This window comes from Cetorhinus maximus, chromosome 4 (genome assembly GCF_964194155.1).
Source record: "Cetorhinus maximus chromosome 4, sCetMax3.hap1.1, whole genome shotgun sequence".
Taxonomy (NCBI): Eukaryota; Metazoa; Chordata; class Chondrichthyes; order Lamniformes; family Cetorhinidae; genus Cetorhinus; species Cetorhinus maximus.
The window spans coordinates 3,978,480-4,039,427 of record NC_135882.1 but is presented as its reverse complement, the minus strand read 5'-3'; the positions used below and the strand labels follow the sequence as shown (position 1 = coordinate 4,039,427).

The following is a 60,948-nucleotide window of genomic DNA, read 5'->3' as shown; positions in this document are numbered from 1 at the left end:
CCTTCGACAGCACCTACCAAATCTGCGACCTCTACCATCTAGAAGGACAAGGGCAGCAAGCGCAGGGGAACATAAGTTCCTCTCCAGGTCACACGCCATCTTGATTTGGAACTATGTCGCCATTCCTTTGTTGTTGAGTCAAAACCCTGGAACTCCCTTTCTAACAGCACCGTGGGTGCGCCTACACCACACGGACTCCAGCGGTTCAAAAATTGGCTCACCATCACCTTCTCGAGGGCAATCAGGGACGGACAACAATTGCCAGCCTTCCCAGTGATGCTCACATCCCATGAATGAAAAAATAAATTCACAACACAATGAATGTAAACACGGCAGGAACATAAATCTAAAACAGCGCTTTATTCTTCAAAAGTAACAGCATTTACTACATCAATAGTCTGCTCCTTCATCAACAACCACAGACCCATAGGAAACAAGCTCTCAGTGTGCTTTCATTAAGCTCCCTTCATTAGTTTTCATTCAGCATACACCATTTTCACCCTTTCAATATAACTGTAAGAAGATTGCATACACAGTAAAATTATGAGTCCAGTCCTTTTCTGTAACATACGTTTGTTTTAAATACAAGCCTGAATTTCATTTTCAAATTGTGGAATATATAGGAGTTATTTACGATAAGTTCAACTGCATTTCGTCCTCCTTTCTACATTTATCTATTACATAGAAAAAAGTAAAGTGGAATGTAACATCACTCCATTACAGCTTGTGCGAACACCTCTATTGTAACTATACTGATCATGAATACACATAATAAAGGATGTTTGTAACAATCAAGTTATAAACTTTCATTTTTCGTAACAGGAGTATTTTACTTTAAAAAAAACCTGTCAAGTGTTCTGAACTAAAGTCCAGCTTGTAACAACACATTTAAGTACAGACGGCAGTGCATCTTGTAAAACTAATTAAATGCTGAAGGGAGACCCTGTGTACCTTTCACATTGCCTTCTTATAGGATGACAATGTAGTCACCGATCTCTGCTGCTCTATTTTCTACAGAATGTGGCCAAGGAATAAAATTTTCCTTCAAAAGTTGCAACTTTTAAAAAATATAATAATGGTTTGGAATTCTACACTCATATTTCATTTGTGGAATAAAATCTAATTTCCAATTACATGGTTATAACGATCAGTATTTTCCAACAGCACCGAATGTCTCCCATCAGAGAGCTTTGGATAAGAGCTGGACATTAAAACAAAAGTAACAATGTATGGGGGGGGGGAACCCACAAATAAGCTAAAGATCGCAGCACAGTTTGGCACCATAAGCAACTTAACATGTTTTCTCTTGGAATAGTCACATTATCACACACACACACAAAAAACAAAATGGTTTCACTAATCTGAATTCCAGTAACGATAACTGAACCATTATTTTTCCACTTGCAGTGGGGCAAGTGCTTACTTTTCGACATTTGCATATAACAAGTGATCCTTTTTCCTTACTAAATTTGGGTCAACCATTGTTCCGATGCAAAAAGTCTAAGGCTGCCATAGAATTTGAGACTGCATTAACCATGGCCGAAGGAAGAAAATCTTGGTTTACTAGCGGAAAGAACCAGTTGACTATTAACAAGGATTTGTTGAATCATTCTAACCAGTTTGAGGGCCTGTGGTATGGCACAGCAAACAGAAGTCTCCTCAGTAACACCATGTTTCTCTCATTATTCACCATGTGCCTCGTGTTTTAGTTTTCCACTCTCAGTTTCCTTTATGGTTATTGCTGCACCCGTGTCTCTGACTCTTTGGATTCTGTGTGGTGACTGTTTGTCAACCTGCTTCGTACTGTCTCTGTTATGTACCTCATACGTTACTTAGCTGCTGTTTTAAATATTTTTGGAAGGGGACAGAGCGGAGCAATACAGGCCTTGCTGGAGGTCCGCTGGGTAGAGAGAGGCTGAGTTAGACATACAGAATGAGGAAAATCTCACGGCCACGATGGTCATCAGCCTGTCCTGTTGTAACTGATAATGTTTCCCCCTTTAAGGTATTGGTCCCAGTTTGATGAGGGTGAAGATATGTGTTAGTGAAAGCATGTGCACGGGTGTGGGAAAACCTGGTTTTGGGCTGTGGGCTTTGGAACTGGAGTTGGAGGAAGCATGGATGTGGATTTGGGCCTGAATTGTGAGAGAGCTATCACCTAGCAGACTGTCACATCATTAGCATAGATCAATCAACAGTGTTACCACCTCACTACATTATTACAGACACCAGATAAATAAATAGACATAAAACTAGTGCTTCAGGGTACCTGCAGGTTTCAGACAAGCGCAAAAACATCACAGTCTTACGATTGACAAAATTTTATGTTCAAATACAGCAATAAGCAGCATGATGCCAAATCCCAGGAGCATGCCAGCATTCTGTAAAAGGAAGTATGCCCCATGGCTGTAGTCATGATCACCAGCGTCACTGTGAAGCATTTCAGGAACCTGCAGGAAGAAATCAGAACGCAGCTAGAGTTTTTCATTCTTACATTACAGTCACGCTGTGGTTCAAAGCAGTGTGAGAGTCTGCTAAAGAGTTACTATTCTGTCGGGACAGCATGGTCACAGTTATAATATTGAAGATTGGGGCAGTGTCAATGTGGAGCAAGCAACAGGTCCTAACGCCTTTGCATCCTAGAACGCTGAGGGAAAGCAGGGAGGAACTCTGATCGTAATCTTTCAACTACCTTTGGAAATGAATGATGTGTCAGAGGAGCAGAGGGTTACCAATGTAAGATTCTCTTACTTACAGGGAAGAAACAGGATAGATAAGGGTTGTAGCATTAAACAAAGAGAACGACAAGTAATGGATGACACAGCAGAAAACACAACAGAACAATAAAAGATTCTCTTTTAAACTGGGCTCAGTGAGAGGATGCAGAGAGACATTGGACCATTTATCAGCAAAGTGGCAGTGCCCCAGATGACAGAAACTGGTGGAATTACTGAAGAAAAGAAAAGCTGTCATTTATATAGAAGAAACTGTAGCAATGCTGTTCCAATAACAACATTCTATAAACACATTAAGGACCAATATTTTATATACAGACCGTGTTAACAATGTTTACAGAGCTTGTATCAGAAGCCATAGCGAAACTTTGCTCCAGTGAATGGGTCATTGTCAGGATGTCCTGGCACAGGCTGTGGAACAGATCTGTTAGCAGTCATTATATGCTTGTTTCACTGGAGCAGAGGACAGTCCAAGAAAATGTACGATGGGATGTTTGTCTATGTTAAGGTGCTACATAAATGCAAGTTGTTGTAGCAGTGAAAACAGGGAAGTTATATTGAAAAGGAGCGTGGTGTATACATACCATATCAACTAGGGCCACGTACAAGAACAAGCCGGCAGTAACAGCAAAGATCCAAGTGGAGACATTTTCGGCATAATGGCCAATGGCAGTGCCAGTTATCATGCCCAGGTATCCCAGCATGGCAGAGAGGATATTGTACAGAATGGCCTGTTTCACTGTCATTCCAGCTTTCAACAGTACAGCAAAATCACCTGCAGACAAAGAGTGGAAATCAACTTTCAAACCTTTGTGCTTTTTTCATTATTGATGTTTTACCTGCCATCTCCATACTGTGTTCCTGCGCGACTCCAGCAGGCGACCTTATTGTCTCGCAAGCTCCCAACCTGCATCTCAAGGTGTCAGTGTGGCGCAGTGGGTAGCACTCTCGCCTCCCAACCAGAAGGTGGTAGGTTCAAATCCACTCCAGAGAATGGAGAGCAAAATCCAGTACAGTGCTGAGGGAGTGCTGCTCTGTCGGAGGTGTCATCTCTCATTTGAAATGTTAAACCGACGGTCCAACTACTGTGTCAACTGGATGTAAAATATCTCATGGTGACTGTTCAAAGAAGAGCAGGGGACTTCTCCCTCGTGTCCTGGGCTAATCTTTATCTCTCAACCTATGATACTAACAGAACACCCTGGTCTTTATCACCTTGCTGTTTGTGGGATCTTGCTTGCACAAATCGACCTTAGTATTACCTACATTGCAACAGTGATAACACTTCAAAAAGTACTCCAGGGTGTCCTGTGGTTGCGAAAATTAGATAAACTAAGTAAGATACAGGACTGTGAGATCAGGGCAATGAGATTATTTTGCGATACTGGTACAAATAGGATGGGCTGAATGGCTGTCTTCAACAGGAGTCCTGCAAATGGCAAAGCGATTCTTCCTTTTCACTCATGTTTCTTGCAACTACAGTCAAACTGTTGTGTAGATTATTTTTTAAATCTTACCCAGTTCATGTGGCAATTCATGACAGAATACAGCAACAGATGTACTCAATCCACTGGACAAACCTCCAGTAAAAGCAGCACCTAAATACAAGATTTAAATGTTAACTGTGTTGTGGTTAAAACGACCAAATGAAACTTAAAACACGTGCAGCTGAATGTGAAACATGCAGCATAATATCACTGTACATGACGACGGGATTAAAAATAATTCATTCTCAACTGCCTGAAAGGAAATTTAAAATCCTACTTTCATACAATTGGGATCACATCTTCTTAAAATTAAGTCTATTTCTCTCAAGATCGGATGCATTCAAAGTAAAGTCAAACCGGCTAGAAGAACTATTTAATGGTGCAGCATTCACTGCAGTTCCTGAAGGTTTCCAATGGCTGAAGGGTAAACAACCAAGAGGACACAGATTTAGGGTGATTGGCAAAAGAATTATAAGTGATATGTGGAAAAGCCTTTTATGCAACAAATGGTTAGGATTTGGAATGTGGTGCTTGATACAGATTCAACTGCAGCCTTCAAAAGGGAACTGGATAAATAGTTGAAGAAAAAAAATGAAGGGATATGGGGAAAGAATGTGGGATTAGGAACAACTGGATTGCTCTTGGAAAGAGCTAGCACAGGCTTGATGGACCAAGTGGCCTCCTTCTGTGCTGTATTATTCTATGATTAAATGAATACTGCATCCAATTCCCACCCCCTGCAATAGACTCTGGATCAGGATTCCAGTTTCGGGGGGTGGGGAAGAGGCTTGAAAGGCTGCTGTAAATGACAAGTGGGGGAACAGGAATTTAGACCCAAATTTGTTGGTTTCAAATCATTTAGATTTCCGTTTTTAAAGAAAATTAAATAGCCTTTCGACCAGAGGTACTGCCTTTAATGTCCTGTGAAACTCCACCTCAAAAAGCTCCTGCTGTTCTCACACACCAAGCCTATATTTACTCAAGAGTATAATTACTGCTGTTATTTGTTTTACCCAAAATGTATCACCTCACAAAACCCAGAGTGGTGAGAATGTGGAGCTCGCTACCACAGGGAACAGCTGAGGTGAGTGGCATAGATGCATGCCAAGATGAGTGTCTCAGCTTATTCTGGCCTGAATGAACTTGCAACATGAAAATGTAACTAAACCAGGGCCTCGGGGAAAGGTTGGGAGGGAAATTGATATGAAAATACCTCAACAAGTACACAATGGAGAAAGGAATAGAAGGAAATGTTGATGGAATAAAGTTGGAGGAGGCTCGTGTGGAGTATAAACAGCAGGTGGTGGACTGAATGGTCTGGTTCTGTGCAGGAAAATCTTTAGTGCCAATTTTCATACATTTCAAAATCTCCACCTTGGATTCTGCAGCACTGTGCTCTAGATCTTCAGAACACTGAGAAAAACATATGAGGCAGCTTATTTTTAAAAAAAATGCAGAGTTGTGATCTAAAATGTGCTGCCTGAAAAGGCAGTGGAAGCAGATTCAATAGTAACTTTCAAAAGGGAATTGGATAAATAGTAGAAAGGGGAAAATTTGCAGGGCTATGGGAAAAAGAGGAGGAGGGGTGGAACGAAATAATAATTCTTTCAAATAATAATTATATCTGCTCAACCAGACAAACTTGCAAGCTTCTACTACATTGCTATCATGTCACAAGGGTACTGCTGCATTGGAAACAATGGAATATTGTTTGTAATGAGGGTAAAGGGTCTCACCGATAGCCAAACCATCACTAAAGTTATGGAGTCCGTCACCCATGATCACCATCCAAGCCAGGGTTGCTATTCCTGCATCCTTCAGATCCTCCTGAAAGTAGTAGTGGCCGTGACTATGGGGATGGTGGTTCTGGTGGTGGTGGTGATGTAGTATGTGGTGATAGCGGTGGTGATGATGATGAGAGTCATCGGCGTTCCCTATGGTGTCGTGGAAATGAGAGTGGCATTTGTTCTCACATCCCCTGGGCACGTACGCGTTGTAATTGCCTTCAGGGTGAGCGTGGGCAATCATCACTTCTTGCTCTGGAGTCAGGGAGTTCTGACTGTAATCTAGAGAGTGAAGGTTTGACTGATCCTTGGGTTCAACCAGAGAGTCGTCCGGATCTGAAATTCAAACAAAATGCCAATACCCAAAAAAGGGTATATTAAACACTTCAGGAAAATGAAACAGCAAAGAGGAAATATTCTGGAAAGATTTCATTACAACTCCGAATACCATTGTAGGAATCCATTTAAATATAAAAGGGAAATGTAATGTAATAGGCATTCTTAAAAAAAATGGAATTATGTAAAGCCAATGTACAAAAATAACTGCTCTCAAAAATCAGGAATGTATAATGGCCAACCGAATCAACGTTTTAAGCAACCCACTTAATCGGCACCCCACCTACCATCTTAAACATTCACCCCCTCCACCACCGATGCACAATAGCAGCAGTGTGTACTATCCATAAGATGCACTGCAGCAACTCACCAAAACTCCTTCGACAGCACCTTCCAAACCCACGACCTCTACCACCTGGAAGGGCAGCAGACACACAGGAACGCCACCACCTGCAAGTTCCCCTCCAAGACATGCACCATCCTGACTTGTAAATATATCGCCGTTCCTTCACTGTCGCTGGGGCAAAATACTGGAACTCGCTCCCTAACAGCACTGTGGGTGTACCTACACCACAGGGACCGCAGTGGTTCAAGGTGGTGGCTCAAGGGCAATTAGGGATTGGCAACAAATGCTTTAAACCTTGGGTCTTATTCATTGAATTATATTTTATGTGGATGGCTGAATTATGTTCCAATCACTACAGCTTTTGTCTCCTATCTCTCCGCTTACCATCATTTGGTTTGCCTTCATTTTATCCTCCCCCCTTTCTATAACAACATAGGTAACTCCTAACTAAAGTTGCATTGTATCTCCCAGTTTCAGTACATGCATTCTCGTGTGCAGATGTTTGTGCCTGGCAGTGGGAGGGAGGAGTGGGAGGGGGGGTGCGTGGGGGAATGCAGTGAAGATTTTTGTTTCCATTCACACAAGTGCTTTTAGTTGGAAAACTTGATAAAACACAGGCACGCTAAAGTGTATAACCTAGCGAGATCCGCTGTACAGGACCACACTAATTTCAGCTTGTGAAGATAAAGGGTAAAAAAATGCTACAGTAGATGACCTACCAGCAAATTGTTTCACCTCTGGGTTTTCATCCTTAGATAACTGTTGTGCTTCGTGGGGTTCTGCATTTCTATCAGCTTCTACCTCCTGGTCATCCTGACTAGGCTTCTTCTGCTGTTGAAAACAAAAAAGCATTTCAGACATTGCAGATACTGGAATCTCCAAAGCTAGGAAATACTGCTATGTGGACTCCAGGGGAAGAGAAAACTCAATTTAAAAAAAACTTACAGGCAGCTAAACAAAGATTGGCAGGTTTATCAAAACCATTCATGATTTTGCACACCTCTATTAAATCTCCTCTTAACCCCAGCTTCTCCAGTCTCTCCACATGACTGAAATCTCACATTGCTGGTACAGTTCTGGTAAATGTAAACTATACTTCAGCACAAGGCAAAAACTTCTCCTTAATTGATGCCAGTTAGGATTCTTTTATCAACTGAGAAACAAATTATAATGAAGGCCGCCATGCAGAAAATCCTGTTCTTGTTTGGATATCCAAAAGTAAGGAGACGGGGTCTGTACTGCCGAACACTCAGTTATCAGCGGACTGAACACAAAAGCAAAATACTGCGGCTGCTGGAAATCTGAAGTAAAAACAGAAAATGCTGGAAGCACGCAGCTGGTCTGGCAACATCTGTGAAGAGAGAAACAGAGTTAACGTCTCAGGTCAATGCCCTTTCATCAGAAACGACTTGAAACGTTAACTAATGCTGCCAGATGTGCTGAGTATGTCCAGCATTTTCTGTTTATCAATCAGAACTCTAAACTACACTTATTGTCATTAAAAAGCTCCCTTGGGACAAAAGTTAATTGTAGTTCTTACCTTCTTTTTGTCTTTGTACAGTTTAATCAATGTTATAAGATGTTCAATAAGAAACATAAAGTAAAGACCACCAAGAGCAGTGAGGCCTTTCCAAACGGAATCCAAGTGATCTCGGTCCTCTACACCATGGTGATGAACGCTTTGTGACTGCAAAGGAAGAACATAAACATTTTATCAATTCATTTTGGAACAGGAAAAGACCATTAAGTCCAATGCGCCTTCTTTTTCATTCCATTTTTGAGCCTCATTTCCAAGGTTGAGATTTATTCCCCAACCCTAATTGCCCCTTGAGAAGGTGATGGAGAGCTGCCTTCTTGAACTGCTGCAGTCCATGTGGTGTAGGTTAACCCACAGTGCTGTTAGGGAGGGAGTTCCAGGATTTTGACCCAGCAACAGTGAAGGAATGACCGATATATCAACTGATTCCCTTTCCTTTGGAGAACTTTGAACCCTTGCTGGAGAACGGTCACCCTCTCGTACCCTTCCCCAGGTCTCCATTATTCTTGCTCAAGTCTCTATAGTGAAAGGAAACACTTACATTTATAGAGCACCTAATCTTTTCACAAGGCATAAGATAAATTACACTGAAGTTCAGTCACTCTGGCCACAGCAGCTTTGAACACTGGGTGCATTCCCGTGCGCTTTTTCAAAATAGTGCCGTGATCATTCACGCAATCGGAGGGGGAAATTGGGTTCTCTGTTTGTTTATATCTCATCTGAAAGGCAGAGCCTCCGACAGTACAGCACTCTCTCAGTACTGCACTGGAGCTAAAGAGGGTTTCATCAGTTTGAGAAGAGATATTCCCAAAGGGAATTGTGCAATTCTACTGCTGTTACAGTGGGTCAGAGGAGTGGGGGTGGGGGGATTTTTAAGATGGGGGTTTTTAAATAGCTTTTATTCTTAAAAGATGGTGATCTGGCAGACCCCTCGAAACCTTCTCCTGGACCCCTGGGGGGCGTGGGGCGGCACAGACACTCTGTTAAGAACGTCTGAATTAGGGAACTTTCTGCAGGAACAATGTGAGGTCTTATCATTATAATCCCTGGGTCGCATATCATTTAACTAGATAGTGGGTTAAATAGGTACACTCCCGGTTGTGGAGGACACAACGTCTATCTGTAGGAGTGCCTGGTGAATCTGGACCAGAGATGGTAATTGAGTGCAGACTTGAAATTTGTAATGTATTTCTTCTTTAAAATAAATTTAACATATGGCAACATCTCCACAAGATCCCGGTGTTGAGATGTACATGCCAGGTACCAGTCCCAGACAGACCCCAGCACTCTGTCTCTGGAAACGAAGACCAAGACCACCTCACATCTTAACCTGATCCACTTTGCCCAGTGTCAGCAGCTGTCCTCATATCTCCTTCAAGGTCAATGGCCAAACCCAACAGCTGGCAATGTGGCCTGGATTCCAACATACATAATGAGCATCCTAATGCTCATTACTGCCTCATCCACTTCACCTGACCCCAGCAAGTGAGATTGTATCAAGGGTGTGATGATTACTTGAGAATCTGAATGTGTTGGAGTTTGAAATGAACAGCTGAAGGATACTCTTTCGAGTTATCAACAGTCACAGATTGCAACTTCTTTCGAGTACAATCACAGTTCTTGGTTTTCCAGGAGTGGGACATGAACCCACAACCCTCTGATTCAAAGGCGAGGGTGCTATGGACTGAGTGTTGCACTGCCCTAGATAAGATCACAATTAACATTGACAAGAGAATATTTCACATGGTTATCATGAAGCAAACAGATCATCATAAAGTAACACATTTTCTTGGGAATATTTCCAGCAGTTGGTTGAAGAGTGGGTCTAACAGACCAATCAGATCAGTGAATGCAGACACAGCCTCACCACGTGGGTGCCCCAAAGATTAACCAAGTCTCTAAAAGGCAACACACTTTCGGAAAATTATTTCTTATATACAGAAGGCACTTACATGTGGCAAGAGATGTAGAAATGCGTCCCCACTAAGCGTCCCAACGGCTAAAGCAACCAAGAATGTCAGGAGAAACTTGAAGAATATCTTATTCATTAAGGGCATGAAGATTATACCCAACAGGGATAGCAGACTGATGACAGTGACAGACACAAAGCCTCCTATCCAAGCTGTCAGAATACAAAAAGAGACAAAATAAAACATGGCACTACATATTCCAAAATATACTTTAAACCATTTAAGTCAGATTTAACAATATAGTACATTACTGGACAATTTCCAACCCTCCCCATTGGGGAGTGGTTGAAATGAATAGTACTGATGTTATTTAAGGGGAAGCTAGAGAAGTATGAGGGAGAAGGGACTAGAGGGTTACGATGGTAGATTTAGATGAGGAAAGATGGGAGGAGGCTCGAGTGGAGTATAAACGCCATCGTGGACTAGTTGGGCTGAAAGGCCTGTTTCTGTGCCATGTATACTATGTAATCCTAAATCAAATCTTTGAAGGTGGCAGCATACTTTGATAAAGCTGTTGTAAAGATATGTGGCATAATTGGTTTCATAAATAGTGGCAAAGTATAAAAGCAAGGAGGTTATGCTAAACCTTTATCAAACATTGGTTAGGCTTCAGCTGGACACTATATTTTAGAGGAAGGATGTGGAAGCGTTGGAGAGGGTAGAGAGGTGATTTACTAGAATGGTACCAGGGATGAGAGATTTCAGTTACATGGAGAGACTGGGATTGTTCTCCTTAGAGCAGAGAAGGTTAACAGAAGATTGAACAGAGATGTTCAAAATTGTGAAGGGTTTAGATAGAGTAAATAAGGAGAAACTATTTCCTCTGGTAGGAGGGTTGGTAACCAGAGGAACAGAGATTTAAGGTGAATGACTAAAGTTGTTGCTGTTACGCAGTGAGTTCTTGTGATCTGGAATGCGCTGACTGAAAGGACAGTGGAAGCAGATTTAATGTTAACTTTCAAAAAGAAATTGAATAAATACATGAAGGCAACAAATGTACAGGGCTATGGGGGGAAAGTCGAGGCGGGGGGGAGGGGGGGATAGTGGGAGCGGGACTAATTGGATAGCTCTTTGAAAGAGCTGGCACAGGCACAGTGGGTTGAATGGTCTTCTCCTGTACTGTACTGTTCTGTGATTCATTGCTTGGAATGGACATGTACATTATGCAGCATATGGGGCATTCAATCCAAATTAAATAAAATTATTCACCTGCCCCAGCAGAGGAGGAAGCTGAGTGTTTCTCCCGAGCTTCATGTGCAATGCAAGCCTTGCTCTCTATCTGATTCAGGAGTGCAGGGCAAAGGTATCCAAACTGCTCTGCAGTCAGAGTCATCTGTGGGGTCATCCCATGGGATGAGAGTAACTTGTCTGCATTCAGGCACTGCAGGGGAAACAACAGCACAAACTAAAGGCCTGCTTGACCAATGCAATACCCTGTTTCTCCTTTTTACCTCCCATTGTAAATTACTCAAGACCCGGCAACCCACAGTTGAAACTCAGTGTGTTAAATAGAGGGTGGCAATGGAGGGAACTTTTGAAATGCCATGTGCACCATCATAGCGCGGGGCAGTCCGTCTGCACTAAATGTAGGGAAACTGAGTCAGCTGGAGGGGACTGTCCAAACCCTACAGCATCAGTTCTGATGAAAGGTCATCGATCTAAAACATTAACATTTTCTCTCTCTCTACAGATGCTGCCAGACCTACAGAATGTTTCCAGCATTTTCCTGTTTCAATTTCAGATTTCCAATATTCACAATAGTTTCACTTTTGTAGACAATGAGGTGCTGCTGGATTGTATGCTCCAGAACACAGTCACTCAGTCACCAGCTTAAACCCAACCCTCGGGTTAATATGGTCTGGGGTAAGCTGGGTCGACCAGCTGTGTATGTTTGTAAGTGGCAGTAGCAGACAGTTCAGGACACAGGGATACAGCAGAAACAGAGAGAACAGTAATCATCCACAAAGAGAATGAGGGAGACATGGATACTTCCACTCTTTTTTATTTTTGGTCTTGCAAGGGGCAGAAACCCATCACTATGTTTAAGAATCTTCAAAATTAGCAACTAAGAAAGCTCTGGCTGTTAGAATGAACTCTCTCTCTCTCTCTCTCTTTAGGATGTAGCCTGATCAACTGCATTGTTATCTCCAGACTTAACTATTCCAACACACTTCTGGCCGATCTTCCCATCTTCCACCCTCCAGAAAGTTCAGCTCATCCAAAACTCTGATGCCTATGTTCTAACTCACAAGACTCATTCCCCCATCACCCCTGTGCTCACTGACCTACACTGGCTCCTGGTCCAGCAATGCCTCAAATTTAAAATTCTCATTCTTATTTTCAAATCCCTCTATGCACTCACCCCTCCTTATCTCTGCAACTTCCAATCTACAACCCTCCGAGATCTCTGCGCCCGTCCAATTCTGTCCTCTTGTACATCCCTAATTTTAATCGCTCCACCGTTGGCAGCCATGCCTTCAGGTGCCTGGGCCCTAAGTTCCTGAATTCCCTCCCTAAACCTCTCCACCTCTCTTTCCTCCTTTAAGACAATGCTTAAAACCTACCTCTTTCACCAAGCTTTTGGTCACCTGTCCTAAGATCTCCTCATGTGGCTTGCTGTCAGATTTTGGTTGGTAACACTCCTATGAAGCATCTTTGGGATGTTTTACTATGTTAAGGGTGCCATATAAATGCAAGTTGTTGTAGGTCGCTAGAGCTAAGAAATGAAAACCACCAATCACAGGAGGACAGCCCCTTGCAAGGTCTGCACAGCAAATGAAACACAGTCTTACCTCCTCTCCTTTCGAGTCTTTATTGGTGTGGTTTTCAAGTGGATTATTTCTTCTCTGAGCCTCCTTACCATCCTTGTGAGTGGAATATTCAGTCGGTGGCTGGCCAGGTGTATCTGTGCTGTAACCGCCAGTCGTGGTGAGCTCAGCTTTGAGCCCAGCTGTCATTTGTGCATCCGCCATTGCTGGAATTGCGCTTGCAGGGCTGCGCACTGGTCTCATGTGTCTTTTGGTTTCAGATTTATCTCCAGCAGAGATTACTGCCGGTGGCGTTGTGCCCGATGTGTGCTGGCCTGGTGGGTGGCTATGCTTTGGAAAAATTCCAGTCTCTTTGGGCGCGGTTTGCAAGCCAATTCTCAACCAAATATGCCGACACTCTGGACAGCAATGGTGATGAATGCTTCCTTCCGCTAGTAGCGAATGTTTCTTTGAGGCGTGGTCGAAATGCTCGTGTTTGGTTCTCTTCATTCTGACTCCGCCGACTCCGATGTTGCACAGGAGCTTCTCCAGCCCTTCCACCGTCAGGGTGCCGTTTTCTCCGTACTGGTCGAAAAGTTTGTGCAGGTAGTAATTCTGCTCAAACACCGCCCTGTACCTGTCCATACCTGTGGTGGTCACATCCGGCAGAGGTAGATGGTCATGGTCACCGATCACTGTGCATTCAGCGTCATGGTCGGCACGAGCACAGCATTCATTCCAAAAGAAAAGCGCCAGGCAGGTCAAGAAAAGCCCGGAAGGTGGGTACCTCATTACTGGAGTCATTCCTATCACCAAAAAGAAACAATAGATGACACACAAATACCTCATAAACCTATTTATAAGTTGCTGTTTTATTTGCAGAGACTATGTAATTAGAAAAACAGTCCAAACTTAAGCTGACTTTCAATCTTCTGACATGTTCAGTTCCAATTCTATTGTAATACTAGAGTTTTCGTCCTTCACCTTTCCAGTTCATTCTGCAGCAAGGCCATTGTACTGCTCATATTAATGGGGCGCTTACATTTTGCTTTTCAAAACTTTTTTAAAATTTAATACGATAAAAGTTCACTCAATCTTAGTTGTTAAAGGATTTTGGAAATACATTACAATAGATCCAGGCTCCCACCAATGTGGCTGACCCTTTAATTGCTCTCTGAAATAGCTAGACTAGCAGTTCAGGAACATCATCTCAAGGGGAACTAGGGATGAGCACTAAATGCCAGTCATGCCAGTGACACCCACATCCTGAGAACATTTCCACACAGCCACAAAGATGCCGACTGATCTTGTATTTAAATAAGATCCCATGACGACACAGTGAAGAGAGTAAGGGCGGGAGATCACCCTGTCGTGGGTCCAATATTTATCCGTCCCCATCCTCCCCACATCACCCCTCCTATCCCCCACGCCCTCCCTCCCATCCCCAATTGCCCCCCACACCCATCCCCCATCGCCCCCTTCCAATCCCCCCCACCCATCCCCCATCGCCCCCCCTTCCCATCCCCCCCACCCCCCATCGCCCCCCCCACCCATCCCCCATCGCCCCCCTTCCCATCCCCCCCACCCCCCATCGCCCCCCCCACCCATCCCCCATCGCCCCCCCACCCATCCCCCATCGCCCCCCCCACCCATCCCCCATCGCCCCCCCCACCCATCCCCCATCGCCCCCCCCACCCATCCCCCATCGCCCCCCCCACCCATCCCCCATCGCCCCCCCCACCCATCCCCCATCGCCCCCCCCACCCATCCCCCATCGCCCCCCCCACCCATCCCCCATCGCCCCCTTCCCATTCCCCCCCGCCCCCATCGCCCACCCCACCCATCCCCCATCGCCCACCCCACCCATCCCCCATCGCCCCCTTCCCATTCCCCCCCACCCACCCATCGCCCCCTCCCCCCCACCCATCCACCATCGCCCCCTCCCCCCACTCTTATCCCCCATCGCCCCTCCCATCGCCCCGCCCCCTCCCATCGCCCATCCACCCCCCCATTCCCCATCGCCCTCCCCTCCCATCCCCCAACTCCCATCCCCCCTCATCGCCCCCCCATATCCCCCCTCCTCCCCCTCCCCCAATCCTCCCCTCCCCCTCCCCCAATCCTCCCCTCCCCCCGTGATCGCCGCCTCTTGCCGGTATAGTCGCAAACTGAGGGCGGGGCCTAAGGCCCAGACCCGGCAAGGCCCCGAGGAGCGAAACAGACCGCCCGAACTGTGCCCTCGGACACTGACCGACCGGACTGAGCCCCCGGACACTGACCGCCCGGACCGAGGCCCCGGACACGCTCACCGGCCACTGACGCACAATCAGCGCGAGCAGCCGCGGTCTCGCGCAGCCGCACTGGAAACGGCTCAGTAGCGGCGCCAGGAGTCGAAACGTGGAACAGCAGCAGCGCCAGGAGCAGAGAGAGGCCCATAGAGAGTAAGAATGACCCATAGAGATAGTGAGAGAGACCCACACAAAGAGGGAGACCCGTAGAGAGTGAGAGACTCAGAGAGAGACCCATAGAGAGAGACTCATAGAGAGTGAGAGACTCAGAAAGAGACCCATTGAGAGAGACCCATAGAGAGAGGGAGACCCATAGAGAGACCCCTAGAGCGAGAGAGAGACCTATAGAGAGTGAGACTCAGAGAGAGACCCATAGAGAGAGAGAGAGAGACCCAAAGAGAGAGAGAGAATGAGACTCATAGAGAGTGAGAGACCCATAGAGCGAGAGAGATCCATAGAGAGAGAGTGAGACCCATGGGGAGTGACCCATAGAGAGAGTGAGAGAGACCCAAAGAGAGAGTGAGACCCATAGGGAGAGAGTGAGACCCAGAGAGAGAGAGAGAGAGAATGAGCCATAGAGAGACTGACCCATAGTAACCTAAGAGAGGGTGTCCCAGAAAGTGGTCCATAGAGAATGACCTGAGAGACCCACAGATAGACCCATACATAGACCAACTGTCCCGCACAGTTACTGACCCCAATTCTTCTGCCCTGTGCCTTACTGTCCTCTCGACATGCATCACCTTGAATTTGCTCTAATAGTTGTATTTACATTGATCTGTCCAGTTGCATCTAAACCCTTCTGTGTCCATCCACCCTCCCATGCACCACTGGGCTTCTTGTTTTAAGTGTTGTCTGCAAATTTACAAAACTTAAAAATGTTCTATATACAGCTCATTTGTATAAATTGGAAATAACACTGACCCCTCTCTGCATTATTCTCAGGATAAGGGTTTGGCCATTAGTGATGAGAGGAGGAGGAATTTTTTCACTCAGAGGGTTGTGAATCTTTGGAATTCCTTCTCCTAGAGAGCTGTGGATGCCCAGTCATTGAGAATATTCAAGGATCAGATTGATAGATTGGATATTAAGGGAAACAAGGATATGGTGGAAAAGTGGAGTTGAGATAGGAGAGCAGCCATGATCTTTTTAAATGGAGGAGTAGGCTCAAAGTGCTGAAAGGGCTCCTCCAGCTCCTATTTCTTATGTTCTTAGATTATTGCACCCAGTACCTTGTCTCAATATTGTATTAAACCTGTCATGGCCATGTTGTTTCTGTGTTCTGTTTCATTTCTATTTTTAGAATTTGATCTTACCTCACGTTCTACCCTGAATTTCCCCAATTTTGCTATTATTAAGTAAGTTCATGTGCGAATGCAAATAAATCATTGTAATATCTTCAAAGTTCTCCAAGAGACAGCCTCCTTTCCATTAAAAACTACAGCAGGCAGACACATGACAACAGAATGCTTTGGCAAGTTAAGAGTGCTTTATCCATGCAGGATGCAAGCCGAATGGACCTGTAGCCACTGGGTAGATTTATTCCCCATTTTACATGTAGGCACCACATTAACTGCTGCCACTTCCTTATTATTACTTGAGTTCTCTATAAAATATTATACATCCATAGGCTGTAGCATTATTTATTATATACCCATTGGAGGTATATGATAATTGTTTATTATACACACCCATTAGAGTGTTTTGATATTCCCATAGGGTGTAGTGTATGAATATATTTCCATAGGACCCAGTGCATTGTATATTACATTCCTATAGGGTGTCATGTTAAATATTCTATACTGTACAGTATTTGATTTCCCATAGGGTGCAGTGTATAAAATATTATATTCACATAGGGTCCAGTGCATTGTATATTATATCCCTATAGATTGTGAAATTATTTTTCTATGTATTTGATATATATGCCTATAGAGTGTGATTTTATATATCCCACTGTATTTGATACATATCCCTATAGGGTGTGAGTGTATGAATTCTACTGTTTGATATCTATCCCTAAAGGATGCGATATTAAATGTTCTACTGTGTTTGATATCTATCCCTATAGGGTGAAATATTGTAAATTATACCATGTTTTACCTCTATCTCTACAAGGTGTGATATTATTTATTCTACTGTATTTGGTGTCTATCCCTATATGCTGCGATGTTATGTATTCACTTGTATTTGGTACCTATCCCTATAGATTGTGATTTTATATATTCTGCTGTGTTTGATATATATCCCTATAGGGTGTGATTTTATATATTCTTCTGCATTAGATATCTATCCCTATAGGGTTTGATTTTATATATATTCTGCTGTGTTTGATATCTATCCCTATAGGTGTGATTTTATATATTCTTCTGCATTAGATATCTATCCCTATAGGGTGTGATTTCATATATTCTGCTGTGTTTGGTATCTATCCCCATAGGGTGTGATTTTATATATTCTGCTGTGTTTGATATCTATCCCTATAGGGTGCAATTTTATATAATCTGCTGTTTCAGATCCATCCCTATAGGGTGAGATTTTATATATTCTGCTGTTTGATAACTATTTCTATAGGGTGTGATTTTATATATTCAGCTGTTTGATATCTATTTATATAGGGTGTGATTTTATATAATCTATTTTTGATATCTATTTCTATAGGGTGTGATTTTATATATTCTGCTGTTTAATATATATTCCTATAGGCTGGGATTTTATATATTCTGCTGTTTGATATCTATTTCTATAGGGTGTGATTTTATATAATCTGCTGTTTGATATCTATTTCTACAGGGTGTGATTTTATATATTCTGGTGTTTGATATCTATTTCTAGAGGGTGTGATTTTATATATTCTGGTGTTTGATATATATTCCTATAAGCTTGGATTTTATATATTCTGCTGTTTGATATCTATTTCTATAGGATGCAATGTTATATAATCTGCTATTTGATATCTATATCTATAGGGTGTGATTTTATGTATTCTGGTGTTTGATATTAGTTTCTATAGGGTGTGATTTTATATATTCCGCTGTTTGATATCTATTTCCATAGGGTGCAATGTTATATAATCTGCTGTTTGATATCTATATCTATAGGGTGTGAATTTATATATTCTGCTATTTCGTATCTATTTCTATAGGGTGTGATTTTGTATATTCTGGTGTTTGATATCTATCCCTATAGGGTGTGATTTTATATATTCTAGTGTTTGATATTAATTTCTATAGGGTGTGATTATATATATTCTGATGTTTGATATTAATTTCTATAGGGTGTGATTATATATATTCTGATGTTTGGTATCTATTTCTATAGGGTGTGATTCTATATATTCTGCTGTTTGGTATCTATTTCTATAGGGTGTGATTCTATATATTCTGATGTTTGGTATCTATTTCTATAGGGTGTGATTCTATATATTCTGCTGTTTGGTATCTATTTCTATAGGGTGTGATTCTATATATTTTGCTGTTTGGTATCTATTTCTATAGGGTGTGAGTCTATATATTCTGATGTTTGGTATCTATTTCTATAGGGTGTGATTCTATATATTCTGATGTTTGGTATCTATTTCTATAGGGTGTGATTTTATATATTCTGATGTTTGGTATCTATTTCTATAGGGTGTGATTCTATATATTCTGCTGTTTGGTATCTATTTCTATAGGGTGTGATTCTATATATTCTGCTGTTTGGTATCTATTTCTATAGGGTGTGATTCTATATATTCTGATGTTTGGTATCTATTTCTATAGGATGTGATTCTATATATTCTGCTGTTTGGTATCTATTTCTATAGGGTGTGATTCTATATATTCTGCTGTTTGGTATCTATTTCTATAGGGTGTGAGTCTATATATTCTGCTGTTTGGTATCTATTTCTATAGGGTGTGAGTCTATATATTCTGCTGTTTGGTATCTATTTCTATAGGGTGTGATTCTATATATTCTGCTGTTTGGTATCTATTTCTATAGGGTGTGAGTCTATATATTCTGCTGTTTGGTATCTATTTCTATAGGGTGTGAGTCTATATATTCTGCTGTTTGGTATCTATTTCTATAGGGTGTGATTCTATATATTCTGATGTTTGGTATCTATTTCTATAGGGTGTGATTCTATATATTCTGATGTTTGGTATCTATTTCTATAGGGTGAGAGTCTATATATTCTGCTGTTTGGTATCTATTTCTATAGGGTGTGATTCTATATATTCTGCTGTTTGGTATCTATTTCTATAGGGTGTGATTCTATATATTCTGCTGTTTGGTATCTATTTCTATAGGGTGAGAGTCTATATATTCTGCTGTTTGGTATCTATTTCTATAGGGTGTGATTCTATATATTCTGCTGTTTGGTATCTATTTCTATAGGGTGAGAGTCTATATATTCTGCTGTTTGGTATCTATTTCTATAGGGTGTGATTCTATATATTCTGCTGTTTGGTATCTATTTCTATAGGGTGTGAGTCTATATATTCTGCTGTTTGGTATCTATTTCTATAGGGTGTGATTCTATATATTCTGCTGTTTGGTATCTATTTCTATAGGGTGTGAGTCTATATATTCTGCTGTTTGGTATCTATTTCTATAGGGTGTGATTCTATATATTCTGCTGTTTGGTATCTATTTCTATAGGGTGTGATTCTATATATTCTGCTGTTTGGTATCTATTTCTATAGGGTGTGATTCTATATATTCTGCTGTTTGGTATCTATTTCTATAGGGTGTGATTCTATATATTCTGATGTTTGGTACTGGAAAGGATTCAGGGTTTGGCCTCTGGACTGACAGGAAGTGACGTTCATTATATGCGCCATTCCGCTGATTGGTAGAGCGACGCCGGTCATTTCCGGAGCGGCCTCGGGAACTCGGCTTCACCCCCGGCCCGGCACCGGGGCCTCGGCCACTCGGCTTCACCCCCTGGCCCGGGGGCGGATGGGCATCATGTCGGACTCTAGTGCAGCAAATAATGGAGGTGAGGGTCCGGAGTGGAGTCGGGGGCGGGTGGCCGGCCGACCCTCTCCGGACCCCGGGGTGAGCGGGTGGCCGGCCCACCCTCTCCGGACCCCGGGGTGAGCGGGTGGCCGGCCCACCCTCTCCGGACCCCGGGGTGAGCGGGTGGCCGGCCCACCCTCTCCGGACCCCGGGGTGAGCGGGTGGCCGGCCCTCTCTGGACCCCGGGGCGGGTGGCCGGCCCTCTCCGGACCCCGGGGCGGGTTGCCGGCCCTGTCTGGACCCCGGGGTGAGCGGGTGGCCGGCCCTCTCCGGACCCCGGGGTGAGCGGGCGGGTGGCCGGCCCTCTCCGGACCCCGGGGCGGGTGGCCGGCCCTGTCTGGACCCTGGATGGGTGGATGCCTCTTTCCCCTTTCCCCCCAACTCTGCTGGGATGGGTGGGCGCCTGACGGGGGGAGCAATGGGATGAGTGGGTGGTGCCTGCCCCAGACTGGATGCCCTGGTGGGAGGTGCATGCACACCCCAGAGCCCTCGGGGTTTGAGCAGCGGGGCACAGAGCATCACTTAAAACTGGGGCAGGAATCAGCAACTGAATTGGGGAGACTCTTGAGTTTTTGGAGCAGTGAATTGACTTAGAACCTGGTGTTTACCATTTGTTCACCCAGGGAGTGGTGGGGATCGAGCCCTCCCTGAAAGGATGGTAGAGGCAGAAACCCTCGTAGCATTTAAAAAGTGCTTGGATATTCATTTGAAGTGCTGGAATCACCTGGGCCACAGAACAAGTGCTGGAAAGTGGGTTAGGCTGGATAACTCTCTTTTGGCCAGCACAGAGATGATGGACGGAATGGCCTCCTGTGCTGTAAATTGTTTGATGTTGGAATAACTGACTGATAGATCTTCAGGGTTAAGGGAACAATGCTGTTCCAGTTACAAAACAATCAACACTGGTTATGGGTTAAAAATGGCCTGTTGAGGTAGTGTGAGTCTTTTAACTGAACAAAGTTTCCACAGCATAGGGTGGGATGCATTACTCGCAATAACGTGATTATCTGTCAGCCAAAACTCTTCACTGAAGAAGCCTACTTTTTTGCTGCCTGTTTAATGTCATCCCTTCCAGTTCCTTTCAAATTACATAGGCATCCGTCCATCTCGGGAGATGATGGACTGCACCCGGGGTGTCTGTCACTTCCGGATTGAACACCGCCTGTTGTGGTTGTAGAGGCTGACTCATGAGCTGGCTTGATAAATAGTGTTGGCCCAAGGGCGACTGGTGTTTTTCCTTCCCGCAGGCTCTCTTTTCCACCTTCTGGTCATTTCCTTTGTCCTCTGTTTTTTTCCACACCCTTCCTGACTGCTCATCTCCAGGCACCCTGGTCAGTAGTGAGGACTTCCCATTTCTCGACTCCAATCCTGGTCATTTTGAAGTCTAGCTTGCAGACATCCTTGTGTTGCAGACCTTGGCGACCTATTGGTCTTGTGCTGATGTGTTTGGGAAGACAGCTGTCATCCATTTAGCTGACAAGACCCAGCCAGCAGAGGTGTCGCTGACTCGAGAGAGCAAACAAGTTGGGAACCCCTGTGCACTGGTGTACTTCCATATTTGGTACTCTCTCCTGTGAGTGGATCTCCAATATTTGTCTCAGGCAGACACTTATCCAATTCCCTTTTAAATAACATTGTTACTATCTTGATAGCTGCTTGTAGTTATACTGTCTGGCGTTTTGAAGAATGAAAGGGGTTCTCATTAAAACGTTTTAAGATTCTGAGAGAGTTTGATCAAATAGATGCTGAGAGGCTCTTTCTCTTGGCTGGGGACTCTAGAACTGAGGGGGGCGGATGTAGCCTCAGAACAAGGGATTGGCCATTTAGCACTGAGCTGAGGAAAAATGTCTTCGCTCTGAGCTTTGCAAATCATTTGAAGATTCTGGAGGCAATTGCTGCTCTATGCTTTTCTTTTGTAGAAGCTTAAGACTGATTCAGGTGTATTTCTGTGATTGGTTCTATAAATCTGTGGCTGCTTATAAACATTTGCGGGTCAATCTGAATGTGGAAAAAATGCTTGTCACATGAGTGGCACTAGATGGATATGTTGAGTAATTGCCTTTGCTTTTTGTTGTAGATCAGGGCACTGACGTGAAAACAGAGACTAATTCTCTTTCTTCAGGAGTTGCCGACCATGTAAAGGAACTCGCAAACGATGCCTATGAGGCTTACACAGTACGTATTACCTTGTAGAGAGTGACTGTAAAATACAGAGCTTACTATGGAACCATTAAAATGAATTCTCATTAATTCAGCTCCATGGTCAGCTGAATTGGGACTGTCTCACATTCTCTTTATTTGCATCAGCAGAAAAAATGCAATTTCCAAAAACAGACTTGTGCCTTCTATAATCTGAAACTTAATGCCTGAAGTGTGACATGAAAGGGAATAATGCGTCACAATTATCCTTTTCACCAACAAAGATCAAGTAGATTATCTACTGAGTTCCCTCTTCTGGTGCAAAACACAAACAACAACATTTGGGCTAAAACCAGCAGCCAAATTTATTTACAGGGCAAATGATACAGTAGGAAATGAACACGAAGTAATGATAGCACAATATTTATGGAGTTCTTATTCAGAATCTTTTAAACAAAATGCGTATGATGTGTAATTTCATGCTGTAAGTAGTTGTCCTTATTGTTGCAATATGGTAAAGGGCAGGGAACACACGCACACACACGTGTTAGCTTATTTACAGTTTGAGGTATGATAGAACTTTCCAATCTGTCCAGGGAACACTAGGATGCTGCATCACGCGCTGGTTCCTTGTTCTCTCCTGTAAGGCCGACTGATGTCCTTTCACTCCTTCCTCCTCCTCAAGTAATGTTGCTGGTATCTTTCTTGTCCTTGAACACTGACATATTAAAACTGCATCAGTGCCTAATCGGAGCACTGGCTATGAAGTTTCACAAAATTGTTTGCCGTAGATAGCAATTGTGTTTACGTATGTTTTCTTACATTTTACCACAGTCAGGACAGTTTGACACTTGTCTGCAGTATCTGGGTCATCTACAAGAGCTAAACAAAGATGATTACAAAATCTCTCTGAATAAAGCAGTGGTGGAGTTTTACAAAAATGGGCAGACTTTGACAGATACTTTGAGACAGACTCTCAATCTGCTGAAAAATCAGGTAAGAGTGGAGAACAGCAAATGATGTTTGTAACACAAGAATCAGGAGTAGGCCATTTGGCCCCTCTAGCCTGCTCTGCATTTCTATGTTCTGTATAATGAGTTAGGAAAGATTGTGCCTTGAGGCAGATCATTGCAGCACTTTCTCAAGTCACTCTTGGCCTAATGGAAATGGAAGAACCTTTCACCGGCTGGCCTTTCTGAAGTAGATTCTGAAGTAGATTACAGTAGTTAGCGAAAGAACGAAGCTTCATTAAAAAGAAAGACTTGCATTTAGATAGGATGCTTTACAGCCAGTGAAGTCACTGTGGTAATGTAGGAAATGTGACAGCCAGTTAGCACACAGCAAACTCCTACAAACAGCAATGGGTTAATGACTGGATAATCTGTTTTAGTTGAGGGATAAATATTGGCCCAGGACATCAGGGAGAACCCCCCTGCCCTTCTTTGAAATAGTGGCATGGGATCTTCTGTGCCCACCTGAGATAGTAGAGGAGGCCTAAGTTTAACATCTAGTTGGAAGGTGACACCTCCAACAATGCAGCATTTCCTCTGTACTGCACTGGAGTGTCAGTCTGGATTTTTGTGCTCGTATTGCTGGAGTGGGGCTTGAACTCGGAATCTTCTGGCCTAGAAGTGAGAGTCATCGGCAGCTAGAGACATGGCTGGTATTTATTAAGATCTTGAAAAAGCTTGACTTTCTCAATAGTTAACCAAAAAAAAAAGAATTTATTCTCATTAGAACAGAAATTGCTGAAAATACTTATCAGGTCAGGCAGCAAATGTAGGGAGAGAAAGGGAGTTAACGTTTCAAGTCAATTACCTTTCATCAGAATTAGGAAGGTCATCGTGGAGTGACGTGCATGTGGTGGGGAGATGAAAGTGAAGTGAGGGAGGGAGAGAGAGAGTGTGCAGGAGGTTTTTCAATACATCGGTAGTACCTTTTTTGGAAGCAAGTTGAAAATGGTCGAATTATCATTAAATGCTCCTTTGGGTAACAGGAAACTATTGGATTTGTTTTAGGTCCATTCCACAGTGGAAGAAATGGATGGACTGGATGATGTTGAGAACAGCATGCTTTATTACAACCAAGCAATCATTCTTTACCATCTCCGCCAGTACACTGAAGCTATATCAATTGGAGAAAAACTCTACCAATTCATAGAGCCTTTTGGTAGGTAGTTCTTGTTCCACTCTCTGATTGCATTCTAGTAGATTATCCATTCTATAATATTGATTCAGCCATGGTATTTAAATGTCCACACCTGGTCTGTTAAATGCTTTTACTGTCCTATGAAAGCCTGACAACTGAACTGTTGGGACTGGGGAAAACTACCACGTTCTCAGTGTCGAGGAAACATTCCCCAAACCCTCTCCAAATTTCCCCCAGAATAGTATCAGCAGGTCGGATAACTTATCAGGTTTCATTGCTTCCCTTGGTTCCGCCCCCCCCCCCCTCCCCCTCTCTCTCCCTCCCCTCTGTGTAAAGTCGCTAATTCTAAGCTGGCTTTTTACCATCCTTCTTGCAAGTTGCAGGGCATGTCCTTTCAAAATCAAAACGGTGTAAAGATATTGACGTTTATCCTGCCTGTGCTGCTTTAGGATCTTCAGTAGGTTTTGTTCTGTACATTCCTAATAGTCCCAGCTTCTCTTGACGCTTATTCTCAGTCCTTGGATGAGTTGCCCCTTTTTGAGGCCCCCTCTCCGATGATTCAGTCTCTATCCTCGTAGGTGAGCACAGCATACCAGGTAGGACTGGACCAGACATCTTACAAATGCCTCCACCAATGTCGACCAAGGTGTTAATTTGTCTCCTTTACTGCCTTCCACACACTCCACTGATGGCTTCAATAATCTGTCTGTCCTTCAGCTACCTCCAAGCCCTTTTTCCTCTACCATGACACTATTTAGCTTACATTATCCCTTTAATGTTCTTTCAGCCATATGACTTTGCACTTCCACTGCTTTCAGTGCAGCTCCTCAATCTTTGTGTGATGGGACAGCTCTTGTTGTTTGCTGTTGCTCTCAGTTTGCTATCATTTGGAGAGGTTTGCCTTGGAACGTGCATGAGATCAGTATAAGAGAACGTATGAGGATGTACGTGGGATTTTGTACAGAAAGATTTAAAAAGAAAATCTGCTTTAGGTCATTCTTTTCCTGCCCAGTATTATTGAAATGTGAAGGGAAGGGAAGTTGCATGGTGCATTGATGTTCCATAAGTAAGTGTTTGTTAAACAGTCGTTTGCTAGTACAGAATTGAGTATTGCTGAAAAGAGAGACATGTTGCTGGAGCTTTTCATCTTGCATTCGTCAGGGCAGATGCAAAAATGCCAAATTTCAAACGATTACAACAATTTGTCTTATAGGAGAAAAAAATCCAATCAGCGCCTTTTTCTCCTATAGTATAAATTGTTATAATGGGGGAGAGGGTGGCGTAGTGGCATTGTCAGAGAGCCAGGCTAATGCTCAAGTGACATGGGTTCAGATGCCACCACTGCAGCTGGTGGAATTTGAACTTAATTAACAAATCAGAAATTGAAAACTGGTCTCAGTCATGGTGATGTGAAACTATCATTGATTGTCACAAAAACCTATCTGGTTCACTCATGTCCTTTTATGGAAGGAAATCTGCCAACCTTACCTGGTCTGGCCCAGCCTACTTGTGACTCCAGACTCAAAGCAATGTGGTTGACTCTTTACCACCCACCTAAATGGCCTAGAAAACTACTCCGTTCGGGGTAATTAGAGATGGGCAACAAATTCTGGACAGTGACACCCATATCCCGTTAAAGAATAAAAAAAAATTGTTTGAAATTTGGCATTCTTGTGTTTGTCCTGATGGATGCAAGATGAAAAACTTCAGCAACATGTCTCTCTTTTCAGTTGCATAAATGTTTGTTGTGAAACTGAAATAATGAAAGCGAGGTGCTCTGTGTAACAATGCTACTAACCCAGAGCTTATGTAGATCTTTTTCTCAGCAAAACCTGGATACCACTAAAGTATGATGTGACTGATGAAGCTGTGCCCATCTATTTGGGCTTAAGGCGCTTGATGCTCGGGTCATTAAAATCTGATTTGTTTCTGTCTCCAATCTTTAAGCAGAAGAGAAATTTGCCCAGGCTTTGTGCTTCTTGCTTGTTGACCTTTATCTGTTGACGTACCAGCCTGAGAAAGCTTTGCTGCTGCTCGCAGTTCTGGAGAAAATGATTTTGCAAGGAAACAATAAAAATGGCAAGTCCAGCGAGGTCAGTATCTCCGAATTGATTAGAATTTTAACAGTGGCTCGTTGCAGAGAGGTCAACACCAAGATTTAATGGTTAGGAGAGGTCAAAATGGCCTTGTAATGCAGAGTGGCTCCTGACAACTGCCCCAATCTGGATTGGTGTTTATTGCATTGCACGTGAAATGAAGTTGCTAGGGGGAGACGGTGGTGTTGTGGTAATGTCGCTGGACTAGTAATCCAGGGGCCCAGGCTAATGCTCTGGGGACAGGGGTTCAAATCCCACCACGGCAGCGGGTGGAATTTAAATGCAATTGAAATGAAGTTGCTCGACCTGGTGAAGCCCCGGCTGCCGATGATTGCTTTCATATGATGGGTAAAACTTCTAATGGGGCGTCAGGTCTGGCTGTCCGTTCAGTGGCCTCTTGAAATGTTGAGTGGAGAAACCAGGTGCCTCCTGTAGCTGATCTTAAGGGGCAGACTGATGTGATATGCTCCGCGATCTGGGACTCGCGGCCGCAGTCGCACTTTGGATCGTCTCTCACCTTCCACTTGTGGTGTAGAGGTGTTCAAAATGATGAGAGGGCTTGATGGAGGAAATGAGGAAGATACAGGACTGTAAACAGCCTGGAAATGGACAGAAGAAACAGCATCGATGGCCTGAGTTGATTTGGTTGACTGCTGTCCTCCATCCTCAAGAGAGGTTGAAGCTAGAACTCTCTGCTGCTGGGTCAGTGATGTGGTGCTGACCTTTTTTTTTTAGCTGTATGTGTTTCAAGCCTCCGATCATCTGGATAGTTTGTTGGTATCAGCTATGTGAGTGTTAGTTGCTGTTTCCCTGAAACTAATTAAGTTTTATCCATAACGTTCATTGAGCTTGCAGTATACAGCGGCAGAAAATTGTTCTGCTAAAGTAATTTCTCTCTCATCATTTTGACAAAGGTTTTTAAAGATGCCACTAATCAGAAGGTTGATGCTGGAGTTATGGTGGAAGCTACTAAGTCCAAAATTCATCAGGTATGTGGATAAACTATCCCCACTTATGTCGTGGTTCTCCTTAGAGCAGAGAAGGTTAAAGGGAGATTTAGTAGAGGTGTTCAAAATGATGAGAGGGTTTGGTGGAGGAAATGAGAAAATACAGGACTGGAAACAGCCTGGAAATGGACAAAAGAAACAGAAAATATTAAAACTTTAGATGTTAAATGGATTTCACGGTATTTGCAAGTTGTTTTTGTTGATGGTATAAATGATCTTGTTCTCCTTGCATGACTTGTCCATGTTATGTTTACAGTGTAAAGTGAGAGCTTATGTCCAGATGAAATCTTTGAAGGCTTGTAAACGGGAAATCAAATCTGTAATGAATACAGCTGGAAATGTAAGTAGAGTACGTGAAAATTGTGCTTCCGTACAAATCACAACTAAATCTTAGGAATCTCTCACTGACGCACTTTACCTCCATCTTCTTCTCTACCCCACCTCACCACCATCAGATATTAATCTTCTGGTTCTGGTGATGATTTTTAAACATGATGCAGCATGGAAGGGGACCCTTTGGCCCATTGCGCCTGTGCTGGAGTTTACAGAGCTATCCAATTGGAATGATTTCAAAAGGAAATTAGATAGGCAGTTGAAGGAAATTAACTTGCAGGGCGAGGGGGATCGAGTGGGGGCACAGACGGGCACAGCTTCTGGGACTGCTTTGGATTGCTCCGTGGGGAGCTGGCATGGGCCGAATATCCTCCTCGTGTGGCATTAGCATAAATGACTCTGTCCCACACCCTTGTTCTTCCCCAAACCCCTGCAAATTGTTCCCTTTTCAAGCATGCCTCCAAACCCTCTTTGAAAGTTACTATTGAATCTGCTTCCACTGCCCTTTCAGGCAGCGCCTTCCAGATCACAACAACTCGCTGCATTAAAATAATTCTCCTCCTCTGCCCTTCGGCTCTTTAAACCTGTGACCTCTTGTTACCAAGATTCCCACTGGTGGAAACTGTTTCTCAGCTCAGTGCAGCTTGCTCCTATAGTACTAGGAAGATAATTGCTGCGATGTAACATATCAAGTATATGGAATTCAATGCACCTTATTCCCTGAAAACCTTTCATACTTGAAGACTTTCTTCAGAGTCCTCTCATCTGCAGAATAATCTGTCTCTCTCTTATCTCAGATGCCTTGGGTTAACTGTCAGTTTGTTCGCCCTTTTCTGCACTGTCCCAATCCCTGGGTATCCTTGCTGTAGCACAGCGACCAGAGTTGTACATAGTCCTCCAAATGTTGGCATACCAGTGCCTCGTGCAGTCTCAGTATCACTTACTGGAATTTGTGCTCTTATTGGTGTGGCTCAACAGATCATTTTAAAATCTGTTACTGGATCTTGACGGGAACGTCTTGACAGTAACAGTTTGGGAGTGGGTAGGGAGAGGATTGACAGCCATTCATTTCTCCTCTCTTGGCTCATGTGTACTTTCCCCTCGTACCTGTGATGTGCCGTGGCATCTTTATTTGTGTTTAACAAAGACAGCCTATAGCACCTTTCACAACCTCAACACTTCCCAACATGCTTCACAACCAATGAAGCATTTTTAAAATGTAATCACTGCCATAATGTAGGGGAAGCAACAGCCTGTGTGTGCACAGCAAGATCCCACAAACAAGAATGAGAGAAATGAATTGATCATTTAAAAAAAAATCTGTTGGTAGATCAATAAATATCGGTCAGGAGACTGGGAAGAACCATGTTATTTCTCTTCAAATAGTGTCCTGGAATATTTTTACATCCACTTGAGGTCCTCGGTTTAACATCTCATCCGAAAGATGATGCCTTCAGCAGTGCAGCACTCCCTCGGTACTGCATTGGCAGTGTCAGCCTGGGTTTTGTGCTCAAGTCTGGCGTGGGACTTGAACTCATGAGAGTCGGGCGAGAGTGCTACGCACTGAACCAAGAATTACACTAAATTAACACTTCTATAAAGACGCGCTTTGCACATATGTCCAAATCTGTGGGATATAGTTACTCATCCTTGCATGAATGATAATTAATGATCAATTGTGATTTACCAGAATGGTTCCAGAGAATGGGAGATTTTGGTTACAAGGTTAGGTTGAAAAGCTGGGGCTGTTCTTGGAGGAAAGGAGATTGAGGGGTGATCTGATAGAGGTGTGTAAGATTATGACTGGTTTAGATGAGGTAGACAAGGAAATCCTGCTCCCTTAGGCTGATGGTACAAGGATTAAGGACACAGATTTAAGGTTTTGGGCAAAAGATACAGGGGGAAGAAAGAACTTTTTCACACAGCGAGTTATAATGGCCTGGAACTTGCTGCCTATGAGGGTGGTGGAAGTGAAAGCAATCAACGATTTCAAAAGGAAATTGGATGGGCACTTGAAGGAAATAAGCCTGCAGGGCCACGGGGATCCAGCAGGGGAGCGGGAATGATTGGATTACTCAGGGAGAGCTAGCATGGACTTTCAGGGCCAAATGGCCTCCTGAACCCTAAATAACTCTTTGACTCTGTATCTAGATTTTCATTATGACGCTAGTAGCCTTTGCAATAGGATTTTGGTTTCACTAAATGATTTTAAAATTTTGCTGCTATAAATGGACTTCCTTTATCAGTTATATATTTGTTTTTTTTGTTATGCAGTCTGCTCCCTCCCTATTTCTCAAGAGCAATTTTGAGTATTTAAGGGGGAATTATCGGAAAGCGGTGAAGCTGTTGAACAGCGCAAACATCACGGATCATCCTGGATTCCTTAGCACAGGTAGGAATCTAAAGAATGGCCATGTTTTATGGCTTACAGCAGATGATTATTAGTGACTCATTGAGGCAAGTGTGGATAGATATTTCACTTTGATCAATTTATTTTGTTATTTGAAGCCCCAATAATCGAGAGTTTGTTTTGTGTGGGGAAAATCCCTTTGCTCCTTATCTGTATTTTAATCTTTTTGTCTTGCCAATTTCCCTTCAAATGGCACAGGAGTATAAATAATTTTTAAGCTGCTTCATAAAGAGCAGTCTTCATGGCAGTACTCGTATCCTTGTGATGTCGTGTCTGTTCCATGCACCTCTGTCTGCTAAATCTTTTTTCCCTGTTCACTTTAACAGACTAGAAAGAAAAGCTCCTGAATTTTCTATTGTTATAGAAAGGGTTGGTGCTCTAATCATAATTTGCCTCTTCTGAAAGAAGGTGATTTCAGTTTGATTTGCCGAGTGCCAGCTTTTTGAGTGGGGTTGATGTTCCCAGCCACACTTCCAATTCAGTGCAATCGAATTTATTCAGGCCTAGCGGAACTAATCTTTGCCTTCCAATTTATCAGTAAGAACAGGAGATTGACTCTTTATTCATTCTTTCTCCCTTCCACATAATTGTTCGTTGTCACTAGATGCCATACAAGTATTTTTTTGGTAAGATTCTAGTCTCAGTGCAATGAGCTATTGTGATTCCATTGCATATAGCCCTCTTCCCGTGGCCAACATTTGTTACTCATCCAAGTAGGAATGATCCCCTCACTGGTTACTTATCTGTATTTGCGTCTTATTGTCTAGACAGATTTGAAACATTGAAAGATATGTCCCATTTACGTCAAGTTCTGTCTCTCCGATTTGCGCAAGCTGTCCATCCTCATTGGATTTGACAGTGACGTATCCCAGTGGCCTTCAGTTAACAGAGCCATCTCGCTACACAATTTTCACAGATCTCACCATGGGAAACACTTCTTTTTATTCATAGAATCATATAGCCCAGAAGGCGGCCGTTCAGCCCAGAATGCTTGTGCTGGCTTTTTGAAAGAGCTATCTTAATTATTTCCGCTTCCCTACTCTTTCTCTTGCCATGGTGCTGCAAATTCCTCCTTTCCAGGTATTTATCCAATTCCCCATTTGAAAGTTGCTATTGGATCTGCTTCCACCGCCCTTGCAGGCCATGCATAGCAGATCATCGTAACTTGTGCAAAAAAACCAAACTTCCATCTCCAATGTTCCCTTTCAAATTTTGCTGCCGTGCTCAGTCCATCTCTTGGTGTGTCGTCCCATTATGTTTTTTTTGCACGGCTGTGCAGATGTTTTACTTATCCCAGAGCAAGTTCTTGTGGGGTCTTGCAGGTTGCTGTGTGCCTGCACAACTTAACAGGAGCTTTGCTCATCTCCTCTCTTTTTTTGCCAATTGCTTTAAATCCGTGCCCTTTGGTTACTGGTCCTCCCACCAGTGGAAATGGTTTCTCCTTGTCTACTCTTATCAAATTAACCTTCTTTATCTTGAAAAAGAGCCCCCCCACCCCGCCATATCTGAAATCTGCCACCTATCACTTTTAGCTTTTTTTTTATATAGTAATGAAGTTGTTACAACTGTCTTGACTTTTCTCCTTAAAATATTTGGAAAACAGGTGAATGTATTAGATGTATGTTCTGGAATAACCTTGGATGCATCCATTTTGCCATGGGGAAACACAACCTTGGAATTTTCTACTTTAAAAAGGCCTTGCAGGAGAATGATGCTGCTTGCATGCAGTTAACGGAGACAAGCACAGACCAAGGTGGGCTATATTTGGTCAAATATCCTATAAAAATATGAACACAGACCTAATTTAGTGTGAGTGATTTGAATTTAAATGATGCATAAATGCATGTCACTTATTGAATTCTTGCTTAGGAAGCCCAGCTGCTAATGTTTGAGTTCCTATTTTCTATGTTCTGGTAATCAGCTTAACGTCAGCCTTGGCTCAGTGGGATGCACTCTCTCGCTGGAGTGAAAAGGCTGTGGATTCGTGTTTTCTGCCCTCGCTACCCCTGCCAGCCACTGCCCCCCACCCCCCACCAGCCACCACCCCCCACCAGCCACCACCCCCCACCAGCCACCACCCCTACTCCAGAGACTTAATTACAAAATCTGGGCTAATGTTGCTGAGGAGGCGCTTCACTGTCAGGCACCGTCTTTCAGAAGAGATGTTAAACCAAAGCCCCGTCTGCTGTCTCAGACAGGCAGATGTAAACAGGGGAATGACTCCTTAATAGTGCCATCCCATGGCACTATTTCAAAGAAAAGCTAGAGGAGCTTTTCCCGGTGTCCGTGGCCAATATTCGTTCTTTAGCCAATATGGCTGCAACAGATTGCCCAGCGATTATCATATTGCTGTTTGTGGGATCTTGCTGTGTCACATGGGCTGCCAGGTTGCCTACATTGCAACAATGCTACATTTCAAAAAGTACCTCATTGGCTGTGCAGAACTTGGAGACATCCTGATGGTGTCAAAGGTGTAACTTCAGTCCTAACTCAATTATTGTAAAAATACTTCCAAGCACACTTCCCTGAAATGAAGGATGATTGGCATCTTTCACTCACTTGTGTTGGATATAATTTTGTACAAGTTGCATTTTAGTTGCTGCAAAGCAAACTGCTGTGTTTTTTTTCTCTTTCATTTAAAAGGAAAGGCACTACTTATATGTAAATGTTCAAGAGGTTTCACTCCAGTTACTTTTGTTTGAAAGTTGACATTAAAATCAGTTTCTAATTAACTTCTCCTTGTTTTGATGTACCTTAAGGGGCTTATCTTAAACTGCTGTCCATCACTATTCACCATGAGACTGGATGTGATTTATTACTCCTTGTGCTCTATAGACAGGACAGAGCATCAGTCCTACAGATCAGATGGGTTCTCCGTAGCCTCCCAGTTACCCTAATATATGTATAGTCTTTTCTTCAAGTAAAGAACCCACGTTATTGTTCTACCAACCCTTGTATGATTTGGTATGTTTGCGCTAAACAGATGAACACAACACACTTCATTGGATAGTTGGAGGCAGCAACAGTGAAACAAGTTGGGTAGTCAATTATGCTGTAATCTCTAGACTTTTCAAATGGTTTTTATTGAACAATTTCAATTTCTGCTTTTTCTGGCTGCTTAATATTTGGAGTTTTTTTTTTCCTTCACTTTTTTTTATTAATGATTAGGGAAGAAGTTTTCAGGCAGACCTATGAGCACATTGCTCACAAACAAACGATATGAACTGTTGCACAACTGTGGAATCCAGCTATTGCACATAGGCAGACCACTGGCGGCTTTTGAATGCCTGATGGAGGCAGTTCAGGTGTACCACTCCAACCCACGTCTTTGGTTAAGGCTGGCAGAGTGTTGCATTGCTGCCAACAAGGGGGTGAGTGGACTCATTCCTGCATCAACTACTTTTCCATTCATTCCGAGTTGTTTTTTTTCCCCTACCTTTTCTTCTGTCATGTTAAATTTCAGCATTATTTTCCTTCAGACATCAGAACAAGAGACCAGAGGGCTGCCAAGCAAAAAAGGGATTGTACAATCAATTCTGGGTCAAGGCTATCACCAAAAGATAGTCTTGGCATCGCAGTCTATGCAGAACACCGTTTATAAGTGAGTGAGCACCATGTGTGAGCGAGGGGTGGGTGAGCAACACTAGGGTTAATAGGACCGGTGTGACTATAAATGATTAACAACTGACTGCATAGCACGGTGTGTAAATGAGTAAACTTTTTAAATAATTAACTGTCAAACCTTAAAAGTGTGCATGTTATCTGTATAGGAACAGTTTAAAATGGAAAGCTTCTAAACTTGTTACTTGCAAGAGTCACCAGGTATAAAGTTAGTGAAGTGTTATGTGGGTTCTGAGAACAAATATGTTCAGATTTTGACTGCTAAGGTACCCAAATTAAATGAATTTGGGCAGTGGAATACCCAACAGGCATGTTCAAAGAATACAAAATTTCATGTGACTGTGGATCACAGACAAGAGAAGATTGTCAAGCAGAAGCCTCTTCCTTCAACAATCGCTGCAAGCATTGTGTTCAAGTTAATTCCTTGCTTAAAATATGCATGGTTCCTGAAAGCACCAACTTTTGCTTCAGTTACTGGCTTCTGGCAGCTCACCAGTACCTCATCCAAGCAGCCTGACTACATGTCTGAGTTAAAGATAGTGTGATATTCAACTGCATGGGGCATCACCACAAAGTCTTGTCTTTACCTGACAAGAGTTTCCTCGGGGAGGGGAGGGGAGGAGGTGGGGGGGTGGGGGGGTGGATGGTTGGCGGTGGTGGAGGTGGCCATTGAATAGAAATCAAGACTTTCTTCTCCTTAAGATGATTGGTTAAAAAAAAACCAACTGGGGTGGGATGGAGGCGGTGGGTAAAATCAATTTTTTTACACCCATCGAGTTGTTGTTATCTGGAATGCAGTGTGCTGCCTGAGAGGGTGGTGGAAGCAGATTCGATAATAACTTTTGAAAGGGAATTGGATGTATACTTGAAAAGGAAAAATTTGCAGACTATGAGGAAAGAGTGGGATCAATTGGATAGTTCTTTCAAAGAGCTGGCACAGACACAGTGGGCTGAATGGCCCCCTCTGTGTTGCATGATTCTTCCTTTCCTCAGCTGAGATTGGCTGACTTGCTTAAAATATGCATTTTGGGGCTCTCCTGACTTGCATATCAGCCAAGAACGGCCTAACCATCCATTGCATTGGAAATACTGAAAGGTGCATTTGGGATGATTGTGTATAAAAGTTTCAATTCGGATTTTAAAGCCACGAAGCCTTTAATGAAATGGGCTTGTTTTCATTTTGTTCCACAGCGATGGGCAGTCTTCAGCCATTCCTGTAGCCAGCATGGAGTTTGCAGCCATCTGCTTACGAAATGCCTTGCTTCTGCTCCCTGAAGACCAACAGGAGACCAAAAAAGATAATGGTTTAAGAAATTTCAATCAACCAGGCAGTGGTGAGACCAGCAATGAAAACAGTGAGGCATGCAGGTACAGCATATGGAAAAAACTTCAGTGACCATACAAGTGTAGCATCAATGTACTGGTGTGGTGGAATTTTGCTATATCCACTCGAGGGATATGTGGATGGTGCAGAGAGGTGCAGCTGACGTAGAAGATCAGCTGTGATCTTACTGAATGGTGGAGCTGCCTCTAAGGGCTAAATGGCCTAAACCTGATTTTCATCTTGCATCTCCTTAATTTAGGTTCTCGCATGCATTGAGTTGCTTCGCTCAAATGCTCAGTGTTAGCAACTGATAAATAAGTCAGAAGCTGGCAATCTCTGGCAATGGTTTCTCTTCCCAACTTCACAGCATCACTGCTGCAACCCCCTAGGGATCCGTCCATGGCACTCTCTCCTCCTCTCCCTCTGCTACATGCTCCCCGGGGTGACATCACCCAAAGCCATAGGGTCAGTTTCCCCCTGTGTGGTGGTTCACACCAACTCCAATTCCCCACCACCCCTCTCGTCTCCCCTCCACTGGCTCTGCGGGCCAGAATGCCTTTCCCAACACCCAGGTGCCGGGTGAGCCGGTATCTCCCTGCAGCTAACCGTAGGTGAGACCTAAGCCATCCTATTCAGTCCCTGCTGTCAGCTCTGATCTCCTCTCCTCTCCATCAATTCCGCCCCTTCCAGTGGGTGAATAAGAGTGACTGTATGGCTTTACAGACAGCTGGCATGGACTCAATGGGCTGAATGTCTCCCCTCTGTGTGACTTATGACTTTGACTTTCTACAAGGACGACTACGAAAGCACATTATAGCATAGATTGGCCGCCCCTTTACCCTTCTAAACCCCATGACAAATTAATCAAAATACTCCATTGTTGTTGCACTATATGCTGAAATTATTTTCCCTCATTCTACAGTGGTAAGCCTCATGAAGGGGATAAGTTCTTAGTTCCAGGCCCGCCATCTTCTCCGTTAAGGAAAGAGGAATTGGACAATCTCAGGTAACTATGCATTCCCGTTCCCCTTACCCATTTACATAAAGCTACTGTCCTTTCAACTAAGTTCAACAATGTGATGGGGGGCTTTCTACACATCAGGACATAAATTCTGTTGCTATTAATTCCAGAATATTGCAAACGTTTAGAATAAAAATCTCGGATTTGTTGCTGGAATTGATCATATTTAATATAAGCAAAGGAAATTGTTTTAGCACATTACAGTCAACCCCTGCTCAGGACTGATCGAGCTGGTGCTAGAATGGAAGAAAATGATTCGGCCAACACTTTTTTTTTTGCTCTTCCTCATCCTGCAGCGTCCCTTGCTGTTCTCTTCTGAGATGGATGGTTAATTTATTCTGTATTTAATTGCCTCTGCATCAGTTTGCTTTTTCAATAACCTCAGTGTCTGAGGTTCTCTCCTCTGTCCTACCCTATTCGCCTAAAAAGATGCAATTGCCAATTGGAGAAAGAGGATGAGAGGAGTACAGTTCATGTCCTAAATGATCAGTTCCTGCCAAATGTTTACTGGGGCAGAAATATCCCAGTGCTTCTCAAATTCCGGCAATCCAATTGGAGTTCATTTTTTTTTCTTTCATGGGATGTGGGTGTCTCTAGCAAGGCCAGCATTTGTTGTACACTCCTAATTGCCATCATGGAGATGGAGGTGAGCTGCCTTCTTGAGCTGCTGCAGCCTTTCTGTAGTGGGATGGTGCAACTTGAGCGGGTCACTAGACCATTTCAGGAGCAAGTTAAGAGTCAACCACATTGCTGTGAGTCTGGAGTCAGATATGGACCAGACCGGTAAGAATGGCAGATTTCCATCCCTACAGGGCATTAGTGAACCAGATGGGTTTTTACGACAATCGATGACAGGATCATAGCCACTATTACTGAGACTAGCTTTACATTCCAGGTTTATTAATTGAATTTAAATTCCACCAGCTGCTGTGGTGGGATTCGAACCCATACCCCCAGAGCATTAACCTGAGCATCTGCTTTACTAGTCCAGTGACATTACTGCTGTGCCTAATGACTATAGATTATAAATGAGATGAAATTCGTGATGGGCTTCAACTCTGAGTTCAAATCCTGTGATAAATAGATGACTGGAATTGCAGGCTGATCACATCAAAAGTTTTCTTCCTTGTTCTCTCAGATGCTCTATACTGGCTGGCAGTGCGTATGTTGCTCTTGCACTTGGTGACAACCTTATGGCCTTAAATCACGCAGAGAACCTGCTACAGCAGACCAAACTGTCTGGATCTTTAAAGTAAGTAACCGAATAATATAAACAGGGTTATTATCAACATGATTAATTTAATCTGCCCTGCGTTTGAAGCAGGTGCTTATTTAAGCTTGGACTGTTAGACGTATACTTGAAATGGAAAATGCAACTGAAGACCATTCAGCCCATCATGCCTGTGCTAGCTGAAATAATTATCCTTTTAGCCCCAATCCGCTCCTTCTCCATTGCTGTGCTCTTTCTCTTTTTTTATAGATACATATATCTATACATCTATATATCACTGAATCTGAAAGTGAGAAAAATATCAGTAAGTGAGGGGTTAAGGTAGAGGTAGAAGTGGGTATTGATGCTGAGTAAATAGTGCTGGTGATGCATAAAAGTTCAGCTGGGTCAGGGCGGCTGCTGGTTGGTTTGATCCCGAGAGAGTGTTTGGGAGGGCAGTGAGGGGGATTTTTGTGACCAGTCTCTCATGTGGCACTTATCAAATTTGTTCTGATAATCCATGCAAGCAAATTCATTTTACCGCATGCACAGTGATTTACTCAAAACACAGATACTTCATTTAATTCATGATCTGCCCTTCACAAACCTGCGCTCCATGGCCCTGATCAGACCTAATCTTTCAAAATGTAAACAAAGTTCATTCCGTATTATGCCCCTAGAATTTCTTCACTTTGCCATCTCCCTCTTGAACACAGTTTGAACAATTTTCACCCACCAATCCTTCAGTACATTTCTCATTTCCAAAGGCTTTTGAACACGCGTTAGTGCATCTACGTTCTTTTGAGCCACCTCCACTATGTGTTCCCTAAACCCTTTAAAGTGTCCTTGGATACCTACCATGGCTTTACTACATTTTAACCCTTTAACCTTTTTAATATGATTCCCTTTTGAGTAATTATTAGTGGTGGCTGCCCCACCTTCAAGTACACCTTTCAATTCAATTTTCATCTTCCTCTAAGAACTAAGGTACCAAACTTATTAAGCATCTCTTTTTTTCCCTCACTCTTGAGTTTAGCATAACCTTTATCCATAAATGGTGTCAGCTCCCTTGATTATCCTGTTAGTTGTGTGCCTTCAGACTCACTTGCTGCTTTCCCCTTGTCATTGCTGGTTTTCTTCCACAGACCCTCTTATCCTTCCTAAACTTCCTCTGTACGCCCTTGATACATTTTTTTCTATAAGTATGCTCCCCTTGGATTTCTATTTGTGAAGCGCTTTGGAATGCTCTTACCTGGGTTTAAAATGCACAGGGGCAGCAGGCAAACAAATCTTGGAAACCTCACAAATAGTCCCGAAAACTCAATGACAGGGCAGAAAATTCAAGAAAGGTCACTCTGTGTGTTTGGTTGGAGACGCAGTGAGCATTGGGAGACAGAATCTTTGAAGAGATGCTCCTCCAATCTCAAGTTCTGTCTCTTCCATGTTGCTGCTTCAGCTCCTCAAGCCACAGGTCCCTGCCCTCCAGCTCTTTTTTTTTCTGATTTAGTCCTTTGACCTTGCTGGGGTATCGGGTTTTCTTGGGCAGCAGCACAGCCAGGACTCTGCCCTGGGCTATGGTGAGTCCACCCAGCAGCTTGTTGTTGTGGATGGCGAGCTGGAGGTGGCGGGGGATGATACGGGTCATCCTGTCCTGGGCCACGTTTTATGGGAAGGCTGAGCCATCCTTTTTTGGTCCCCGCTCCAAACTCCATTCACGGGCTGCTAACTCTGTCCCTCTCCCTAGCGACAGCCTGAGATTAAGCCAGCCTGTTCGCACCTTTCATGTCACATTTGAGCCTGAATGAGCTTCTGATGTCATTCATGCCATCACTATGACGGCCCATTTCCGCCTCCATAACTCCCGATCTTGCCCTGTCTCAGCTCACCTGTTGAAACCCTTATCTGTGCCTTCATTACCTCTAGACTCGACTATTCCATGGTCTCTTGCATTGCACCCTCCGTAAACTTGAGGTCATCCAAAACTCTTCTGCCGTGTCTTAACTCGCAGCAAGCCCTGTTCCCCTATCGCCCCACTGTGCTCGCTGACCTACATTGGCTCCCAGTCAAACAGCACCTTGGTTTTAAAATTCTCATCCTTACTTTCAATTCCTCCATGGCCCCACCCCTCCCTATCTCTGTAATTTCCTTCAACACAACGCTCCAAGATATCTGCACGCCTCTGATTCTAGCCTCTTGTGCGTCCCCAATTGTAATCGCTCCACCATTGATGGCTGGGCCTTCAGTTGTCTAGGGTCTAAGTTCTGGAATTTCCTTCCTTGAGACACTCCTTAAAACCTACGTCCTTGACCAAGCTTTTGGTCATCTGACCTTATGTGGCCCGGTGCCATACTCTTGTTTTATAATGTTCATGTGAAGCACCTTAAGATGCCTTATTGCATTAAAGGTGGTTATATAAATATTAGCTGTTGTTGGAGGTTAAATTAGGAATTTATTTTTGTCTGGTTTTAGAAGGCTGTATCAAAATTGGTACTTTAGTAACACTTTTTTTTGCATAGCCTGCGATGATTCCTTAAATGTGTTATTTAAGTTTGATGTTTCTGACAGTTTGTGATTGTGTTTAGGTTTCTGGGTCATTTGTATGCAGCAGAGTCTCTCATCTCTCTGGACAGGATCTCTGATGCTATCACTCATTTGAACCCTGAAAATGTTACTGATGTGTTCCTTGGAGTTTCGTCAAATGAGCAGGATCAAGGTGAATAATTCCGTGTTTGTTTGAACGATCAGCCCTGTTAGCTGGCATGGTTTTAACCTTTATCCATTTGGAGATTGGTTTCATCTGAAGGAATGATTTCTCAGGAATAGTCCAACTTAAGAGCAATGTTTCCATAGACTCGCAGAATCATAAAACCCAAAAGGCCCCTCAGTCCATCGTGCCTGTGCTAGCTCTTTGAAAGCTATCCAATAGTCCCACTCCCCCGCTCTTTCCCCATAACCCTGCAAAATTTTTCCTTTTCATTTTAAGTATTTATCCAATTCCCTCTTGAAAGCTACTGTTGAATCTGCTTCCACTGTCTTTTTGGGCAGTGCGTTCAAGAATTCATAACTTCATGTGTATGGGGAATAATTCTTCTAATCTTCCCTCTGGTTCTTTTACCAATTATTTTGGGTCTGTGTTCTCTAGTTACAGTCCATCTGCCAGTGAAAACAGTTTCCCCTCACTTATTGTATCCAAACCCCATAATTTTGAACACCTCTATTAAATCTCCCCTGGACCTTCTCTGCTCCAAGAAGAATGATCCCAGCTTCTCCAGTCTCTCCACGTAACTGAAGTGCCTCATCCGAACATATGAATTAGGAGCAGGAGTAGGCCACTCGGCCCCTCGAGCCTGCTCTGCCATTCAATAAGATCATGGCTGATCTGGTTGTAATATCAACTCCACATTCCCACCTACCCCTGATAACCTATACGAACATAACATCTTCCCCGGGACAAGACACATGCAATAAGACACTGTCGGGTATTTCAGCTCCGGTGACCTGGATTTAGAATGATCAAACTCCTCCACTTCTGTCCATTTCGCAACAATCCAGTTTTTATTGGCTCTGATTCTCTTGGTTGAGAATTAGACCCATCAGGTGACCTCTACATTCCTGGTACCGTTCTGGTAAATCTCCTCTGCTTCCTGCCCAAGACGCTGACATCCTTCCTAAAGTGCGGTGCTCCGAATTGGATTAATTATGATTTTGTGGGAGAGGTTGAAGCAAGCTTTCAGCATTACTCAGAAGGTTCTGTAAATTCTTGTCAGCTGTTATTTCTCTCTATGATCCAGGTTTTTTTTCTCATAAGTAACCTGTAAATAAAACAAAAATGTTTTTTTAAAAAAAGGAAACACGTTTTGTTCATATTAAATTGTCCAAATGTTGGGAAATGTATCTGTTTAAGCTTATGCTGAGGTTGGACACTGGCCTGGGCATAAGCCCCATGTGCATGCCCCCACACACACACATGGTCACAGATGGCAGCTACACCTATCCATAGCTACATGCCAAAAAGCTACATAGCATAGTCAAAGGGGCAGACCCCTTCCCAGTGTTAGCAAACATCAAGACTGCTTCCCCACTGCCTGCCACCCTGAGCACATGCATACCCAGGACTTGTTCTCGCTTTCCCCCCACCATCAGCCTCCCGCAGCAAGAGCTCTCTCACCCTCCTCCTCTGGTGTCGTCATAAACTGAGACCCTCCTGTCCCAGCACTGGGAGACCCTAAATCTCCTGTGGCTATTCCTGAATTCTGGAATTGCTCCCAGCAGCGCTGCCATAGCCCAGAAAGCCCTCCTGCAGCCACTGAATCACAGAATTGCTACAGCACAGAAGGAGGCCATTCGGCCCATCATGTCTGCATCGGCTCTCTAAATGAGCATTGTGACTTAGTGCCGTTCTCCTGCCTTTTTCTCGTACCCCTGCACATTGTTTCTATTTAAATAGTCATCCAATGCCCTCTTGAATGCCTCTATTGAACCTGCCTCCACCACACTTCCAGCCAGTGCATTCCTGACTTGAACCACTCGTTGTGTGAAAAAGTTTTTTCTCACGTCACATTTGCTTCTTTTGCAAATCACTTTAAATCTGTCCCCTCTCGTTCTCGATCCTTTTATGAGTGGGAACAGTTTCTCCCTGTCTACTCTGTCCAGCCCCCTCATGATTTTCAACACCTCTATCAAATCGCCTCTTAGCCTTCTCTTCTCCAGGGAGAACAGCCCCAACCTCTCCAATCTATCCTCATAACTGAAGTTTCTCATCCCTGGAACCATTCTTGTAAACGCTTCTGCACTCTCTCCATTGTGTTCACATCCTTCCTAAAGTGTAGCGCCCAGAACTGTGCACAGTACTCCAGCTGAGGTCTAACTAGTGTCTTATATGAATTCAGCTTAACCTCCTTGCTTTTGCACTGTCTGTCCCTATTGATAAAGCCCAGAATACTGGACACCTAGCCATTGCAGTTCTCCACTCCCCTGGTGTGTGGGACCCAGGAGGGGTCTCCCTCAACCAGCCAGTGGTCCTCCTACCACTGCTGTGCTTTGGTCCCACTCCTCGATACCCGTCTGCTAGTCCCAAGCCTTCCCTTTCTCCTTTCTCCCTGCCCCCAACCCCTCTTACTGCAGCCAGACCTACACTCCCTTCCCAACTCTTTGAAATTGTTCTCCAGATTTGCTGGCATTTATTGCCCACCCCTAATTGCCCTTGGAAAGGTGGCGGTGAGCTGCCTTCTTCAACCACTGCAGTCCACGTGGTGTAGGTACACCCACCGTGCTGTTAGGGAGGGAGTTTCAGGATTTTGACCCAGCGACAGTGAAGGAACGGCTGATATATTTCCAGGTCAGGATGAGGTGTGGCTTGGGGGGGAACTTGCAGGTGTTGGTGTTCCCATACACCTGCTGTCGTCGCTGCCAGATGTGGGTTTGGGAGGTGTTGTGAAAGGTGTAAAATGTACAGTGACTTAGAAAGACAAGGTCTTGTGTCACTGCTGTCTCACAAACTGCAATATGCGAAAGGGGATCAGTGCATTTTTTTTCAGTTCAGAGAGCGGTGTAATTAAACAGGAGCAATGAAATCAACATTGGTATGTCGGTTACATGGAAAATAAATGCAAACTGAGCTATTTTGGTTTTTCAGGATCTGACCGAGGGGAAAATGAACAGATGGAAAGCTGTAAGTATACGTTTAAAAACATAATATTTAGGCACAAAAGCAAAATACTGTGGATACTAGAAATCTGAAATAAAAATAGACATTTCTGGAAAACACAGTAGGTCAGGCAGCGTCTGTGGTTAGAGTTAATGTTTCAAATCAGTGACTTCGCACTGGAACTGGAAGCAGTGAGCGAATCGATATTTTTTGAACAAGTGCAGTGTCAGGGATAAAGAGAGGGGAGGGAGAGCGAGAAGGAGAGAACAAAGAGTCTATGATGGGATGGAAAGCGGGAATGACTAAATGACACAAGGAGGATGATGAATCATAATGTGGAAGGTGTCAGCATGAAAAGTTCATGGACTTTTTAAAGCCTTGAAGTTTGTCTTTTTTAAACTGTATCTGGGCAGCAATATCATGAAGTGAGGCATATAATTCATCAGGGAGGGTTGTGGGGTGCAATGTGGGAGAGTTTCCTGTAATACCATTTATTGTAGATATTTTTATGTTGGTTCACTTGCTTTATGCATCAACATATAACCACATAATTGAAGTGTTAAAAACAACTTCTTAATGTCCTGTTCACCCGTCACCCCTGTGCTTGCTGACCTACATCAGCCCCCAGTCTGGCAAGGCGTTGATTTTAAAATTCTCCTTGTTTTCAAATCACCCCTATGGCTTCGCCCCTCCCTATCTCTGTAACCTCCTCCAGCCCCACAATTGCCTGAGACACAGTATCTGCCCTCCTCTAATTCTGGCCTCTTGTGCATCCCTGATTTTAATCCCTATTGAAGGCCATGCCTTCCACTGCATGTGCCCTAAACTCTGGAATTCCCTCACTCAACCTCATTACTTCTCTTGCCTCCTTTTAAGACACTCTTTAGAACTTGACTCCTTGACCAAGTTTTTAGTTATCTGACCTAATATCTCCTTGTGTTTTTCTATAGTGCTATCTAAATGTAAGTTGTTGAGTAGAGCCTTCCTGTTTAAGACCTGGTCTCCACACTATGCTCACCTGTTTGTTGGCCAGGTTTTATTGGCTCGATGCAGAGAAATGATCAAACCCTCACTCAGCCGAGCACACTTTTGTACTTTAAAATAAATTAATTCAAAGCTGACTACAAAAACGTAGGTAACTTCTGAAGATATATTTGTATTGAGACACACAAATTTTTTAAAAATGCCATGATTTGATGGGTCTTGGCTACAGAGTTGTGGCTTTGTTCTAGTTGGTGCTTTAACTTCTGATTGGTTTGCTCATTGTCTGATTAGAATGTAGACTGTACACATATAGGCATTTATTCTTTCGTCGACACAAAAGCTACTAACTTCAAACCAGTTAAACAATTAATGCTGATTAATTTGAATATTACTCCCAGCAGTGATATTTTCCAGGTATTTCAGAATCTACCGCTTAAAGAACAGCACCAAAGAGTTGCCAGAAAAGTGCTAACTCAATTTTTCCTCCTTGATTTATTTTTATTATCTCTTCATATTCTTTCTTCTATCAATACTTAGAGATTGAACCTTTTTTGCACTGTGTAGACTGGAGTGTTGCTTTATGAACCATGATACTTACTGGATTCTACGTGGTATATGTGCAGTAATTTTCTCCAAAGCCCAAGGAAAAGAGATTTGTTTATCCCAAGATTGGAAGCCTTTTGTAAGTTGCACCCACTTGCCTCAGAGGGAGTGTAGCAAGGGTTTGCTGAACTGATTCCTGGGATGAGGGGATTGTCCTGTGAGGAGAGATTGAGTAGACTAGGCTTGTATTTCCTGGAGTTTAGAAGAATGAGAGGTGATCTCATTAAAACATATAAAATTCTTAAGGGCTTTGACAAGGTGGATGTTGGGAGGATGTTTCCCCTGACTGGGTAAAGACCTGGGGAAACTGGAGAAAGAGATTGAAGTCACAGCCTCAGGATATGGCCCTTTAGGACTGAGATGAGGAGAAGTTTCTTTACTCAGAGGGTTGTGGATTTTGGAATTTTCCAGAGAGCTGTGGATGTTCAGTCGTTGAGTATATTCAGGCCAAAGATCAATATGGAGAATCGGGGGATAGTTTGCGAAGGTATAGTTGAGGCTAAAGATCAAGCATGAATGGCAGAGTGGGCTCGAGGGGCTGAATGGCTTACTCCTCCTTGTTCTTATGAGAGGGAACTTTTGTGCAAGGCGTGGTTAGGATTTGGAATGTACTGCCTGAAAGGGTGATGGACTCTAGTAACCTTCTAAAGGGAATTGGATAAATCCTTGAGGGAGAAAGAATTGCAGGGGTATGGGGGAAAGCAGGGGAGTGTCATTAACTGGATTACCCTTTGAAAGAGCTGGTGTGTACTTGCTGGGCCGAACGAGTGCCTCAGTGCTGTACTGCTCTGTGATTCTAATTCGTTTTATTTTGTGCACTTAACAGCTGGCAAACAGATTCTGCAGTGTTACCCCAATTCCGTTTCGTCTGCTTGTGCAATGATGCTCTTCAACCTTGGCAGTGCATATTGTCTACGCAGTGAATATGACAAGGCACGCAAATGTCTTCACCAGGTGAGTAAAGCAAGACAGTGGAATTTAGCCCTATCTGTCCGGACCAATCCGTCCGCTACATCCAGTGCCATTGGATAATGTCGCTGTCTTTTAATTGTGTCAGGCCTGAAAGGTCAAATGTACTGCCTCCCTTTTCAGTGTCTCACATCCCTAGGAGCTTGAGAATCATTGGCTTAATAATCCCTGTCCATTCAATTACCAATCATATATCTAATTGACAAATGTGTCGCAACTAAAAATGAGGAAAGCCTCCAGATGTTTTGGTGCAGGAGGAGGCTATCCTTGCTCGTCCGAATTTAGGCTTCTCCTTGAGCCTGATTTCGCACAGTGCCATTTTATGATTTTTTTTTTTCTCTCTCTCCTCCTGCCTTAATTATCCAGATCCTGGCTGAACGCCGTAGGTGATTTAACATCGGTTATGGCAAACACGATGTAGGCCAAAGTGTGTCTGAACTACCGCTTTACGTGCTAATCTTCAAACCCTGTTAAACCTGTATTGTGCTTTCTGCCTCCTTGCTACAATCCCACTTGACATCTGAATGTGTCTCTTGTTAACCTGTCCACCTCTTAGAGAATTGTATATCTGTGGCCCTGAGTGCCTTTGCCGCTCCACTTCAGCCCAGAGTTTTGATCCAGGTATCTGACTTCGGGTATTGCAATCTGAGGATGTGTATAATTCCAGCCAGAGACCATAGAATCATAGAATTCTACAGCACCACAAGTCATTTGACCTGTTGTCCCTTTGCTGAAAACTGAGAGCAAATCACTTGGCCCCATTTCCCTGTCCTTTGTCCATAACATTGAGAACATTTCTCAAACCCTCAAAAAGTGATTTTCGATTCTTGTTCCACCACAGTTTCTGGTAGGTCATTCCATGTTCTAACAATTCAGAGTTAAAGAAAAATATTCTCCTAGCCCTTCTTTGATTTTTTTTGATGACCATCTTAAATGTGTGACCCATATTTGCAGGCGCCCTAACCAGATTGCCCCTTCCCTCCCTTCCTGTAATGGTGCCAGATACCCTGTAACCAAGCTACAGCATTCCCACACCAAATTCCTGGGCTGCCTCTGTGCTACCGAAGGCCCAGGATTGCACCAACTGGATACAAAAAGCCCACTCCCCCTGCCTGGTACTGCCAAATATCAGAAAGCCACCTTGAACTGGTCATGTCTGACCAATTTGATTGAATTTTTCGAAGAGGGGACCAGGTGTGTAGATGAGGGCAATGCATTTAACGTAGTCTACTTGGACTTCAGCAAGGCTTTTGGTAAGGTCCCACATGGGAGACTGATAATGAAGGTAAGAGCCCATGGGATCCTAGGCAATTTGGCAAATTGGATCCAGAATTGGCTGAGTGGCAGGAAGCAGAGGGTGATGGTCGAGGGGTGTTTTTGTGACTGGATGCCTGTGTCCCGTGGGGTTCTACAGGGATCAGTGTTGGGTCCCTTGCTGTTTGTGGTATATATAAACGATTTAGACTTGAATGTAGGAGTGTTGATCAGTAAGTTCACGGATGACATGAAAATTGGTGGGGTGGCAAATAGTGAGGAGGATAGCCTTAGATTACAGGAGGATATAGACGGGCTGGTCAGATGGGCTGATCAGTGGCAAATGGAATTTAATCAGGTTAAGTGTGAGGTGATGCACTTGGACAGGACAAACAAGGCACAGGAATACACGATGAATGGTAGGACCCTGGGAAGTACCGAGGGTCAGAGGGACCTTGGTATGCATGTCCACCGGTCATTTAAGGTAGCGGGACAGGTAGATAAGGTGGTTAAGAAGGCATATGGGATACTTGCCTTTAGTAGCCGAGGCACAGAATATAAGAGCAGGGAGGTTATGCTGGAACTGTATAAAATGCTGGTTAGGCCACAGCTAGAGTATTGCGTGCAGTTCTGGAATCTGCACTATAGGAAGGATGTGATTGCACTAGAGAGAGTGCAGAGGAGATTTACCAGGATGTTGCCTGGGCTGGAGAGTTTAAGTTATGAGGAGAGATTGGATAGACTGGGGTTATTTTCCCTGGAGCAGAGGAGATTGAGGGGGGATATGATTGAGGTGTATAAAATTATGATGGGCATAGATAGGGTAGACAGGAAGGAACTTTTCTCCTTGGTGGAGGGATCAATAACCAGGGTATAGATTTAAGGTAAGGGGCAGGAGGTTTAGAGGGGATGTGAGGAAGAATTTTTTCACCCAGAGGGTGGTGGGAATCTGAAGCTCACTGCCTGAAAGGGTGGTAGAGGCAGAAACCCTCATAACATTTAAGAAGCATTTGGATGTGCACTTGCGATGCCATGGCACACAAGGCTATGGACCTAGTGCTAGAAAATGGGATTAGAGTAGTTAGGTACTTGTTTGACTGGCACAGACTCGATGGGCCGAGGGCCTTTTTCTGTGCTGTAGACCTCTATGACTATCTTGCATGCCACCCTGTTATGCATCCTCCACTTTTAAAAATGGAAAGGAACCCCCCCCAAATACACAGTAATGAGACCGATGTAAGTAATGCCACTTATTTATGCTGTTCACAAAATAATCAGATCCCCAAAGCACCAGTAAAAGTCCTGGAATGCCACATCCTAACTATGGAAGTTGACCTCCGTGTAAAGCAGTGACTCTGATAAAGCAGCATATAATATTCCTGTTATCCTCTGGCTCAATGGCTAGTGCCATGTGTGCCTGCATGTGTAAACCAGAGTGAACAGAAGAACACTGATCCTGGGGAAACCCCACTGCCTACTTCCTTCCAGTCTGAGAGAAGTCCATTTATCAGAATCCCTTGCTCTTCAGCTTTCAGCCATTTTCCCTACGCTTCCAATTGCTTTATTCCTTATACCACTGGGCTATCAATACCCCACCCAGCTTCTTATATGCCATCTTATTATACGTTCATGTAAACCACATTCACTGAATGACACCAACTGTACTTTCCATCATTTTCTCAACGATTTTAATACCTTAGTCAGAGAAGAACATAAGAAATAGGAGCAGGAGTAGGCCATTCAGCCCCTCGAGCCAGCTCTGCCCGTCAGTAAGATGGGAACTGATCTGATTGTGACCTCAACTCCCCTTCCCCCCTGCCTCCCATTGCCCTTGACTCTTCTCGATCAAAAATCTGTCCAACTCGGCCTTGAATATATAATAGATGTGATTGCAAATCCACGTTGACTATCTCTGACCAGCCCGTGCCTTTCCTTAATATTTGTTTTATTTAAATCTTTAATTACAGCCACCAGTAATTTTTCGGCTGTTGACGCAAGGATAACTCATCTGTCCCTGTTTTTGAGCTTGGGTGTAATATTTGCCACCCTCCAATGCTCTGTTTCTAATGAATTTTGAAAAATCACACTTAGTCCCCACTTCACCCTCTTTCAGTATTCTGAGTTGTCTATCACCTGGGCCTAAATTACTTTTTAGCACTTTCATTCCCTGAAGCATTCCCTTATGTATGTATCCACTGTGTTGCCCTTGCTTCAGTAGACTCATAGATGTTTACAGCACAGAAGCGGGCTTTTTGGCCCACGTGTTTACACTGGTCAACAAAGATCTGACTACACTGATCCTATTTTCCAGCGCTTGGCCCATAGTCCTGGAGGCTATGGCAATGCAAGTGAATATCTAAATACTTCTTAAATGTTACAAGAGTTTCTGACTCAACCATCCTTTCAGGCAGTGAGTTCCAGACTCCTACCACCGTCTGGGTGAAGAAATTTCTCCTCAACTCCCCTCTTAGCCTTCTACCTTTTACCTTAAATCTATGCCCCCTGGTTATTGACCTCTCGACTAATGGAAAAAGTGCCTTCTTACCCACCCTATCTATATCCCTCGTGATCTTATACACCTCTATCAGGTCCCCTCTCAGCCTTTGCTGCTCCAAGCCAAGGACATACAGAGAAAAGTGAAATAAGTCTTAAGAGGCTTCTGAAATGAGAAGAGAAGTATTTAAGTGGCTGCCATTTCCTTATTTACCATAATGAGCTTACTTTGTTAATTTTGAGTAGTGCATATCACTTTCATATCTTTTTCCTAAACAGTTCTGAAAACTTTTGTTATCTCCCTTTATGTTAGCAACAAGTGATTTTTGTTGTGTGAATGATGAAGGATACTGACAGGTGATGTGGTAGGTGAGGTTTATATGGGCTTAGTAGAAATGGATGTGGTAGGTGAGGTTTATATGGGTTTAGTAGATATGGATGTAGTAGGTGAGGTTTATATGGGTTTAGTAGTTATGGATGTAGTAGGTGAGGTTTATATGGGTTTAGTAGTTATGGATGTAGTAGGTGAGGTTTATATGGGTTTAGTAGATATGGATGTAGTAGATGAGGTTGATATGGGTTTAGTAGATATGGATGTAGTAGGTGAGGTTTATATGGGTTTAGTAGATATGGATGTAGTGGGTGAGGTTTATATGGGTTTAGTAGATATGGATGTAGTGGGTGAGGTTTATATGGGTTTAGTAGATATGGATGTAGTAGGTGAGGTTGATATAGGTTTAGTAGATATGGATGTAGTAGGTGAGGTTTATATGGGTTTCTAGAAAGCATTTTGTAAAGTGCTGCAGATTTCTCATGTTCTCCTTCAGCCTTTACTGAAGAGTAACTGCAATGTCGCTGTATAATCAGCCATTCTTAGTCTTTGTTTTTAAATTACAGGCTGCTTCGATGGTTAATCCCAAAGAGATTCCTCCAGAAGGGATCCTACTGGCTGTTTACCTTGAGTTGCAGAATGGTAAGTTCATATCTAATCATTGACAATTAAGGTTGTTACTTTAACTGTATGTAGAATATCGCCTTGTAACCAAAACATGTAGAGGGAAAGATTATTCCCTCCTGGCCTTAACTGAATGAGTAACTAATTGTTTTTATTATGTGGGTGTGTACTGGAAGTTTTCCTGAGGGGTGAGATGGTAGAGAAATAGTTTGGCATAGATGTTCTGTTTTTGTTTTCAATTTGAAGTGCGCTGGTATAAAAATCCCAATTTCCCCCTAAGTGGCTGTGCAAGTTAAATAAGATGATGATTCTCCTACCCAATGGAAAGGTAACACAGAGACCCAGGCCCCTTTGAGAGAAACCTTGGCCGGTGTATCAGCTCATGTTCCTGGCTTGCTGTGAGACTGCTCCCCCGCCAATGTTCCTTTCATCGGCAGCAGATGTCCTGTTATGCTGATACACTTGTCCCCTTCAAGCAGAAGATTGATAAGTGGTTAAAGAATCTGTACAATAACTTGCATTTAGAAAGCATCTTTAACATAGTAAAACATACCATAGCGCTTCCCAGGAAATTTGAAACAGAGCTACATAAGGAGACGTGAGGACAGGTGATCAAAAGCTTGCTTGAAGAGGCAGGTTCTGAGGAATAAGGCAGAGAGGTTTATGGAGGGAATGCCAAAGCAGCTTTCAGCCCTTAGCAGCTGAATGCACGGCCCCATTGGTGGGACGATTATAATTAGGAATGCTCAAGAGGTCCGAATTGGAGTGGAAAGATCTCGGAGGGTTGTGGGGCTGGAGGAGGTTACAGCGATTTATGGAGGGGGGTGAGTCCATGGAGCGATTTTTAAACAAAGATGAGAATTTGAAAATCAAGGCTTGGCTTAGCCAGGAACTATTATAGGTCAGGCGAGGATACAACAGCCCTTCAGTTGATCTCTGCTACCTGCTAGGAGTGTGAATTTGGTGAATTTAATCTGTTGCCTTCTACATCCAAGAGGTTCTAGTATTTAATGTCCTTCCTAGAATAGTTACAACACAGAAGGTCATTCGGCCTGTCCTGTCCATGCAGCTCTCTGCAAGAGCAACTCATCTAGTCCCATTTCCTCCACCTTTTGCCCGTAGCCCTGCAAATGTTTTCTCTTTAGATAATCATCCAATTCCCTTTTGAAAGCCATGATTGAGTCTGCCTCCACCACACTCTAAAGCTGTGCAATCCAGATCCTATCTGCTCGCTGCCTAAATGGTTTTCCTCTCAATGCCCCCCGGTTCTTGACTTGAAGCTGCTTTCCTTCTTGTCCGCTGGTAGCTAACAGTCACCGTCCAGTCATATTTCTCAGACAGTATTAACCTTGTTAGTTGGTGTGACTGGGTGTTTGTTTTTGGGCAGGGAACACACAGTTGGCACTACAGATCATCAAAAGGAACCAGCTGTTGCCCTCACTGAAAGCCCTGTCCTCTGATGTGAAAAAGAAACCAGTGTTTCAGTCCATCCAGACCATTCAGCCACCACCATTCAACACCATCCAGCGGAAATGAGACCTCGATTGCCAGCCACTGTCCGCGTGCTTTCTTCCAGACCCTTTCTGAACTGGAAAAGAGGATCAGAATGGAGGAGGCAAAAAAAAAAACAAAAACCTCATGGTGAACTTTCAGCTAGCTGACTGGGGAATGCAAACTCTTCTATCGGTCCTTTGATAAAGCTGCAGACAGCATTTTGTTTTAGGCTTGGAACCTCATTTCGACCTCAAAACGTATCCTGGCAGTAGTACGAGGATAAATTCATAATGTTTCTGGAATTTGGAGATTTGTTGAGTTTTTCTATACGTTTTTCTGAGTAATGATTTGTAATTGCAGTATTTATAGCTGTTCAGGTTTGTTCTCTGTTAATATTTCCACCTATTAAAGTGATCCAATGAATACATTATGTTAACAGCACCATTTTATATTGCCCCTTTAGTAACCCGCTGATACTGTGTATGTTATAGAACACTTTTATATATTATCCTTTCGTCAAACTGCCTAGGGGATTGCTAGTTGAGTTCTGGCTCCCTTGGAGAACAAGTGAAAAATTGGCAAATGATACTGTGACTGATATTACAAATATGTGTCCCTTCAGGCCAGTCTTACGAGTCCCCTTGGTTTAGTTTCTAAGTGCTGGTGATACCACTGACCTGGCTGAGATGGGGGGACGGGGCAGAGAGTTGGACGGAGAGATTGAACCAAATAAAATTTCCAAGAATGCAATTTCTTCTAAGCAACCGTTGCTGAATATTTATGGGAATTTCACTAACTAACTGGTTAATTGTGCTGACTACCTTTTGTAAATAGTCTTTAACCGAGCTTGCATTCACGGCAGCTTTTCAGGAGCAACCTTTTTTTTCTCCCTGGAGATATTTGTTGTGTAAAGAAAAGCCTAGCAAAAGATATTAAAAGTTGAATTATACCAAATAAATAAAGAACAAAAGAGTTTTATAGTGGAATTTTAATCGGGGAAGTTGGGGAATGGAAAATATAGATATGCAGTCCCTACAGTAGGATCTCACTTTGCTAAACTGCAGCCAACCAAAGCCTGATTTGCCAAAGGGCTTTGCAGTTGCAGTGCAGTGATCCACTCCTGCAGCTGCCAGTATTGCTGGTGGCTTTGCCTATTTCAATTTGCCAATGAGAGCAGTGCCCAGAATCTTCTGCTGTACCGGGTGGACCCAGCAGCAGCAGCTAACAGCCCTCATTAACACCAGAGGATGACCAGATGGGGCTATAATTATTGTCCTTGTGGACTCTCCACCCCAGTAAACAGGCCGCTGGCTAGGTTAGTGCAGGACAGTGAGATTCTAATGTATTGTGAATTGTGACCAGCTGAAACACAGGCATTCGTAAATATAACAAATAAAATGATATTTTGGAGCAATACTTGATTCTGCAATTGTGAATAAAGTACAAGTGTAGTGAAATGTGCACTGTGCTGATTTTTCTCTTTTTTTTTCAGTATCAAAGAAGAGTCACATTGGACTCGAAACATTAACTCTGTTTCTCTCTTCACAGACTCTGCCAGACCTGCTGAGTATTTCCAGCATTCCAACAGCTGCAATATTTCACACTTATTTCTCTATGTCTGGAAGCTTTTCCCTTCGTTGTAGCTGCTGTTGTTGAGCATCTGTCCATATTACTGTAGATAAGGACACTCAATATTTATTGTCTTGTGTTTTTAATTCTGCCCCCCTTGGATGAGGCATTAAGAGGTCAGATCTGTTTGTTAACCCTCCTAGGGATCAGGAGGAGGTCAATCAACTCCTGCATCGCCATTCAATCAGATTGTGGCTGATGTGTATCTCGACTCCATCCACCCATCGTAACTCTCCCCTCATACTGTTACCCAACAGAAATTTCTCCATCAACTCACAAGTGAATACAAACCCTGTTTATGGCACCTGCCCTCATAATTTAAGCCTCTAAGCAGTGTTATCAGTCTGCACCCCCTGCAGGGTCAGTGAATCCTTCCTGAGGTGCAGTGCCCAGAGCTGAGCATAGCTACTCCAGACAAACCTTTTGGTAACTTTGCCTCTCCCTGCATGCTCACTTGATGCTCGAGCACAAAATTTATCTGTCTGAGCAACTCATCCTTTTGGCACAGCAGTATGATCACCGTACCACACCATTACCTGCTTCCATGGCTTGTTTGACTCAATGTTTTCCCTCTTATGCCTATCTCCTCACATTGTTTTAGTCAGTTCCCTGAAGAGGCGCCTCTCGCTTTTTGTTTTCAGATTCTGTTGATGGGCGCCTAACCAGAATTTCAAGCTACCTTTCCCTCTTTTGCACTTAGTACTGGGACTTGCTGTGTATTTCTGGCAGTTTTTGGTTTGATTTTAGATATCCAGCATCTGTTTTTGAAATACAGACTTTTTTATCCCTATTGTTGGCGGCTTAACAATTGAAGCTAGACTGGAAGAGAGGCCAGGTTGCACGCAATCTGCTCTCTGCTTTTGCACCTCAATTATTCAAATGCCTTATGGGGAGATTTGCAAAGTTTCATCCTCCTAAAGTGAAGTCAATAAAGCTTTGGAATATCCTACACTATTATAGAGTCTGCCATGGCTCGGTGACCAACACGCTCACCTCAGAGTCAGGTTGTGACTTTGACCGGCTCCAGAGCTTAATCTAGGCTGACACTCCTAGTGCAGTGCCAAGGGAGTGCTGCACCGTAAGGAGTACTGTTTTTTTTTGATGTGATGATAAACTCAGGCTGTGTCTGCCCCCTCAGTTGGGTAAAAGAGCTCCCAAGGCAGAGTGACTGGGGTCAGATTGAGTGGCCTATGGAAAGGGGTGGAGAGTGTGACATGACACTGGTGCTTTTCACATGAAAGGTCTAGAGATGTTGGACTGAATTGCCTGTTTGTTTCTGTGCCGGAACAGTTTATGATCCCACATTATTAACACCAAATATTCCATTTCTTACTGATGTCAGGAGGCTTGATTGCAGAATCTTGAAATATTGAATTAATTAGAGTGGTCTGTTAGTATTACTATCAACAAGCTGTGTAATTCATCCCCAGGATTCAACGTCAAGCAGCATCTGGCAGCCTTGTCTCTCTCCAAACCGCAGTCATCTGTAAATCTTTCACAGGCTCCAATTCGACCAAGAAAGAAAGACTTGCATTTCCGTAGCACCTTTTGCAACCTCAGTACACCCCAAAGCGTTTTGCAGTCAATGAAGTACTTTCAGAAACGCAGTCACTGTTGTAATGTAGGAAATGCAAAGCCAAATTATTTAACAGCAATGTCCCACAAACAGCAATGGGATAATGACCAGACAATCTGATGGTTGAGGGATTTAAATATTAGTTGGGACACCAGGGAAAACACTCCTGCTCTTCTTTAAAATAGTGGCTCCGGGGTCTCTTGTGTCCCCCATCAGAGGGCAGACTGAACCTCGGTTTAATGTCTCATCTGAAAGGTGCCATTTCGGACAATGCAGCACTCCCTCTGTGCCTGCCGTGGGAGTATCAGCCTGGATTACCTGGCCAAGTCTGAGATACTCAGAGCAGCATGTATCAAACTTAAACTTGTGACAGGAGGCAACGCAGGTGGTTTCTCTCAAACGTAAATGAAGCAAAGATGTTCTGGCAGTGGGTAAAAGCCCCAATTAATTTGTAAAATATATATTCAACGGGATGTGTGGTGTGAGAGTTTGGCTGTCTTCCCTGAACCTCATGAGGAAGCTGAATGATTGCCCAGTCAGAATATATATATTCTCTCACCAGCTGTTCAGGGGAAGGAATAGTCCTTATGGTAGATTCTGTTCTTGTCTTCATTCATTATCTCACCTGTTGGGCTACAAGACAAAAAGGGAGTAGTTTTATTATCATTATGGCAGAAACTGGTTTTGGAAAATCTATGGGTTCATTTAAGATTTAGTAATTGCTGCAATCTGTGTCACACGATTTGGGAATATAATTTGGCAAAGAACAGGGAAAGCTTGAAGCAGTGTTGTTGAATGGATTTAAACTGCTCAGGCAGCCCTTCAGTAAATTGAAACGTAACTTTTATTTCTGGAATGGGAGGAATTTCTTTCTTGCTTCTCTCTCCTGTCTGGTCTAACTGTGGAGAATCGCAGCCTCCTGGCCTCAGTTCCCTCCTGTAGCCCAGCCCACCAATCAGACCCGAAAATGAGGCCCTCTCTGCCAGTGTTGAAGTAAGGCTCAAACCTCCCGCAGGCCTCACTAGAATTTGCACAAGCGGGAAACGGGCATGAATTAGCATAAACCCGGGGACCAGGAATGCGCTGAGTTCTCTTCGCACGTTCCTTCTTTCAAAATAAAAGTTCAGATTTCAGCTAATTGAATCATCATTCACATGCAACAGGCCCAATTATAACTCCACGTGTGTGTGAGAGTTAGAACTGGGCCTGTTTAATGTGCTTCAGGGCCTACGAGAAGTTTACAACTTCTTTTATGTGACTTTACTTCCAAAGAAGCAGGAAATGCAGAGCGGTGAATCACAGAATCTCACGGTGCAGAAGAGGCCCTTCGGCCCATCGAGTCTGCACCGACATGTGAGAAACACCTGACCTACCCACCTAATCCCATTGACCAGCACTTGGCCCATAGCCTTGAATGTTATGACGTGCCAAGTGCTCATCCAGGAACTTTTTAAAGGATGTGAGGCAACCCGCCTCCACCACCCTCCCAGGCTGCGCATTCCAGACCGTCACCACCCTCTGGGTAAAAAAGCTTTTCCTTACATTCCCCCCTAAACCTCCTGCCCCTCACCTTGAACTTATGTCCCCTTGTGACTGACCCTTCAACTAAGGGGAACAGCTGCTCCCTATCCACCCTGTCCATGCCCCTCATAATCTTGTACACCTCGATCAGGTCGCCCCTCAGTCTGCTCTGCTCCAACGAAAACAACCCAAGCCTACCCAACCTCTCTTCGTAACTGAGGGTAAATTTAAAAAAAAAACAAAAGATGCATACAAAACCGTAATAAAGCGCCCAAATAAAGCCCGATCCTCTCTTCACCTCAGACAATCTGGTTGCGATTAGAAAAGACTGAGTAAAGTACACAGGTGGGAAACTTGTCATGAAAGCGGTGTTACGTGGGGGCAGGGCGGGTAGGTTGGGGTCTGCGTTGTGTTTGGAGCTTTGTTCGGGCGGCGAGATTGACAGCAGCAAAACGTGGATGAGCTGTGGACGTATTATTCCCACGCCTGTAATTCGCTGATGACCCAAACGTTTGCTGTCCTTTAGGCCGTGCGGTTGATTTGTGTCCCCCACCATCTTTCTGATGCTCGACAGAGCGAATTCACAGGAAAATGGAGGGCAGTGGTGTCAACACGTGACAACGCAGAGATAAATATAAATGAAATAAGTGCTGCAATGCCTTTTGCTTTAACTGGCTCTCATTGGTCCAGCCCAAGGCTCCAGAGTCCTGAGAAGTTACATGAGAGAGTAGGCGACAGTGTGACAAGCTCGGTAGGTGTCAGTCAGTAATGAACAAGTTACAGTGAATACACCACATATAGAGTGGATCACATTGTGCAGGAATTATAAACCAGAACTTTAAAGATAGCCAGCCAGGAGGCTATTGAACCATAAAATCTTACAGTACAAAAGGCCATTCAGCCCATTGTGCCTGTGCTGTCCCTTCGAAAGAGCTGTCTACAAGAATCATGTAGAGCACTTAGTGGTCACTTTTCCAGTACTTTGTTTTATTTCAGATTTCCAGCTTCTGCATTATTTTGCTTTTATTTACATTGTGGTCAGCGGTTTGTAAGCAGTTCTTAAAAGGCTGCACTTAATACTCAAAAAGACTGCACCATCAACAGTGCAGTGTTCCCTCAGTACTGCACTGATAGGTCATCCTAGATTATGTGTTTAAATCACTGGAGTAGGGTGTGAACCCATAACATTGTGACTCGGAGGTGTGAAGGCATTATAGAGAGATGCAGAAAAAATTCACGCGAATGGTTCCAAGGATGAGGGGCTTCAGTTACGTAGATAGATCGGAGAAGCTGGGGCTGTTCTCCTCGGAGAAGAGAAGATTGAGAGGAGATCTGATAGAGGTGTTCAAAATCATGAGGGGTCTGGACAGAGTGGATGGGCAGAAACCGTTCCCACTCGTGGGAGGATCGAGAATGAGAGGACATAGGTTTAAAGTATTGGTAAAAGAAGCAATGGTGACATGAGAACCCTTTTCACACAGTGCGTGGTTAGGGTTTGGAATGCACTGCCTGAAGAGGTGGTGGAAGCAGGTCCAGTCATGGGATTCAAAAGGGAATCAGATTGTTGTCTAAAGAGGGAGAATTTTCAGGGCCTTGGGGAAAAGGTGGGGAAGTGGCACTAGATGAATTACTTTTGCAGGGAGCCAGCCCAATGGCCACCTCCTGTCCTGTAACCATTCTATAATTCTGTGATCAAATTAGTCCCACTCCCCTGCTCTTTCCTCATAGCCTTGAAGAATTGTTCCTTTTTCAAGTATTTATCCAATTCCCTTTTGAAAGTTATTATTGAATCTGCTTCCCCCGCCCTTTCTGGCAATGCATTCCGGATCACATCATTGGCATAAAAGATCTCTCCTTTTGTCAATTATCTTACGCCTGTTTCTTCTGGTAACCAACTCTCCTGCCCGCGGAAACAGTTTCTCGTTACTTACTCTATCATACCCTTCTTGATTTGGATCACCTCTATTCAATCTCCCCTTAATCTTCCCTGCTCTAAGGAGAGCAAATCCCTGAACTGCGATTGAAAAAAAATTGAAGCTTGAGATGAACTGACAAAGAAACGTGGGACCCACGGGAGAGCACCCACATACTGCACAACTGGACAAAGAGAGGAATGGTCTTGGGCAGAAAGGTAGAGGGGATGACACCGTCGGGAGAACAAAATCCTGGGATCGAGATAAAAACCAGTTGGGCAAAAGCAGCAGGAGGGAAGAAGAGAGAGCTTGCATTTCTATAGCACCTTTCATGACCACTAGATGTCCCAAAGTGGTTCACAGCCAATGAGGTACTTTTTGAAGTGCAATCACTGTTGTAATGTAGGAAACACAGCAGCCAAATTATGTGCATAAAGATCCGACAAATGACAATGTGACAATGATAACGTTTTCAAGTGTTGCTTGAGGGATTCACATTGGACACAACACCGGGATGAACTCCTCTGTCCATCTTTGAACTAATGCTACAAGATCTTTTACTTCCACCTGAGAGGGCAGACGGTGCCTCAGTTTAATGTCTCATCTGAAAGATGACACCTCTGCCAGTGCAGCACTCCCTCAGCACTGCACTGGGAGTATCAGCCTCTCAGGAATGAGACTTGAAACCACAAATTTCTGACTCAGAGACAGGAGAAGGTGGAAGCATGACTAAAAGTTGCCATTGGTTTTAAAAGATTCTGCAGTGTCCAGGCCAATGTTTATTCTTCAATTAAACTAAATAAACACACATTACCTGTTCATTATCACATTGCTGTTTGAGGGACTGTGCTGTGTGCCTGCCTTCCCCTCTCTTCAGGTACCATGCCCTAAGAGGGTATTGGACCTCCATATGTTGGTCCATGGTTATGCTTGGCAGGATACTGCAGTGTTTTGACATTGCCTCCTGCAGGTGGCTGACCAAGAATCTCTCCCGCTTTTACCACCTGCCATTGGCATGTGTCGGAAAGATTTACAAGTTGATACTCAACCTGTTTGGCCCTGTTATGATGTTATGAACATCCTCCTTGCCATCAAGTCCTGTAGTGGGACTCAAACTCAGAGCTTCTGACTCAGACAGGAGCATTACCCACTGCGCTGCAAGACCTCCACCCGCCTCACGGAAATCAGTAATTTGCTATGAAGCACTGTGGGTTGTTCTGAGGAGATGAAAGGCGCTGTTCACCCATTACCCGCTGCGTTGGCTGACCTACATTGACTCCTGCTCCAGCAACACCTCCATTTTAAATTCCCACCCTTGTTCGTAAATCCCTCCAATGTCCAGCCCCTCCCTATCTCTGTTATCTCCTACAACCCTCCAAATTCTCTTCATTGTGTTCAATTCTGGCCCCTTGCTCATTCCTAATTTTAATCACTCCACCATTGGCGGCCATGCCTTCAGCAGATCGGGCCTTAAACTCTGTCATTCCTTCCCCAAACTTCTCCGCCTCTCTTTCCTCCTTTAAGATGTTCCTTAAAATCTACCTCCTTGATCAAGCTTTTGGTCTTATGACCTAATATCTCTTTATATGGCTTGCCGTCAAATTTTGTTAATTGCTCCTATGAAGGGTCTTGGGACATTTTGCTAAATGAAAGATGATATATAATTACAAGTTGTGTAAATAGAAGCCTCCTTTCTAATGCTGTCATAGTGACAATGACACCTGTTATTCCCATTTTGTACACTGGGTGGTGCTGGTACTCTTGCTCCAGAGTTGGAACTGAAATCTTGTCACGGCAAACACAGCTGAAGAGTTCATAGCTATGGCTGGTGGTGTCTCCAGCCAATTTTCGGATGGATCTGGGGTGGAACACCTCCCACCACGTCCCTGCCTTGCTCTCTGTCCCTTAATCATCTGAACCCAATGCTGTAGAATGGGTACATGCAGAACGGATTGACCTCTTAACTTATAAAGGGACAGCAAGTGAGTAAAAGGTTGGTTGAGAGCTGAGGGTTGGTCTTTATCTCGAGGGTTCCGAAATAAAAAATGGTGAAAGTTATGTTACAGTTTAGAGTTCAGGTCAGACCCCATCTGGAGTAACTGCATTCGGTTCTGGGGATTGCACCTTAGGAAGGAGATATTGGGGAGGAGGGTGGGGGGGGTGGGGGTGCAGATTGACCGGGATGATACTGGGGATAAAGGGGTTAAATTATGAGGACAGGTTGCATAGTTTTGGCTTGTATTTCATTGAACATGGAAGATTAAGGGGTGATCCAATTGAGGTGATTAAGAATATGAAAGGGTTTAATAGGGTAGATAGAAACTATTTCCTTTAGTGGGGTGGGGGTGAGTGGAGGTGGCGGGGGTGGGGGGA

General features: G+C 43.6%; 2 protein-coding genes across 8 annotated transcripts; one reads left to right on the top strand and one right to left on the bottom strand.

Moving 5' to 3' along the window:
* Nucleotides 1-341: 341 nt before the first annotated feature.
* LOC144679448 (zinc transporter ZIP6-like) lies at nucleotides 342-15,271 on the bottom strand. 4 transcript variants are annotated; one of them, XM_078539838.1, is made up of 10 exons: nucleotides 15,249-15,271; nucleotides 12,988-13,748; nucleotides 11,405-11,576; nucleotides 10,178-10,347; nucleotides 8,229-8,375; nucleotides 7,408-7,519; nucleotides 5,959-6,342; nucleotides 4,253-4,333; nucleotides 3,320-3,510; nucleotides 342-2,450 (listed from the first exon to the last, which is right to left on the bottom strand). In XM_078539838.1, exons 2-10 carry the CDS (start codon nucleotides 13,744-13,746, stop codon nucleotides 2,298-2,300), a joined length of 2,169 nt encoding a protein of 722 aa, XP_078395964.1. In that variant the 5' UTR covers nucleotides 13,747-13,748; nucleotides 15,249-15,271; the 3' UTR covers nucleotides 342-2,297. The 4 variants fall into 4 exon arrangements, with proteins under 4 accessions (XP_078395964.1, XP_078395965.1, XP_078395962.1 ...); XM_078539839.1 differs by lacking the exon at nucleotides 15,249-15,271 and adding an exon at nucleotides 15,219-15,240; XM_078539836.1 differs by lacking the exon at nucleotides 15,249-15,271 and adding an exon at nucleotides 13,927-14,007.
* A 4,781-nt stretch (nucleotides 15,272-20,052) lies between these two features.
* cnot10 (CCR4-NOT transcription complex, subunit 10) lies at nucleotides 20,053-53,397 on the top strand. 4 transcript variants are annotated; one of them, XM_078539832.1, is made up of 20 exons: nucleotides 20,053-20,208; nucleotides 22,306-22,403; nucleotides 23,202-23,363; nucleotides 24,386-24,536; nucleotides 26,466-26,608; nucleotides 27,526-27,600; nucleotides 27,875-27,958; nucleotides 30,226-30,343; nucleotides 31,965-32,114; nucleotides 33,345-33,395; nucleotides 33,530-33,732; nucleotides 33,841-33,962; nucleotides 35,174-35,350; nucleotides 36,229-36,312; nucleotides 37,466-37,579; nucleotides 40,120-40,250; nucleotides 43,173-43,208; nucleotides 45,598-45,725; nucleotides 50,385-50,460; nucleotides 51,830-53,397. In XM_078539832.1, the coding sequence occupies exons 1-20, from the start codon at nucleotides 20,169-20,171 to the stop codon at nucleotides 51,976-51,978; spliced, it is 2,292 nt and encodes a 763-aa protein (XP_078395958.1). In that variant the 5' UTR covers nucleotides 20,053-20,168; the 3' UTR covers nucleotides 51,979-53,397. The 4 variants fall into 4 exon arrangements, with proteins under 4 accessions (XP_078395958.1, XP_078395957.1, XP_078395961.1 ...); XM_078539831.1 differs by having other exon boundaries at nucleotides 26,463-26,608; XM_078539835.1 differs by lacking the exon at nucleotides 33,345-33,395.
* The last annotated feature ends 7,551 nt before the right edge of the window (nucleotides 53,398-60,948 follow it).

Coding starts and splice junctions, on each gene's coding strand:
- cnot10 (XM_078539831.1), top strand. CDS start 20,169: ATGGGCATCATGTCGGACTCTAGTGCAGCAAATAATGGAG. Junction 37,580..40,119: donor AAACTGTCTGGATCTTTAAA/GTAAGTAACCGA, acceptor GATTGTGTTTAG/GTTTCTGGGTCATTTGTATG. Junction 43,209..45,597: donor AAATGAACAGATGGAAAGCT/GTAAGTATACGT, acceptor TGCACTTAACAG/CTGGCAAACAGATTCTGCAG.
- LOC144679448 (XM_078539836.1), bottom strand. Junction 11,577..12,987: donor AAGACTCGAAAGGAGAGGAG/GTAAGACTGTGT, acceptor TTTCCCCTGCAG/TGCCTGAATGCAGACAAGTT. Junction 4,334..5,958: donor TAGTGATGGTTTGGCTATCG/GTGAGACCCTTT, acceptor TCTTGTATTTAG/GTGCTGCTTTTACTGGAGGT.